This window comes from Saccostrea cucullata, unplaced genomic scaffold, assembly GCF_032062105.1.
Source record: "Saccostrea cucullata isolate Sc308-1 unplaced genomic scaffold, CSIRO_AGI_Scuc_v1 ctg3629, whole genome shotgun sequence".
Taxonomy (NCBI): Eukaryota; Metazoa; Mollusca; class Bivalvia; order Ostreida; family Ostreidae; genus Saccostrea; species Saccostrea cuccullata.
Window position 1 is genome coordinate 19,954 of NW_026922632.1, and position 72,089 is coordinate 92,042.

At 32.5% G+C, this 72,089-nt stretch overlaps 1 protein-coding gene across 1 annotated transcript; it reads left to right on the top strand.

Annotated features, from left to right (window-relative positions):
• The first annotated feature begins 9,623 nt into the window (after positions 1–9,623).
• LOC134262106 (putative ankyrin repeat protein RF_0381) lies at positions 9,624–51,975 on the top strand. Its single transcript, XM_062744495.1, has 6 exons — positions 9,624–9,675; positions 16,477–16,666; positions 17,145–17,255; positions 18,481–18,541; positions 22,040–22,188; positions 50,774–51,975. The coding sequence occupies exons 2-6, from the start codon at positions 16,477–16,479 to the stop codon at positions 51,973–51,975; spliced, it is 1,713 nt and encodes a 570-aa protein (XP_062600479.1). The 5' UTR covers positions 9,624–9,675.
• Positions 51,976–72,089: the final 20,114 nt, after the last annotated feature.

Consider the following 72,089-nt stretch of genomic DNA (forward strand, 5'->3'; position numbering starts at 1 on the left):
AGCAAAGAGAAATGCTATTTTAAGAGTTGTATACTATTTGAAGAAACATAAAGCAACAAAGATTTCCTAGGTATTGAAAATTTCAGCTTGGTAAGTCGATAATTAACCATATAACAGCTGCAGATAAAAATACATTTATTTATATGATCACTCGGTGCTGTCGCCATTTAGTGTCATGACGTCCGACAACGTCATTATATCTCAATGTCACTCTGTCTACAATTAACTAGAGTTAAAGAAAGAATTAAAAACCTTGACAATGTCACGATCAATTAATTGCACTGTATTAAAATTGTAAATGGATCTTTTCAAATGAAAAGTCCCTCGCCTCATCATGCCAGCATACTTAGTTTGTCGGAGTTTAATGTCTACCACACATGATCAACGACATCTTTCGAAGTTACAGATTTTGAAATTCTTATTGGAAATCGGCATTAACGATACATGTCTTCTCTCACTGAAGTCTTTTTGGAATCAAACAACTTCTCTTGATGCATTATAGTTCTCAGCTGTAGATCGTTTTAAATTTTGTATGTTTATGCAAATTTATTCAGGGGCTAAATTTTTACAGAATGTTGGAAATGACACCCGCTACTTTTAACGTCATTTATACCCCTGTTTAAACATTCTATACAAAATTCTATATCTATATAATTCCCTAATTCTGACTATTCTATATATTTTCACTGAACCACAGAATGAGGTTACAAAAAACAATGAATTAATTAACAGAAATTTCAGAAGACAAAATTTAATGTTAATATTAAAATAGATATTCTCTTTCACACTCAGATAGAAAATACTGCATGTTCAATGTTGCGCCGCCTGGACATACCATTGCTTACAAAATATTGATAATTCATTAAAATATAATTTGATATTTAGTAAATTTCGTGGATAAAAAATGATGCTTATTAAATATTAAAATGTTTAGATTTTGAATAATTTACTGATTTACCTCAAGCGAATTTAATTTCATTGCTCTGGCCCAAGAACCATTTGATTAGCCTTCGTATTGTATAGTTCCTTCGTTTTGATGCAAAATTAAAAATATTAAAGAATTTAATTATTTTTTTCTTTTATCAGATTTGAAATTTGACTTAAATCATAATTACTTTTAATTGAAAAAATCTTGTTTTCTTCTTCATTGGTAAAACTATATATAAAATCCATATGAAATTTACAAATGCGCATAAACTGTTATGTCATTGTCAGTAATTAAAAGCGTAGGACGGTTATCTGAATCGCATGTATTCTCTACTTAAACTTTTGAACGGTTCAAAATATGGACTATCAGATTACTGTAAATATTTTAAAGTTTTCTAAATGCATTTATTTCCACCGACGTAAACAAAACACTACACAGAGCATATTAACCAAGAATTACAGATAATTTCTGTTCCAACACAAACCCATAAATGTAAGGGAACCCATTGTATAATTTAATATCATACATCACTATAGATTTTATTCAGCTTGAAGTTTCACCCTAAACATGTTGTTTTGGTGAATAAAGAAGTTTGGATATTCACCAATTCGCACAAAGTGTAATAATAACCTAAAACACTTCCAAAAACACATGAGAAGGTTACTAGGTGTACATGTCCTCATGAATGCAGAATCTTTTTGAATGACCCAAAATAAAACTGTTTTCATATAATACGAGCACAGTAAAGGATGACTGTATTCAAAATTTATCACCTCTTTCATGAATATTTTCAAGAGACCATAACACAAAAACTGGCGATGATTCATTAACAAAAAAGTTTGTGTTCTGCCATTGAAAATTAAATTCTCCATTTACTGTTTCGAGAAGAGCAGGTCTACATGCTACTGATTGACACAACATGACGTCCCATTCTATTATCTTAGAAACAACACTTCGTGGAGGCCAGTTCGTTTGAATACATCTCTGTATCTACGGTAATGCTATGATCGGACACTGAAGGGATTGTAAACATGACGCTACGTCAACTTCTTGACCGTACCTAAAGTAGTGGTCCGCGTTCAATGGACAAAGCAGTTACAGAGCTTTTTTTCCTAAGTGTCTGCAAAGATATCGTTCTGAACAGAGAATTGTAAGTATTGAGTTCGTTATTAGTCACCTACAGGTGAAATCAAAGGGGACTATAGGTTTCCTCTGCGTCTGTCTGTATTTAGTATATTGTATATACATGTATATATTTGATTTATCCTGGTACGATAAATCTTTAATTGGTGATAAGAAAATACACATTTTCTTTTTTTCACCTAGTGCTTCCAGCCTCAATTCTCTGTTCTCATAAAGAGAACAGGCGTCTGTATGATCGTGTAGACATACGTAGTATATCTACTAATTATTTCCTAAAAATAAATAAATAATAAATAAATAAACCACCGTGTTGCTACAATCATTTTTTTTGTGGCGACCATACATGTAGTTAAATGTCAACATAATATAAAGAGAAAATAAAGATGAGTTGTGGAAAATTGCAAATAGCAACAAAGAGGGAGTGATTTTGTTCAATTACTCCTTAACATAAATTATAGATTAAATATAAATTAAATTGAGAAGGGGGATTAAATACATATTTCGAAGGTTATATGTTCATTAAAATCGAGTTTCAATTTTTTTCAATTTCTTTTTATGCCCCCGTTAACGAAGTTTCGGGGGTATATAGTTTTTGTCTTGTCCGTCTGTCTGTCTGTCTGTTTGCCTGTCTGTCTCTCTTTCTGTTTGTCCGCAAAAACTTTAACCTTGTCCAGAACTTTTGATTAAGTGGTGCTATGACTTTCATATTTCACATGTGTATTCAATGTGACAAGACCTTTCTTTGGGTACCACCAAATTTGACCTTTTGACCTTGACCTTGGAGTTTGACCCACTTTTACATGAAATTTTTAAAATTTTACTTTGGCCATATCTTTTGAACAGTAGACACCAGGACACTTATACTTCACATCTGTAATGTTTGTTTAAGGACCTTTCACTGGATACCAACAACCTTGACCCTTTGACCTTGACTTTAAGATTTTCTTACTTGTGAAAAAACTTTAACCTTGGCCATAACTTTTGAACGGTAAGGGATAGGGCTTTCATACTTCATATATGTAATCCTTGTGAAAAGACCCTTCATTGGATACCAAGAACTTTGACCCTTTGACCTTGACCTTTAAGACTGACCTACTTTAAAAAAGCAAACCTTGACCAGAACTTTTAAAGAGTTAGGACTAGTGCTTTCATACTTTACATACTTGATCCTTATGACAAGACCTTTCATTTGATAACAATAACTTTGACCCTTTAACCTTGACCTTGGAGTTTGACCTACTTTTTAAGAAATTGAACGTTGACCATAACTTTTGAACAGTAGACACCAGGATATTTATACTTCACATATGTAATATTTGTTTAAGGACCTTTCACTGGATACCGACAACCTTGACCTTTTGACTTCGACCTTGTAGATTTTCGTACTTGTGAGAAAACTTAAATCTTTGCCATAACTTTTGAACGGTAAGGGATAGGGCTTTCATACTTCATATATGTAATCCTTGTGAGAAGACCCTTCATTGGATACCAAAAACTTTGACCCTTTGACCTTGACCTTTGATATTGACCTACTTTAAAAAAGCAACCTTGACCATAACTTTTAAAGATCAGTTAGGGCCAGTGCTTTCATACTTTACATATTTGATCCTTATGACAAGACCTTTCATTTGATAACAATAACTTTGACCCTTTGACCTTGACCTTGAAGTTTGACCTACTTTTTAGAAATTGAACGTTGACCATAACTTCTGAACGGTTAGGGCTAGGGTTTTCATGCTCCACATAAGTATTTTGTGTGACAAGACCTTTCATTTGATACTTATTACATTGACCTTTTGACTTTGACCTTGGAGATTTGTGTACTTATTAAAAAACTTTAACATTAGCTTACTTTCAAATTTCACAATTGTTTTCCAGTGAGAATACCCTACTTCGGGTACCAATTAATTAAATTTACATTTAAGAAAAGTTTAATCTTTGCTATGTTGCCATAAGGGGGCATCAGTGTTTTACAAACATATCTTGTTTTCATTGTTTTTACCCTTTGATATTATATATCCTTTCAGATATTGAATAGGATCCAACCAGCTATTCTCAAGAAAAGCTGTTTTAGTTTTTCTTTGGACTATTTTTGTAAATTTAAATAAAAATTATGTTGATTTTATTTTTAACTTTGTTGGTTATTATTTTAATATTTTATAACACAAAACTTTGAAGAGAAATTTAAAGCACTGGGATTTTAAAAATATAGATAGGAGGGATTTTAACAAAATAAATTAAATGTTTCAAATATTCCTAAAAAATAAATTGAAGTACTTTGGAACCTTATTGTATCGGATATGGGGCCTGTTATTAGAAACAAATGCATGCAACAAAAATCAGTTATACTTTACAGGTGTAGAGATCCTCCTTAATTAAATTTGAATAAATGTCCAATCTTTAGTTCTTTGTGACGATATGAGTTGAATTTTCTGTTGCTATCTATGTTCCAGAGATTTAAAGTGATAGGTGAATAGCTACATGTACATGTATGATTTTAAAGTTTATGTGATTATTTGAATTAGAAACTTGCTTGAGTGGCTAAAATCTATTTTAAATGCCACGTTGAGATATAATCGTGAGTTAAATATATCTAATTATGGCATTGATTCATATATATAACTGGCTATAATCTTAATTTCTTTATAAGAGTGATTGATAATGATTGTTTTGACTGATTGTGGGGGATTTTATTTGCAAAGATTCATTTGTAAGTTATTGGCTTTGATCTATTGACACTGAATTCAGCATTATCCGTCTGAATTTATTTTTATTTTGAAAGCATGTGCTTCTTTATGTGACACCTTATCTTACATAAACAAGCTCTACTCAAGAAAGGGCTTTTTGCATTATATTTACCAGAGTATAATTTTATTATGTATGTGACATTAATGACTGTAATGCCTTAGCTATGTGTCGTAAGATTGAATGATAATAAATTATCTTTGTTTTCAATATCTTTCTTTAACTGAAGTTCTTAAAGGTACTTGGACACAGATTTGAAGTTATTATTTTCTCTATGATATTACGACTTATATATTTTGATAGCATTTCAAACAAAAATTAATTAAAAATCTTATTTCACATAAATGATATTCAAATTTCAAATTTTTTGCGGGTTTGATTGACACAACCTTGCAATATTATAAATACATTTTATTCTTAATCCTTAGGAAAAGTGGCAATCTCGTTGTGTATAAATGAAAAATATTAACACTATAATCCAAAAAATTCAGAGTAGGCATGTTCGAAAGCAAAACAAACACACAATATATTGTCAGTCCGTGCACTTGAGGTAAGAAGACTGTGACGATTTAGAACGCACCCGGTGAATTTTAAACATAAACAAAAACAGAACTCGTGCCCTGTTTACAAAAACTGTGTACATGTACATAACACGAGTGTGCTCGATTTGCTAAACCCTGTACGCAACTCCTAGTTCGGAATGACGATACTTGTGAAGAAGTTTTGCTTTCTAACATTTCTACTCTGAGTAAAATTATTTTTCTGGATTAAAGTTTTAATGCTTCTCATTAATACACAACAAGATTGCCACTTTTCCTAAGGATTAAGAAAAAGGTTTAAATTTGTGAAAGTGCAAGCATGTGTCAATCATACCCACCGAAAAATTTGAAGTTTTAATAACTTTTAAATGTAATAAGATTTTTAATTAATTTTTGTGTGAGATGCTATTAAAATATATAAGTCGTAATTTAATGGAGAAAATATTGACTTAAAATCTGTGTCCAAGTACCTAAAATAAATTTATCTTTATACTGTACATGCTATAGGCCTGATAGAAAAAAATTATAAACATGAAAAATTTGTAATTTATCTAGATACTCTGTATAGTAAATATCAATCAAAGTACTCAGAAGTACAGAGAGCCGGGTTCATTTACAGAGTACATGTAGAATTAATTTCTTACATGAATCACGTTTATATTCTGATGAAAAAATGATTTTAAAACTATCAATATAAAATATATAACACTGCCAGTGAGTTTTTCAATCCTAATACCACGTTCCGATTTTGTCAGAATCAGAATTAATCTGGACCGCAGCTGAATGTAAACAAACAGGCCAGTCTGGTTCCCTCTCCTGCTTTACCTCGTACGTGTAAAGAACTACGATAACACTTATTATAAAAATCCTTACGCTAATGAACTATATGTTCTTTGACTTAAGACTGAAGTTTTCAAAGTCATTACTACTAATGTTTATTTATATAGATAAAACTTCGTTTTATTTTTGTTGCTTAATTTATTTAGTGTTTGCATTATCTCAAAAGCGGCTGAGAGTAAGAACTATATTTTTGTACGTAACTTTAAAATGGAGACTATGGGGTTGACTTCCCTCTTTGAGCAATAAGCCCGGCTAAAAACAATTTACCCCCTCTATCTCTCTCTCTCTCTCTCTCTCTCTCTCTCTTACGAATTTGCCTAGTTTTTTAAAATTTAATTTTGATTTTCGATGCTCGTAGAAGAAAGTAACAGATCTTGCCTAAATTCTCTAGAAGATTTTTTATCATATTTTTTTTCTGTGTGCTTGTTTCCTTTATGTAAATCAAACAACAAGACGGAAAAAGTGAAAAACAAATACTGTCATGCACTTTAATATACGAAACTTCAACATAGATACACTTTTACATATTGCAAGTAAAAAGGATTTATAGAGGTTTGCAGCGTCTACACAGGCTTCATTTGCTTTCAAATTTCATTTTAGCATACTGAACTAATAACTTTCAGATGTATTATCAACTTTATGGAGAACAAAAAGATTTTTTTTAATTGATGACAGAAATAATAATCATGTTTTAGACGAGAATTCAGCTCCTTTTAAGATAGAATGGGTATTTCATGTAGTTAATGAATGAATCATCTACTGAATCAAAAATCTAGATATATGTCGTTAGTAAATGCTTCAAATACTTCTAAGAATTATAAACAATACTAGTGTGATATGACGTGTTCTATACCCATTGTTAAACCTCAAAAAGTTTGTTTTCTTCTAAATTTGTATACGGGTCTTCTATAAATTTGATCAATAAAAGGACGCACAACAGTTGTTATCAGTCGACAGGCGATAATTAATCCTACTAGGCACCTGAAACATTTTGTCCCTTGTTTTTACAAATAATTGCCCTTTTACATGTTGCTTACAGATTTTTTAAAGATCGTTTTCGTCTTCTAAATCTTATTTTATTCATTACATGAACATTGGAACATTTCGAATGCATTATAAGAAAAAAAAAAAAACAAACATAAAAGAACTTGAATTTATTTCAGGGGATATTCAATGTTTTGTCGTTGAAAATGAAATTTATCTCACGAGGTTGACAGGATTTTATTTTAAAATATTTCCACGAGTGCGAAGCTCGAAAGAAAAAAAATCCTTTACGGTCATGCAGTCATAGGCCGCATGATATCATATAGTTGAGAGGTTGAGAAGTCACAGCTAAGAATTGTGAGCTAGAAAACATTCTAAAAATGGATTTCGGCAACAGATTACGAAAACTTACTCAGTTTTGATCTCTGTGAGAGTGGCTTATTAACGCTTCTCTATCTTCTAACAGGCTAAAGAATATTTAAAAAATCATTCTTTGTTATATGGAAGGGAAACCGAGAGTTTTTATCACACTGTGGAAGGATATCATTTTGATATCCTTTTACGCTGTGACAATTTTTCAATGAATAATAAACTGTTATATTTCCATGAATAACAATAATAATAATAATAATAATGAATAAAAAAAACTGTTATATTTTATAAAGGCGATGTTTTAAATTTTAAAACCCAATGATTTGTTGACATAAAATTCCTGTGCAGGACTAGTACATAGTCCTGTTAAAATAAAATGAATTTTCTTTTGGCTTGCAAAATTTGAAGGCTTTTCATGGAGATTTTTAAAAAATATGCAATTATAGTCCTAAACGGGTAGATGCATTATTTTTAGGGAAAATGGTAAGTTAACTAGTTCTAATTGTAACGGGGACCGTTACAGATGTTCCCCAAACGCTCCCCAACTCCCTTTTTATGCCATTTTACCTGTAAGACTTTTTTAAATATGCTCAGTATTAAAGGATTTCATCATATAGTTATCAAAACTGCAATGATATCAACTATATCTCATTTAACATATTGCATGCGCACGCACATGCAAGCTAAAAATGGCATGTTGTCTAAACCATTAACAAATCTGTTTATCGTGAGAATTGATAAAAAAAATCATAAAAATATAAATGTTACTGTTTTTCAAATATATTTGTTATTTTACGTATTGCGTGCACACGGGCATGTATGCATGTCCTTGAATTTAAATTTGATAGATGCATAATGTAGAAATCCATTATACCTATTCATATTCTGAATTTCATCTCGTTTCGTTGAGAACTAAGAAAGTTATAGACATTTAAAGTTTCAGCCAATCAGATTGCAGCACACGTGCATGCACATGCTTTCATGATAATTCTTATTTATCATGCTGTAGATCTTCAAAGTCTATGAATATATTCAAAATTTCAAAGGATTTTGTCAAAAAACAAGAAAGATATTGAGATTTTAGTTTCAGCCAATCAGAGCGAAGCGCACGTGCATGCGCGTGAGTTCTTGCTATTTTGACCATGTCATTATGTCTATACTACTAATATATACTTATATTTTGAGTTTTAAAGCATATAATCAAAAAATAGAAAAGTTACGGCTATATCTATTATATTGGTCATTTCACGTGTTGCACGTGCACGCTCTTGCAAGCACGTGCGCGCAAAATGACCTTCATTCCACAAATCTACATAACATGCCTACTGACCCTAAAAAGGTTTTACCAAAGTCAGATGTGTAGTTTACAAGATCACTCCGGGACAAAAAAGTACCCAGGAAGAAGAAGAAGAAGAAGAAGAAGAAGAAAAATAATAATAATAATAAGAAACAGAGTAAAAACAATATGTTCCCCAACTTCGTTTGGGGAACATAACAAGTTTCCGATGCATTTTGGCCGAAAACGTGAATGACTGCAGCTCTGTTAAGGTGCGTACTCTACGTAATATGGAGTTTAATACCTTGTATTATTATGGGTAAGATCTAATAAATAGACAATTGTTTATAAATTAAAAAACAGAAACCTATCTAATTTCATTTGCAGATTCAATTTAAAAAAAAATACTATGTCGTTAGTTCTGTTTTTTCCCTAAAGGAAAACTAATTCAAGAACAGTTTTGTATCGATGATTGCACTATATATAAAAAGGCGAGCTTATTAGCTCTCTCATGAGGGCTAAAAGACTCTGCCTGTTGCGCAATTCAATTCATTATTTTTGTGAATAAAATAATGCATTAAAAAACACAAAAAAATCATTAATTTTATTTTCAAGTGTATTTTTTAAGTTCAATTTTAGATGATTATAATTTTAATGAGATTAAATGTTTATTGATCTTCTTTCGTTTTCAACCGTGACTCATAGGTTGACGCGTTTGTGTGTTGTTTTTTAAGTCTGTAATCTAAAAATACTTTATCTTTAAATGCCGCCATATTATCTATTTGAGCAAATCATTTCAAGCTAAGATATTAACAGCTCATTGGATAATTACTTGTATTCTGAGCAAGGTATGGAAATCATCAAGATTGAATGTTTAATCAACCATTTTAAGTACTATATTTATTATAAAACATGTTTATCATTTTTTAACTTTCGTTTTCCATTGCACGATAGTAAAATGATTTTGTTTCTAATCATTATATGACTTTGCTAATATATATGCATATTAAACTCAAATTGTCACTTTTCCTTCACGATATATCCTCAAAAGAGGACGGGACCGTTCATTTGAAACGTCGATGTTAGGGATGTGCGATTTTATCGGTATACCGGTATATCGCGATTTATTGTTGCGTGATACGTATCGTGATACGGAGACCTAAATACCGGTATTTATGAACATATTATAAAGTCCAGAAATTATTCATTTTTTTGTTTAATCTTTTCAAATTACAATTACAGAAAGTATAAAAATGTTGTAAAACGTGAAAAGAACGGCATCTTACCGTCCAAATATAGTTGATTTTATATACATAAATATTTCAAAAAAAATAAAATTTTGTTTTTCAAGCAAATTTTTTTAGAAAAATAATGACTTTTCATATAAAATCATTGTAAAAACTGCTTTTAAAAATATCATGATTTTATCGTGATATTGTCGGAAAAAATCGTGATATATCGCGATACGAAATTTTTGGCGATACCCATCCCTAGTCGATGTCTTTTTAATTAAGGATGCTTTGTACAGAAAACCTTTTATTTTAGATAAATATCGAAAAAGTTTTCAGACATACAAACGGACAAATCCAAGACATTTTCTGATAAAAAATAACGTTGTATAGGTCAAAAGAGGAATTATGCTTGTTTGTTAAATACACTTGTCTGTAAATTCATTGCAAAGGTTATGAAACAAAAGTACTTTTTATATGATTTTATGGTTTGTTTTTATTCCAGTGATCTCTCATTGAAAAACTATAACAGAGACAAATATGACAGTATGTTGAATTCACATTCCACTTATGCTATCCCTAGTTCTGTATTAATAGATTTATGGTTATTTTCACGTTAATAGTGTTACATGTACAAACTAAGTGCATAATAGATTTCCATAATCAGTGGTATATATTTATGTAATTTAATTTTGTTTGTTTTCTAGTCTCTCTTTGTTTGATTTCCAAAAAGGAACTGAAATTATTCTGTATAATCTGGTTTGGTATGGGGACAACCCCCTTGACAACCAGCTGAATCATCTGTATCCATGCAATCCCCTCATTTCAAGTCCTCGGGATTTATGGAAATTTCTAAAATTTCTTAAATGTACCTTTTAACTTCAAACAGTCAAACAGTACTCGATCTTACCTCATGTAAATAAACATTATGGCTGCTAGGTCTATGCATCAGTGATTGCCTCCCCTCACTTCCCATCACTTCCGGTACTATGGTTGTATTATTGAGCGGCAAGTTTGAACTCATACAAAGCAGCATAATTTTACATCCACAGTTGTTTAATTTTTTTAAAAATCAAATCATAAGGAATGACTATAATTCGTGGCGATCTGAATTTTGATAAATTCAAATTTGCCGTATTTTGCACGATGGTCTTTTGCTTACTTTAATCTTCATCTTGATTGATTGATTGATTCTATATTGTAAGCTCACCTGAGCCGAAGGCTCAAGTGAGCTTTTCTGATCAAAATTTGTCCGTCGTCTGTCGTTGTCGTTGTTGTTGTTGTCGTCGTTGTAAACTTTTCACATTTTCATCTTCTTCTTAAGAACCACTGGGCCAATTTCAAACCAAACTTGGCACAAAGTATCCTTGTGTTAAGGGGATTCAAGTTTGTCCAAATGAAGGGCCACGCCCTTTTCCAAGGGGAGATAATCATGAATTTGTTAAAAATTAATGGCATTTTTAAAAAATCTTCTTCTCCAGAACCGCTGGGCCAGGAAAGATGAAACTCATGTGGAAGCATCCTCAGGTAGTTTAGATTCAAGTTTGTACAAATCATGACCACCGGGGCAAGGGTGGGGCCAAAATGGCCGACCCAAGTTTTACATAGGAATATATAGGAAAAATCTTTAAAAATCATCTTCTCCAGAACCACTGGGCCAGGAAAGATGAAACTCATGTGGAATCATCCTAACGTAGTGTAGATTCAGGTTTGTTCAAATTATGACCCCTGGGGCAAGGGTGGGGCCAAAATGGCCGACCCAAGCTTTACATAGGAATATATAGGAAAAATCTTTAAAAATCTTCTTCTCCAGAACCATTGGCCAGGAAAGATGAAACTCATGTGGAATCATCCTCAGGTAGTGCAGATTCAAGTTTGTTCAAATCATGACCCCCGGGGCTAGGGTGGGGCCAAAATGGCCGACCCAAGTTTTACATAGGGATATATAGGGAAACCTTTTAAAATCATCTTTTCAAGTACTTCAAAGCTATGATTAGTGATATTTATATGTAATCATCCTCAGGTATTGTAGATTCTATTTTGTTCAAATGATGAACGCCTGGAGGGGGGGGGATGCAGGGGTTCAAACTTTTTTTTGTCATGGTCAATTCCAGGACTTAAAGAGTATATTTTAGGCAAGTCCGAGGAAGAAATATCAGAGTCCATATTTACCTTTACATCATTAAATTTATGTTACTTAAAATTTATTTTCATTTGTTGCATTGAATGAATAAAGACCATAGGCATTAATATATGTTTTACTTTTCCTCCATATACTGTCATATATAGTCATACATGAGTATTTCAACACAATACCAGACTGAAAGATTATTGGTACATTACTGTTTATTTGTCGCTCCTTTTTTTAGCATTACTGCTGCCAAAACCGAAATTTAAGAAATTCATTGCCGTTTGTTATACAGGAGGAAACATGAGGAATTGCGTAAAAGCAAGAGTCTAACTGCAACGGAAAATAAAAAGACGGATTGTATTTTCGAAACGTTCATAATGTTTTATGGGTATTATAACGCCCACAAACCCACATTTTTACTTAATACATTTGAGAATTTGCTTAATTTTTAGCGTTACGATCATTTTTTAACATACAAAAAAGATAAACAAGAAAAATATCCAAGTCCCAGGACTTTGGCGAATTCTAAATGCCGAGTCCCGATCCGGAATTTGTTAGTCCGGGACGTCAGACTTAAAGAATTTTGAACCCCTGCGGTGGAGTAAATTCAAGCCTGATGTGCTCAGGTGAGCGCTGTGGCCCCTGGGCCTCTTGTTTAACGTCCCTCTCGAGAATTTTTCACTCATATGGAATCGCCACCACTTGCCGGTGGAGGGCTACAAATTTTGTCCTATGCTCGGCACTTTGAGCAGGGAGGGATCTTTTTCGTGTCAGCACCTACTGCGACACGGGGCCTCGGTTTATATGGTCTCATCCGTAGGACCGGTCTCCACGTCCCACAGTGGGAGTTGAACCTGCGACGTAAGGATTTACTCCTTACTTCGCGACTCTAGAGCAGACGCTCTAACCACTGCGCCACGCGGGGCGACTCTTCATCTTGAAACATAAATCTGTTCTCTATGGCGGGTATTGTATTTTTTACTTTTGTACTTTTTAAAGACAAAAAAAAAAAATATAAAGGAGTGTGCAAAAAGTGCAAACAAGTTTCCAATGCGTTTTGACTGAAAACGTGAATGACTGCAATTCTGGGAAGGTGCGTACTCCATGTAATTTGGATTTTAATACCTTGTATAATTATGGGTAAAGTCTTATCAAGAAACTATGAAGTCAAAAACAGTAACCTGTATAATTTCATTTTCAGGTTAGTTGTTTTTGCAAAAAGTACCATGTCATATATTCTGTAATTTTCTAAATTTAAACGAATCCTACAATGTTCAGTATCGATAAATGCATTATACAGTGTATAAGGCGAACGTATTAGCCCTCATCAGGGAGACTGGGTTAAAAGACTCTGCCTGATGCGCAATCCCATTCAGTTATTTTTTTGCGAATAAAAATTTTATATTAATTTTATATATTTATTATTTATTTTAATAATAATTTTCTTTTCATGTATGTTTTCCAAGTTGCGTTTTAGATGTTTATGATGGGATTTAATGTCTATTGATCTTCTAACGTTTTCAACCGTGACTTACCGGTGGACGAGTTTGTGTGCATTTTAATCTGTAATCTAAAAATACTTTACCTTCGTTCCCGCCATATTATTTATTTGCATTGTATCATTACATGCCAAGATTTTACCAGCATTGGAGAGATAATTATCTTATATTCTGAGCAAGGTATGGAAAAACATCAACACTGAATGTTTAATTAATCGTTTTACGTATTTTATTTATCAAATATAATATATTTATAATTTCTTAACTTTCGTTTTCCATTATACGATGGTAAAATGATTTTGCATTTAATCATTATATGACTCTATAGTATATACATGTATATTAAACGCAGATTTCACTTTTCCTAAACGGTATACCATTAAACATACTAGGACATGCCTGTTTTTATAATTCTTTAATTCTCCATGAAAAATTTCCAAATCGAAAAGTCACAATACGTCCCAATTCATGAATTACATGTAATATGTATTTACCCACACTACTTGTTCAAAGCTGATCTTTTAATATTTTTCAAAAGCATATATTAAGAACAAGAAACCCATGGACCACATCGCTCACCTGAGCACTGTGGCTAGGAAAAAGAAGAAATTGGTTTATTATTGAAAAGTTTAAATCCAGAGTTAGTCCCATGACCAATCATGGCTTTGCTATCCGTATCCTTCTTGAAAAGATTTTCAAAGAATTTTCCTTTATATTTCTTTGTAAAACTTTGGTCTGCCATTGTGGCCCCGCCCTACCCCCGGGGGTCATGATTTGAATACACTTGAATCTACACTATCTAAGGATACTGCCATATAAATATGATCAAAATTATTATGACTTTGTTATTCTTGAGAAGATCTTTAAAGAATTTTCCTATAAATTTCTATGTAAACCTTTGGTCGGCCATTGTGGCCCCGCCCTACCCCCGGGGGTCGAGATTTGAATAAACTTGAATCTACACAACCTGTAGATGTTTCCATATAAATATGACCAATTACGGCTTTGCAATTTTTGGGAAAAAGATTTGTTTAAAAATTCCTATGTAAAACTTTGGTCGGCCATTTTGGCCCCGCCCTACCCCCAGGGGTCATGATTTGAACAAACTTGAATCTAATTTACCTGAAGATGCTTGCATATAAATTTGATCAACTATTACTTTGCTTTTCTTGAGAAGAAGATTTTAAAAGAATTTTCCTATATATTTCTATGTAAAACTTTGGTCGGCTATTGTGGACCCGCCCTAATCCCAGGGGTCATAATTTGAACAAACTTGAATCTACACTACCTGAACATGCTTCCATATAAATATTATGAATTATGGATTTGTTATTCTTGAGAAGAAGATTTTTAAAGAATTTTCCTATATATTACTATGTAAAACTTTGGTCGGCCATTGTGGCCCCGCCCTACCCCCGGGGGACATGATTTGAACAAACTTGAATTTTCAATACTTGAGGATCTTTCCCCATTGGTTTCATCTTTCCTGGCACAGTGGTTCTTGAGAAGAAGATTTTTAAAATATTCCACCAAATTTTCATGAATTCCCAATTATCTCCCCTTGAATGAGAGCGTGGCCCTTCATTTGAACAAACTTAAATCCCCTTCACCCAAAGATGCTTTATGTTAAGTTTGGTTGAAATTGGCCCGGTGGTTCCTGAGAAGAAGTCGAAAATGTGAAAAGTTTTCAGACAGACGGACAGACGGACGACGGACAAAATGTGATCAGAAAAGCTCACTTGAGCTAAAAAGTAAATAAAAAATCAGTTATACATTTTCTAATAAAAAAAATCAGCAAATTTAATATAGGTTAAATATCTGTAGACATTCATACATTCACAGGAATTTGCATGTTTTTGCTTTATTCGATTTTTAGGTCTTCTATTTCCTTCAATATTATATTGTTTATTGTCTAAAAATCTTATGCTATCATTGAATGACATCACAGAAATAAATTCATTGATTCTATATCATATGATAATTATTTTTAAAGTTATTCCTACCAATTTGTAACGTCAATTTTTTTCAATTTAATAAGTTCTTTTTAAAAGAAAAAGTAATTACATCATCAGACCAGATTAGATTTTGTGAAAACATTTCCTAGTGACGATAGACTTTTAGAGTTATTAAGGACACATAATACAAAGAAACTTTTGTCAAAAAATATGAAAATAACAACTTGAGTCACGTTTAATGAGTTAAATGAACACGTTTCACCGTGTAGTTTTTAATTTTTTTTATCACGATTTTTACAAAAATGGGATTGGAAGTGAAGATTATTTGTATAGATTACAAATGTAATAAGGAGGATTTCAGAGAATTTTGAACATCATAGAAGGGTTACAATTTCTTTATATTCTAAAAATGTATTATTTGCATCATTTTCAATGAAATTAGGCCAAAAAAAAAATTTCCCTATCCAGGCTTCCATTTTTTGTTTGTATCATCTGCCCTTAAATTAATGGACATCATGTCAACGTCAAACGCAAAAATGCTGAAAAACTTTGTATGTTTATCCAAAAACATGCTGCTGTCTGTCCTTCATGATATGTTTTCCTCCCCACTTTTTTACGTTTCATTGTCTGTGATGCTTCCTATATTGTATTTGTGCCTCTGACAAGACTGTTTAATATATTGTATATAATGCATAAATGTTATTTATGCACAATTACCCCATAAACTGAACTTGAACCTGAGATTTTTATGAATAAAACAGAGTTCGCCTTTACTATATATATATTATCAATAATACATTTTATCGTAACTGTATAATTGCACTACATTTTTTAGATGTCGTCCATGTTCAATAAGACAAAAGCTGTCAGTTGTCCCCAAAGCTGGGATGAATATTTGGAAGCTGCCTCCAAACTTTGTCCTCAGATTGACGGGGAGTATAATTATATCTGTGTTCCCAACCAAAACAAAACAGAACTTGTGCAGTTCTGTTTCGGAAGCGGCAGATTTCCTGCATGGCAGTTAGGTACGTCTTATTGAGCTGAATATCATGTCATAAGTTTAGAAGAGTGGATAGTTTTGTAATATCTTCTTATAGGCCCTATATGGTAGTGTCTTTTTATAGAAAAAGAACTACATTCAATGTTTTGAAATGCAAAACAGGATCGCATGATTGGCTACTATAATTTTTTATCCTTAATGTCCAGGGAAAAGGTTATGACCATGACCTGACCTTGCCTGTGATATAAAATGGTCGAACTTATTCTCACTTATACCATCAGTTAGTGAGTGATATTGTCTTTTTGATTCTGTGAAAATTTCATTAACTTTTAAAAACAAGAAAAATATGATAAGAATCCTATCTTACATATAAGTATTAAAAATATCATAAACTCATGTTAAATGCTATGATAAAACCTTTTACTCGAAACATATTTTATGAAATTTACTCGCATGAATGTATGAATGATATGTATTGTTGAAATAATTTCTGTTTTCTTTAGCCGAGCATTGTCCATACCTACACAATACTGGTAACATGAATGCTGAGAATTGCACAAGGTTCTTATACGGATGCCCGGAAAAACATTACATGACTAAAGAAATTTATAAATGTAAGTTAATTTTTATAGTAAAAAGAAGTAGACTTTCATTAACTATTTTAGTTTTTTGCTATAGTAATCACTTATTTTCTTTAACTCCCAAAGGACATGCTTTTAAACTTGATGAAACGAGTAATTTATGTCAGTGTATCAAAACAGGTTTGTTTGGGTTTGTAAGTGCAAAAAACCACGATTGATTTATTGTATAATGTTTAACGTCCCTCTCGAGAATTTTTTCACTCATATGGAGACGCCACACTCGGCACTCAGGGACAATGACCAGGGAGGGATCTTTATCGTGCCAGTACCTACTAAGACGCAGAACCTCGGTTTATATGGTTTATATGGTCTCACCAGAAGGACCCGTTACCATGTCTCACAGTGGGATTAGAACCCGCCACGTATAAGGATCAGCTCCTTACTTGGCGACTCAAGAGCAGTCGCTCTAACCACTGTGCCACGCGGGGGGATTGATACATATAACTCTGGAAACTGTAAGAAGAAGGATATGGAGATAACGAACAGTATTCAATCTCATAGTCCATTAAACAATATACAAAATAAGAGCAGAGCAAATACGGACCTCCGAAACATCAGAGGTTGGATTAGGTGCCATGGAGGAGTGAGCATCTCCTGCCGATCAGTCACACCCGCCTCGTGCTCGTTGTCATGATCAGGAAATAACGAGAAAAAAATCCGTCGTCAATTCAGTGTATAGATAATGGACTAACAATTGGTATGAAAAACGTCAGTCAGCATTTGACTCAGTGATAAATTGTATTTGCTGACAAGGTCATTGTATCGACCATAGCATTTACGAATTGATGACTTTAAACGAGACAGCTGATATTCTTGTTTCATCAACTTGCTTGTCAATAATTAACCTCGTTTTAGAAATTGTTTATACGTAGAGCATGCTCTTGCGTATCGAATCAACTGAGATATATATATACTCTGTATGCAGGTGTTGAAGGTATATTGCTGCATAAGTAAGGGAAGTTGACGTAAGAAAAGTTAAAGTCATCACGTTTATCATATAGCTTGGTTGTTAGATTACCATCAGTGTCTTTTTCAATTAAAATATCCAAATATGAAGCAGAAGTGATGATCAGCCCGTCATCCAATTGTTCTAAAGGGATGTATCATTCCAAATATAGACTTTAAATATGACACGATTTTATAAGAGAAGAAATCGGACAAATACAATTTATATTTTGTTAAACTATTCTTTTTCTAGATCAAGCGTGTTTAGATATAAATCCAGAAAGAGGATGTTACGTTGCCGATTCAAATTGCAGGTAAATATGATTTTAATGAATCATTTCTATAGAGTAACCGTAATAAGGTTAAAGTCGCTTTTTTCAATTCAATTAATTACAAGTGTTTATCATGATGTATTAAAAAAAAGGATTTTGAATGCAAATTTTTTCAATAATACTGTTAGTTTTTTTTTTAAATTTTGTAAGTATCTTCAATGACCCTGACATTATTAAATGTATGTTTGGGGTTATGATATCGAAGAACACCTGCTTTGCAGACATACACATATATTCCATGAGGCCCTTTAAAGCGTCATGGTTAATACATATCTGCAAAGATAGGGTGCATTGCCATATGCATGTTCACTGAAATAATGTAACTTTTTCATAATATTCACATTGTACAAAATTGTGATGTTGACAAGAATATCAGAAAAGTTCCTTATTTTGGATATGTAAAGGTTCATTATGATCATATCCCTTACAATTATAGATTTTACTCATTTTACGTTATAATTTCAGGGCAGACATTTAAATGCAACACAAACATCGTTCGCCTGAAAAAACAGTTTCAGGTTTATCATAAAACGAAATGTCATGAAAAGTTTACTTTCTGTAATTCCCAGAAACCTTCTTATCGTTTAATAAAGATCATAAATATTGTTGAATTCAACAAAATAAATACAAAAGAAAATTTACAACTTGTATATTCGATACTAGATTAGAACTCACTCACAGTACTCACTTCTATTTTACTTTTCTAGGACCAAAATAAATGTATTAATATTGGTGATAGGAGGAAATATACTTTGTCTTTGTACTTGAATTGATACATTTCATAGATAGATACATTTCATAGATAGATACATCATTTACAGTCTATTTGTCTGTATATCAACATTCATTCGAGTACAGTCAATTCTCGAATTATCGCCATTCGATTCATCGCCATTTTCGCAATACCGCCATGATTTCCCAAGAACGTTTTTCTTGCTATATAAAATTCTCTTTATAACGCCAAATTCGCATACCGCCATCCGCCACCCTGTTTTCAAAAAATAAAACAAACGTCCATTTTTATGTGTCAATTATCTCGATATACCGCCACAGGTGCGTGCAGTCAGTGAATTAATTTGACATTATCGATTTTGTAAAGCATGCAAAGCCAGACAAGGTACACACAATTAAATAATTAAATTAGAGTTAAATGAACAAATAATTTTAATATGAACTGTTACAATGATTTTGTTCTGTTGTTTTGTTTAAAAAATCATTTACGGCTTCGCCACGAAATCGGTAGTTGTTAAAGTACGCCGAATACGATATTATTTTGATGATCTCTGCTTTAAACAATGGAAAGTTTGCTTAAAAATAATTATACGGTATAAATTGTGAACGTTTCACTAACGATGATGCCATAAACAATAAATTTATTCAAGAAACCAATTTACGTACTGTCAGCAATACATCACGACGATCGACCCAGCATGTTTTTTTTTTAATGAAATCAGACGTGCCGACTTTTACATGTACATAGATGCATATGAATTTTTTTTACTTGTTATTAAAATCTATTTCATAACTGCACATTTTGTTTTAAGGAAATTGTACATAAAAATTTACTTGAAGTATTTTAAAATTTAGAAATATGTTTTATATACATGAGCATGTAATTATAAGAATAGAACGCTTTATGGTATTTCTAAGAACGGTAACTTGCAATTCTTGTTTTGAAAAGACGGGAAATTCAATTCAAAAAAATTCGTTATACCGCCATGATTTCTAAATTACAAATGGTGGCGGTATATCGAGAATTAACTGTATTCGAAAATTTAAAGAAAGCTAATTGCATGTAAAGAATGTTAAAATCATGCAAGGGGGAAACAAATTTATTAGTCTATTTATCTGTACATAACATTCATTCGAGTATTCGAAAAGAATGAATCGGTTAAACGTCCACATTTGCCCCCCCCCCCCGATAATTTACAAATAAAATTAAATATTTTCTACATATTATTGTCTCCATCTATCCATCAAACATTGTAGTTTATTAATTTCATTTTCGATTTTTACTTACTTGCTTTGTAATTAGGAAATTTATCAGATTAATATAGCAGGGGTACGTTGTTTACATCGATCTCTCATAGACTCTAGGCCACACCCCCATTTTGCTAGCCCATTTTTTATATGAGCGCCTAGATGTTTCAAGTTGTACTTAATACGGTCAATATGAAGAGTTATACTAGTCATTTACATTCATGAAAAAAATTGAAACTCAATTGTGCTCAATTGTTTTTTCGCGAAAAGGTGCAAAACCACGGGTACTTGTCTCTACTGAAGCACTGAACAGGTGACTTAAATTATTCACTTTCATGCTTTGAGCAGACCAATGCGACATCGTGTCGAGAATTTGCGAGCTATCGATGGTCAAATCTTTTTCAAATCTATAATGAAATTTCAGGGAGAAAACTTTTTTATGTTTAAGATGTGTTAAGAATTTTTATTTACTTGTTATTAAAATCTATTTCAGTGGATTTTGGTTGATTTTTTTTTTGGTATTTTTCATTTTATTTTGGAGTTATATAGCAAATTATTCTTGCAGTTACTGCTTGTGTCTCGTTAGTACAAAATTTTAAAATTTGAAGTATACTGTGGGTATATATTATACATTTGCCTTAGTTAACTGAAAAAGAAACAGAATTCAGACCTTCAAAAAAAGTGTTTCCTGCATTACAGCTCAAATTACAAATTCTATGTCTATTTAATATATAAATATTTTGAATTTCTGATGAGTCATTTCACTTATAACTCGTAAGAACATTACGCAGAAAAAAACCCAAAGTTAAGCCTGCCAAATGAAATAATTACTGTATGTATGTTTATATTTAGTTGGTCTCTGGAACTAAGAAGAGACTTTTAGGTGTCAGTTTATCATAAAACTTAGTACACCTCGAACACACGCTAATGTATTCATTCTTATCGCACGCTTGAAAGACGCTCCATCTTCTCATTTAAATAATACAATGACCTACATAGCCGTATGGCGAAGCCGTGATTTTACAGTGAAGTATACGACTTTATTTTATCGATATCTTGTATATATTGAAAGTCCTTTTCCTAAAAACACTTTTATGTATATCTATACAAACTACACTTGAAGACTTTAGCAATAATAGAATAAAGTTCCGATTTTAAAATGTAAAATACTGCATATAAAAAGGGGTGAGATAGCAGTGTTATGAAGATTCATCTTTTAAAGAAAGCTTAATGCATGGATAGAATGTTAAAGCTATGCAAAAGGGAAACAACGAAAGAAAAAAGAGAACTTCAGGGTCGTTAACCTGATCAATAAAGAGGACACTGTGGTTGTAATCGGATAAAAATGGATGTTCATTCCTCCATTGCACTTGATCTCAACTTTGAGATTTTCAGGAGTTTACGCTTGCCATGCCCTCGGCTTGTAATGTTCATTTGACCTCTGAGTATTATTACTGTTTATTATATTAGATTACACATTCATATAATTTATATTTGCAGCAAGTCGCTTACCTCAACAGTGACTCCAGCTAGTACATCCCCAGCAGCAGGGAATGAAGTCACTATAGCCTTGTCCGTTGTATTCGGTGTGATATTTTGTGTTCTTATCTCAGTACTTATATCTTTCATCTATATGAAGAAAAGAGGAAGTAAGTTTATATACATACATACATATAAAGATTCCTCATTCGCATTTCAAGCTACTAAAACAGTCAAGTTCAAAAATGAAATTTACACTTAATTTATAATAACATACACTGTACCATGTTGAATATGGCTGAAATATATAAGCATTTGTCCTTATGCACTACGTGTTGAGATAACGTTAGGGGACGTTAATTCGTTATATCAACGTTATTTGTGTTTTTTATATGATTGAATAATTTCAATCTCTCTGATTGGCTGAGATCCAACTATGTTAGAAAAAAACTACGTTGTATTAACCTGCACGTGACGTTCCGGGTGAATACAAGGATTTATTTCCTATACTGTAACATCGATTTAAGAATAGATCGAGGAATTCCAAATTGATACACATTGTTTTGGAAAGCTATTTAAAAGACTATGACTTTTTTTTCATATGAACAAAACATAAGCGAATATATTTTTTTTTCGGGTGAGGGTGGTAAGAGCCGCCAGGGGAAGGAGGGGTACCCCCCCAATACTTTTACTGAACAATATTTTTTTTACTTTTTGGCAGTCAGATTTCCCTGATAATACTCCTTCCTTTCAAAATCTATCCAATAAAAAAGACTGACATTATATTTTTTTCATGGCAACAAAAATTGATTAAAAACTTCAAATTGATACGACTAGTGAGGCTTATTTACATTTGAATTCTGCTTCTCGTTTGTATTTGGTTAGGACTAAATTAAATGCAAACAAGTAATAGGCTCTATCATATTATCAGTGAAACATATGATAAAACAATTATTGCTGGGTTTTTTATGGTCAATACAATGATGTAGCCATCTTCGAAGTACAATACTGCACCCCTCAGATGGCTAAATCATTGTAATGACCTCAGAAAACAGCAATAAGTGTATTATATTGCTGATGCCTTTCTAAAAATTAAATTCAATACTTTTTGAAATCTTTCAAAACAATTCTTTATGGTTAAAAATTTAAGAAAAGGTATGAGCAATTAAACTAGAGGAGAAGGTGTCTTAAATATCTTGTTATAGATAACACTGGCGTGGTACATGTCTTGTTTAGTGGTTTTATATTAGACTAGAAAATGCACTTTTGTGTTAATATCAACAGAAACAATGTTCAAATTAATTACTACGTATAGAAAACAAGATTTTCATCAAAATATAGTTTGAAGAGAAACGCTGGGTACTGTGAAATCACAAAATTTCGTTGTTTTCGAGGTATGAAGAGTCCCATGAATTCATGTCCACCACGAAATGTTAAATGTTTAATACATAACTACTCAAAAAAGCTTCATCCACGAATTCAAATCCCCACGAACGAAGAATTTTTTCTCAAACCACGAAAATTTTATCACACGAAAATATGTGATTTTACAGTATTTTTCGCTTCTGGTGACGTACGAAGTGAATGTATATATATATATATATATATATATATATATATATATATATATATATATATACTCAACAAAAAAAGAAATGCATATTCTGAATAATATGAAAATCTAAGTTTTCAGTTTAAACCTTATTTAGTTTAGGCGATTTTAGAGTGTGTTGTGATAAAAATCAAACATGTCCTATTTTGCAACTTGAAAAGTCAAGTTGATGTCATTTTCATTGCCCCCCAATTCAAGGGGAATAACAATTTGTACTGTGCGACGTCTCAATTCTATTGGGTTTCCAATGTACGAATAGCGTGGAGGAATACCATATCTCTTTTCAGTCTCTTGCGAACAATTTATGCACTTTTATGCTGATTTTTTCATCCAGCAATTGTAGCAGCAGTTTTTACAGCAAGTTCTAAAAAGCATGAGGTGCTGAAGGGGGGGGGTCTGACGGTCCTGTCTGGTCGTGGTTACCTGCGGATGGTCAGATAATGGTCTTCAGACGTTAGTTTAACGCTTGCAAAGCCAAATGATTTATTCCAAATACAGTTGCATCTTCCTGTTGCGTAGCTCCGTTTAGTATCATCGTTAGCTTGGTTGGGTTCATCTTTGTTTCGGCTTGGCATTGAAGCATCAACACTGCAATCAAATCTTAAATATAGGTTTGATAGGAGTGTTAATAGTTTCTCTGAATCCAAAATATCAGCGAAAATAGACATCCGATTTAGAAGAAATCATGAAAAACACCACTTTCATAAACATGTTTAATGGAAGGAGATAATTCAACACTTGGGTTTTAAAACCCAATGTTGTCCTTTAAATAGGTCAAAGGTATCCAATGATATAAAAAATAGTTGTTCCATGTACATTTTAAAAACTTCTTTGACGAGTAAAACAATATGCGTTTCTATTTTTGTTGAGTATATATATACATGTACATGTATATAGTACTATAAACATGAACAACCTCAATAAGACTTTAGGCCATTTAATCCATCTTCAGAAGCTCTTTAAAATAGACAACAGCTGTATAATGGTAAGCGAAGTATGACGTAGTTATTGGGTAGTCAAAAAGACTTTTACGTCATAGTCAATTGTTTTTGCGTCAATCGATATGTGCTGGTATTTTTTAATATAGAAACATTTATGCATGTGTATAACTTATCATAAAGAAATACATTATTTTGACTAGTTACTTTTCAAATAAGAAATAAATTAGATTGCTTTGTTTCAATACGTCTTTAGAATTCTAGTATGAATATGTTGAAACATCAACATTGTTGAAATTTAATATGTTATAAAAATTGAGTTTTAATTAAAAAAAATTGAAGTAAGAAGGTTCTGCGAGAACTTTTCTAAGACGTCGACCAGTGGCATACCTATATGTTGCAAGAAAACATTGATGCAACCATCAATTGTCGCCCAGGAAATAAATAAATTAAACGATAGAAATGAGGCTTGATTATCAAACCGCTTCGATGTGTATGAAAAAGGCATGCGTTCTTTAAAGTTTTAAATGTATTTAAAAATGACATTTGAGTAAAACTTGCATATTTAAAAAAAAATCAGATTTCTTTTAATAGCAAATGTTTTAACATTTTGAAAACTTATAGTCGGATGAAAATCGAACAAAAACGAAACACTTCAAAACTTTAACAATTCCTCAAGTAAATGTTGGATGCATAAAATATAGATTGAAATTAGACTCATGCATCGCCTATTTTCAAAAATGTATTTCACTTTTATACCTATTCTATCTAAATATCAAAATGACGTGGCCACGCGATGTCTTGGATTCAGCTAATTTTTTTCTAACTGAAACTTCAATGAATGAAAAGATTGACTATATGAAGGAAAGCATGGTAGTTTACCTTGGTTGCCATGGAAATGGGGCTAGAAGGTGTAAATTATTGTGGATATTGCTATTTTTCGATAAGGTCAAGAAAAAAAATACTAGGCAAAGCTATTTTTGTGCATATTTTTATATGCTTCATGACAATTAAAACTATGTAAAAAAATAGTATATATCACAAAGTTTTTACAATTTCTAATTTTCCGATGCAAAAAAAGTGAATAATTAGTCTTAGTTACCTCCCTTGTTAGACTAAGTATTTAAAAACTTCGACAAGTGATGTGAAAATCTTAGTAGGGAGATTTAGATTCAAGAAATGTAATTTTGCAAAATAATAAAATATACACTGGTTGAAAAACCAGTTTCCCATTGTGGGAAACCTTATGGACACCATATGGAAACCTCAAGATTACATTATGTTTCATTGTGGTTTCCGTGCGGGATACTGGGTTATTCCCCTTGATTCCGTGCAACGGAAACACCTTACGCTCCGATTCCATTATATATCCCGAGGCTCGGAATCCAGTGGAATTGCGAGGTTTCCCTTGATTCCGTAAGTTTCCCGTACGGGAATCTTAAAGATTCCACTGCTTTCAGTGTCTCGGGATACCTAATGGAATCGGAGCGTAGTAGTTGCCATGGATGGGAAACTAGTCGGGAATCTTAAGGATTCCATGTTTTGGAAACCACATGAATACCGTAAGGAAACCTGAAGATTCCACTGGCTTCCGTGCCTCGGGATACCCTATGGAATCGGAGCATAGTGGTTTCCGTGGAATGGAAACTTGATGGAATCTTTAGGTTTCCTTTTACAGGAAACTACATGGAAACTATAAGGAACTACAAGGAATTTTAGTGTAGCAGTTTCCGTGTGACGGAATCTTTGTGGAATTATCTGGTTCCCATTCCTGGTGGAAATTACTGGGAAACTTCAACTTATTCCTTAACTTTTCTTTAAGGAAGCAATGCGAAATGTCTAGAATGTGAAAAGAGAACAGCAGTTTCAAAGCAAATACATGTACACTCTGTAAACGTTACTGGTAATAATATTAATTTCCTTGGTGAACAGTGTTTTCTTTTCAAAATCTATAAAAAAAAAAATTACATGTATAAAGAGGTATAAAGAGAAACAAGCATTACCATGTTAAATGTTTAATAATTCATTTGATGTACAAAAACAGCATTTTAAAAATAAAAATGATATTAAAATACTAAATAAAATCATATATCTTAGATAAACAATGGAACAGTTTTTCACATTTAAGTCCATTCATAAGCGTCATTAAGTATTTCTTTCAACATCAGTTTCCTGGTATTTTCTTCACATCAACTACGATCTGTAATATTCATACAAAATTATTATATGATGTCAGAATTATACTGCTTGAATATACATTAACTCAGAAATCTGAAAGATCAGTCAATGTTCTTTAATGTACCAATTTCACTGACTATTTTCAGTCTTAAAGTTTTCCATGACCATGATACATTTGGTTTCAGCATTTAATGTGTTTCTTTAAAATTTGATTAATGCTTAATGCTTTATGATAACAAAAAACATTACATAACTAGATTTCATTGAGATGGTGGCCATCTAAAAAGAGTCCCACTTTTAGCAATGAACATGAAAATGTAAGGTAGCTGAGAAGGGCTAATTTTTAATATTTTACCTACATGTTGAGCAATGGACTTTGGAGGGGAAATTGATTTTGTTAAATATACATGTGCATTAAGGACCTATGTAGTTTCATGCGAAAAGTGCAGACGTTTACTACACAGGGACCTGCGAACATATTTGAATTCAAAAGAAATAAAAAAAAACAACATTTTTTTCATATGAATATTTTTCTGATATTGTTTAAACATTATTTTATAGATGTCTTTGTAGTTGGATTACAAATTTAAAACAAAATATCAACATGACCATGAACTACCGTATTAATGTCATTGATCTACTTAGTGATAATGATTTAATTATACACGACAAGAATTTATACGTGTTTTTATTCTATGCCTATAGAAAATTATTTCATTTTTAAACAGTATATTTTTATTTTAAATCAGTAATGAATCTTGAAATCGAAATTCTAAATAGTTTGTATGTTCTTTCATTGAACTTCTTAAAAATAAATGTAGGTTATTTTATGAATAAATTATGTTCACTTGTATAACGTATGATTATTATACAATAATTTTTAAATAGTATTAAAAACGCTAATCATGATCTTAATTTTAAACAAGTTTGCGGAGACTGTGTGTATACATGCTTGACAACAGCCCAATGTTCCCTGTAGGTAGAAAACCCTCTCAAATCACACAGAATATACAAAAAATACACAGTGACAGGTGTCTCCTGTCTCCAGGTGTCTTCGCAGCACGTGTCTCCACCTGATATGGCACGTGAGGACAGTTGCCCGTAGTTACACAGGCCGTACTAACGTTTTCAAATATGCTTTTTAGGAGGGAGGGGGTCCCAAGCAAAAAAATAAATAGATAAAGTAATTAATAATAAATAAATTTAAAAAACCAACAAAAAAGTATCTTAAACAATATTTACTATTAGCAAAATACTAGTATTTTAATACTCAGACCCCCACCTCACTCGATGAATGTTTTTTTTCTGACCAGTTTACATTGATTTTTATGTAACTATACTAGGTCTTACTCTTCTATATTCTGTCTTTTAATCAGTAATCGCAACTTCTCTCCTTATGACTGATTTTAGAAATCTATATAACTGCACTTAGTCTTCTCTATTCTAATTCACGCATTCTATACGAGTTTAACAAGATTAATGTGATAAATCCAATTTAAAATTAATTTGCGTTAACGGTCATGAAATATTAAAAAGTTTGTCACACAGAAACACACTTTAGTTATTTTAACTGTTTGAAGGGGGGAGGGGGGGCAGTTAATTCTTTTGATACAGTATGTGTTCACGTTTGAAAAAATTCTATAATCGGGAAAAATGTGGTAACCTCAGAAAATATAAAAAATACATGTACAAATGTAGTTGGAAATTAGTATGAGATATAATTTCAAAGTTTCCCTACCTGGAAACATGGGAAAACTACAGATTGATGGCTTCCATGTCGGGAATCTATATGGAAACCACTGAGGCAAGTTTCCATGGTTTCTTATCTTGGGAAACTTACGGGAAACCACAGGCAAATTTGGGAAACCTGGCTTTTCATCCTGTGTATCAATTAAAATATTTATGGATAAATGAAAAATAAACATTTTATTACACCATAAAGTTGGTCTAAATGTGCCTTTTCTCTATCCGAGTTATTTCCCTTGTTGGAGCTCTTCGGCATTGAAGAATACAAAATATGCAAAAAGAATTTTTTTTTCTTTTTTGAAACATCTTGTTCGGGAAAATTGTACCTCAAGAGATTCAGAATTTGATGAAAAACAGTTAACATAGTAGGGATTTTTGCCAGCATCTTACATCAGAAAGTTTATTATCTGTAAAAACCATCGGAATGAAATCTTCAAAAGCAGCTAAAGGTTGGATCTGGACATAATGAGTATTACACGTAGCCATTCGTAGAAAGGACAATATGAGGAAATCAGGGTGGTATGGGGCAAAGGCCGAGAGGATTTTAACTGTTCCTTTCAAGAAGTCTTTGAAATAGAGATCGAGAGATACATGTAGTGATGTGGTAGTCTCCGACCGATCCTCACTGCAACGTGTACAGCTGATGTAAGTATTTTTTTTATTTATAATTCTATTCACCGACAGGTGTCAAATGTACCGGGTAGCTGACTGTATATTGAAATATAAGACAATAAAAACAAACAATTACAAAAGAATGAAAACTTTGATGCACAGTTGCACATATTAAGGCCTACATGTACCTGAAATTGAATCATATATATTATACACTTATCCACTGGATGTGAGTGGGATAGCTCTTTTATCAAATCTGCGACAGGGAACTCTTCCCAGAGGGTTTGCCTGAGGGGAATAGTTTCTGTCAATTGCAAGGGTTTGATAAAAGGGCTATCCCACTCTCAACCAGTGGATAAGCATTTTATTATACTGATCGATGTATAATATAATTTCTGAGGTTTGAATTTTTTTGGAGTAAGATAATTTTGCAAGAATAATCTGAAATTCTGATGACGTCACAATGCTACTGAAGTCATTATGACATCGTCAGTTTTAAGATTTATCGCTGGAAATCAAAATTGGCGTCAACAATTGCATGAGAATTTTCCGAGGGTGGATAGCAAAAACTATACCCCGAGGAAAAGCCTTGCTATGCGTTGACTATAAAGGATAGTTATTTTACCTTCTGAACTTTATATAGGAAGCATTTTAACAGAAGTATAATAATGTGAAATATCTGTGCCCGTTTTTGGGTACCTGTATTTTATTAGCTCTTCTCAGCCAAAGGCTCAAAGAGCTGATGCTATGGCCATTTGTTTGGTGTGCCTCAACTTTTTAGAATAACTCAAGAACCCCTTGATCAATCAGTGTCAAATTTGTCTCAGGGTTTCCTTGGCCTAAGGGCTACCATTTGTACTAAAATAATTGTTGGGACCCTTACACAAGGGGAGATAATCAGGAAAACAAAACCAAAACCACTGGTTACCAAAAAATCTTATTCTCCAGAACCACCGGGCAGATTTTCACCAAACTTTCATACAAGGATCAGGATATCTCGAAAATTTAAATTTGCACGGGGAATTACCCTGGGGCAAAGGGCGTGATCTCAAGGTCACTTCAAAGTTGACTTAAATTTACAATTAATACAAACGTTTATATTTTGCTTACTTTAAGGACTAGAATCATCAAGTCTTGTAAGTTGATGCATCTTAGGACTTCACATCATGTTAACTCAAAAGTAGGTCACGGTGACCTACTCTTTTAAAATGTTGCGGGCATTTGTTTTCAAATTGATTTGAAGGCATATTTTGGACACTTTAAGGCCTATGATCATCAAACTCTGTCAGTTGATGCATCTTGGGTCTTCAAACAAGGTCAACTTAAATGTAGGTCACCGTGACCTACTTTTTGAATTTTATGACTAATCCTTTCTAAAACATTCAATACCATTATTTGAGACACTTCTTGGGTTTAGAATCATCAAACCTTGTAAGTTGATGCATCTTGGGACGTTAAAACATGGTTATGAAAAAATAGGTCACTGTGACCTTCTTTTTGAATTTTGCAGGCATTTGTTTTCAAATTGTTTAAAAGGCATATTTTGATTTCCTTCAGACCTACGATCATCAAACTTGATCAGTAGATGCATCTTTGGACTTTGAAAATGTCGACAAAATGTAGGTCACGATGACTTACTTTCGACATTTTATGGCTTTATTTAAGTATCTTAGGTATTTATTGGCTTAGAATCATCAAATTTTGTGAGTCGATGCATCTTGGGTTTTCGGAAAGTGACGACCAAAAATTAGGTCACTGTGAACTACTTTTGCGGTTTTGTAGCTATATTTAAGTATCTCTGGTACTTATTGACGTAAAATAATCAAACTTTGTTAGTTGATGCATCTTGGGTTTTTGGAGATTGTCGACCAAAAAGTAGGTCGGAGATTGTCGACCAAAAAGTAGGTCACGGTGACCTACTTTCGACATTTTTATGGCTACATTTAAGTATCTCAGGCACTTATTGACTTAGAATAATCAAACTTTGTCAGTTAAGGTATCTTGGGTTTTCTGAGAATGTTGATCAAAAATTAGAACACCGTGACCTACTTTTGACATTTTATGGCTATAATTAATTATATCTGGTTTTAATTGGCTAGGAATCATCAAAATTTTGTCAGTTGAGTCATCCTAGGGTAATGGAGAATGTCGATCAAGAAGTAGTATTTTTGAATATCTCAGGTACTTATTAGAATCGTCAAACTTTGTCAGTTTAGGCATCTTGGGTTTTTGGAGAACTTCGACCAAAAAGTAGGTCACTGTGACCTACTTTTGACATTTGCTGGCTATATTTAATTATATTTTGTACTTATTGGCTTTGAATCATCAAAATTTGTCAGTTGAGGCATCTTAGGATATCGGAGAATGTCGACCAAGAAGTAGGTCACGATGACCTACTTTTAAATATCTCTGGTACTTATTGGCTTAGAATCATCAAACTTTGTCAATTAATTTATCTTGAGTCATATCAGAAAATTTCAATTAAAAGGTGGGTCACTGTGACCTACCTATGATATTTTATGATTGTATTATAATATTTTCAGTCTTAGCTGTCTAAATATTATCAACCTTTGTCATTTGATGCATTTTGAGTCTCATGATACTAATAGAGTTCAAGGCTTCTAATAGAAGTAATAGATTGTACAATTTATTAGAATAGCGATTCCAGGCCCTTGGCCTCTTTTTTTCTATAAAATTCGATATATTTGAAGGAAATTGTTTGCATGAATTTATGTTTCCAAGTGATATTAATGTTTGTGTCCTTTCTATTTTAACAAACAGGACTTGTAGAAATCAAAGCACAGAAATATTAAACCTTTGACTTTGGACATTCAGTCAATTATAAATGATTAGTGGGTTAAATTTGCTGAAATTTTAAGCAATGTCAAGAGTGAACACCGTAGAATATTTGAAAGAATTATCACAAAAAGGTAAGTTAAAAATTATGAAAATTAGCTCAGTACTTGCAGACACGCAGACTTTACAGCTGTTAATAAAGTGAAGGAAAGTGTTCTAGATCTTAGTACATGCACTTTGTCATACTATGTGAAATCATTTTTTGGACCTTGATACAAGTTATTTGCTCTGCAAGGTAATGTATTGTGAAGAAGGTAAAGAAATCTATCTAAGGGTGTAAGAAAGTGACAACTCCATCTGTATTTCAGAATTAGTTAATTGTCTTGGAGCACTCTTTATTGACTTTTCTAAGATGCAACTTTCTGTCTGATAATTTTATTTTACTTATCACTGTTTTTCAGCTATATATTACAGGCATATCAATCTAAAACACATTTATGGATAGTTTTAGTTCTACAGTATTGATCTGTACAGATGAGATCATTCTGATGCTGTATACTTTGCATGTCAAGGACAATGTTTAAATTAAAAATAGTCACATTCAAGAACAAAATACATTATACCACATTACATGTACTATCCATTAAACATGTATGTTTTATTACAATTAATTCATGATATAATAACATTTCATTTACCACTTTAAAAATTAATTGTTGTCAAATTCATTTCTACTCTCCAGCAATGTGCAGAAAAGATTAAATTCAACCTTTATCAACCATTCCTCATGATTCAGAAAATTGTCAGGACAACATTTAAATATCAGGTACATGTAATATATATACATGTATATTATGTTTAGGATTCTAACACAAACTTTCAAATTAAAAAATTATTCGATCATTGCAGCCCTTGCAGGATTTTCCTAATGAAGATTCTCTGGATTACAGATCCTCTAGCAAGGAGACCAGATACGTAGGTAGATGTATTGTGTATTAAGTTTCATGGATTCATTGTGACTTAATACATGATTGCCATGACAATGCATAAAGATCATAATGTTTAGAGGTTGAAAATATATATGTTTTATATACTGCAAAATTTTAAGATTCCAGTTTTTAAAATTTAAAAATTGATATCCAAACTGACGAAAAATTTATGGTATTTTCTTTTTTTAATTTCATGTGAACAGATAGAAATGACCAGAGGACACCCCCCAGGAAAAAAAGGCTTTTCACGCTGGACTAGAGTAATTTTTACATGAAAAATACAAAGTAGTAAAAAGAACAGAAAGAAAAGAAGATCCGGTAAAAGTTTTCACTGGTGCAAGATGGATAGAGACGGTTTTCTTAAAACCATTACTAAAATCCACAGCAAACTGCAAGCTACTTTTCAAACTTATACAAAAGGACATAAAGAAATGTGAATTTGAGGAAACCAAGCTGACGTCAAATGAGAGAATATGAAGGAACAAATTTTACCAGATTTTTTCTTTAAGCAGATCATCTGTTTTCCCTAGAGAATATGTGTATATGTGTATTTTAAATTGATTCTAAATAGATTTCTTGTATTTTCAAAAATGTCACTGTTTTGGAGCTTACATTCCAATGTCATGTTTATTTCTTTATTATGAAAAGAAGCTGACTTTCTCCACTTTTTATATCCCCACTTTGCAGGAGAAGTGGTATAATGATTTATTATATACCCCAACAATTGGCTCACAAATTTATAATTTTATACTGGCAGGCTTCACACAGTATGCCATGTATAATTAGAATATGAATATATTTTAACAAAACATTTTAACAAAACTGAGAACAAGATTAATTGTGAAACACTGAGTCACTGATTCCCACATACATGGCAGCTTATGCCACGACTCCCACGAGGTATCCCAAAAAAGGTCTTGTCACAAGGAAAACACCTGTGAAATATGAAAATCTAGTCCAACTTCAGAAGTTGTGGTCAAGGTTCAAGTTTTTTAAGTGGGTCAATGTCTAAGGTCAAGGTCAAATGGTTAAAAATATTTATACCCATTAAAAGAGCAAAATAGTATAACTAATCATCTGAGTATGCTGATAAGCAATTTTATAATTAGAATTAATTCCACAACATTTAGCATGGAAGGCAATTTTTTAAAAAAATGGTTGCCTTCTCCCAATAGACTGACTAAAAGTCAAAACTTTTTTTACATTACGCTTTGGGGGTAAGCATCTCTTATCCGCAACTCCTCTCATACCATTGAATGAAATTTGATGAAACTTTCACAGAATCTTTATCACATATTGCCATTGTGCACCTCCTATTTTACTTTTTGAACTAACACATATTTTGCGTTTCCCACAACAAAACATGGACACTCCCATTACATTCATATGGGAGGCCGGGGGTAACATTTAGTGAGCTCATTGTTCACCGTACCTCTAGTTTATTTAATATGAATTTGCCTTTTTACTTAAATTATACATTTAAAACAATAACCAGAAAACAATTGTTTTGAATTTGAAAATTTTTTATATGAATAAATTAAGAGGATTGGAAACAACTACAGGCCATAAAAAGATTTGTAAGTATTGTTGGAAACTCACTTGTTAAGGTCTTCCGTTTCCAACGGAAGACCTTCTACTGATTCTGTTGGTAAAGATTCTTATTCTTTTTTTTCTTCTGCTTCCTAGACCACAACTTTGAGGCCTCATATCTCACTCATTTCTCAACGGATTTCGCTCAAATTTGCAGAGTTTATAGAGGTTTATAAACTCTACCAGAATGCTGCCTAAAATTTCAAAAAGTCACTTCCGGTTTTGAGTTATTTCTCTTTAAACGAAAATTTATAGGCTTTCGTTTCCAGACAAAGGCTCAGAAACGGCTAAAGCTGGAGCAGAAATTCTACTGATTTTAGATAATAGAAGGATTGAAGTTGTGCACATCGGTTTTTGTTTTTCGATTTCTCTATACAAAATGGCGCTATATAGGGGTCAAAAATTAGAATGCCTAAAAGAGCGAAAATTAACACATGTTTTCCTTTTTATCTTGAAACTAAAAACATTTTGTGAAGACATGTTGAACAAAAGTTGTGCATAATTGCAAGGGCTTTCATATAATTTTATTCAAAAGGGGCTGGCCCCTATGATTAGGGATTTAGCGCGCTTGAAAGTTTTTGTTTTATAACTCAAAAACGGTAAATATTTCGAACTGGATTTTACGGACAAAATTGTTCTTTAACACCTTTTTGATCTGATGAAAATGTTTTGTGTTCGATTATACCGGGGGTATTGCGTAATACGTAGTACAAAGCAGGCCAGGTAAACAGGTAGCGTTTTTCATTCGGAAAGGAAATCAGACCTTTTCATGTGTATAACTGAAACAGACATGCCATCAATTATATACCCTGCAGTATTTAATGTTAATTTTCTTTTAAATAAGGTTTTAAACGTACTTTATGGTTCACTATTAAATGATTTATTACAACTAGTCTAACTTTCTTTTCTTCTTTTGTTGTTGTTAGTTTAATAGTGTTCAAAAGCAGAGAATATTAAATATATCTACCTACATTTCTTATTACAACAAACTATGTAAGTAATTTTAAACTGTATGCATTGAATAATTGACATCATTAGCTGTATACATATTACGATCTCATGTTTCAGTTCGATGTTTTCAGTTATGTAACATAACGCGCTAATCCCACGCTGCCGATCGAGGTCACCAGTGTACTAGCCACCTGTGTTATAAACAAAGCAAGTATCTGTGATCGCGTTTAACATCAATCTTGTACAAAGAACTCTTAACTAATGGGAAATAATGTTTTTAATTATATCAAATCAATAAGATTACTTTACCGATCTTTATATAATCTTATTCCAAACACCGGTTGCGTAAAATCATTTCGAATATTAATCGCTTTCTTTGGCCTGTTCACGCATCAATACAATTAAAATAAAAAAAAAACATTTCTCTATCCCGTGTTATTGTATTTGATTAATTCTTGAAAGGGGACTTCGACAAATAATTGTTATTAGTGACGGAAGTCTTGTGATAGGTACGTACTACGCATGCTGTGTACATATTATTTTTACCATCATTCGTTTGAATCTCCGTTTATTTATTTATATATATATATATACGTATAAAATCAAATAACATTAATAAATACATATTTAATATTAATTTCAAATATACTATAATTCACATCTTTGTAATATAGCAAACAGCGTCATCCAGCTCTGTCAGTGTTGTAGCCCAGTTCTCGTTTACATGCACGTGGCGAAAGAGAGCCGCATGCATTCGATGTTAAAATACATTGTGTACTCTGATACACTACTGAACTGAAAATTCCCTGATATTCTGAAAAATCTCTGATAAACTCTGTTACCCACTGTTAAAGTTCTGATTTTCTCTGTTTAAGCACTGTACAGTCACTGTACAAATTCCCTGTACCTACTGTAATCCTCGGTAAATCACAGTACAGACTCACTGTAATTTATTGTACATCCCTGTACTTTACTGTACGTCCCCACTGTACAGCTCAGTACACCACTGTCTCTCATTGTACGCCTCCACAGTACAACACTGTACATCACAGACGCGTACAGTACTCAATCTCTGTACAGCACAGTACACTACTGTTGATCACTGTACGCATCCCAGACTGGCACTGTACATCACTGAAGTTCAATGTACGCATCCCAGTTTGACACTGTACATTACTGAACCATACTGTGATTTTTTTTAGACTTGTTAAACTTCTGTAGTTCTTAAATTTTACATTTTTTTAACTTCACTAATTGTTTAGATAAAGCCGTTGGTATTTTAATCTTAGTAAATAAAATATTTATTTTGAGAGTGATAATTTTGCGCTGATAAATGCGCTTAGAATACACTAATGCCATGTATAAAAAGTAAGAAAAAAAAAATTCTGATTATTGATTATACGTAATATCATAATAATATTAAATAATTATGATTTCTCTAGTCTTAAAGTTTTGAATTGACCAATCAATTGAATTGAAAATATCTTCTCTTTTATTTACCAGGTATTTGATTTCAAAGAAAGATTATTTAATTTAAAATTAATATTTTATTAAGGCATATCTACTATCATCTGTAAATGTTGTACATTGTATAAGTTGATCATATGTTTTGTCAACTCCATGACCATATGGAGAGTAAAAAAATACATTGTTATTTATCTAAGATTAATTTGAAAAAGATGGAAAAAACTAAATAAAGTACCAGCATTGTACTATATATTTTTTTTATTTTGGTTTACTGTGAGTCGGAAAGTGCAAACAAAAGATCAAGTGTAAGATTACTCTTTTTGTTTCTTCTGTCATTAATTGAGTTGAGAGTAACAAAAGAAAATTAATTTTGAAAAAAAAATTAATTACATTTAGTGAATTCTAGATAGTAAAATGTCCACATTGGCCCACGCACCCAGGTCCAATGGGGGAAAGGGGGATCTAAATGGTAATAAATGTCAATCTGGTACTAGTGGATATCTATTACAACATTTACCTTGAATAAGTAAACTTTTATTTTACTCTGAAAAATCAGTTCATATACATTTGTATTTAATAAGATCAGATGTACAAGCCAAATCTGTAGTATAATATGACGCGCACTCTTAGCCTAGTTAATAATTTACGAATTACGTGCATAATTGTTTAAGAAATGCATTCACCGTTATAAAAGACATATTTCAGTGGTCAAAATGGTTGGAAAAATATGTAATAATTATCATGCTCAATGTGTAAATCCATAACGTTATATAGAATACTACATTAGTATTCGGCATTCAGACATTTGGAATTAAGATCGAGATAGGTGAGAAATGTGGCTGAGAAAAAGTGAAGATTGAAGAACAAATTTCAGACAACTCGGATAAGCCATCAAGTTATTTGGGTCAAGATTAAAACATTTAGTTGGTTGAAATTTTGAATTGAATAATATACCTATTTTTTCAACAAACTTTGTATCGTCTCGTATCTTATTTTCGACCATATTGTATTTCAAACCTAGTTTTCCCATTCTGCACGGTTGAACATAATTTTTTGGTTGCAAAACTTGGAAAATACTTTTGAAGCACAACTGTAGTGAAAATATCCAAAATAATTAATTCAACGGAATTCCCCCGATGGTTTTAGTTCGTTGTCAGAAATTCTAGTCTTTTCACTTATGCACATTTTATCTGTAGATTAATTAAAGCCGTAATCGGTTATTAACAAAGACTTTTTGATGACATTTTTCCGAAAGAAAATTAAGATCTCTGTCAACCAGATGCATGAAGATTGAAATGAATGGGTGGATCAAACGAATTTTTTTCCTCCATAAATATGGCCACTCTCTTACAGATTTTTACTGGAAAATGCTACGTAATTTCATTGATTTTTTGTGGAAATACACAGCTACTGACAGATGGGTTCAACCAACGAATAAATGTATTTGCTACCAAAATATGCAACTTGTTAATTTTTTTTTTTGGAAAGACAGACAATCGTATTATTATTGCTTGGAATATCCAATAGATATTTATAGCCAAAACTGATTGGGCATTATTTAGGGCGAAAACATAAGAAGTTAATATTTTTTTTAAGAAAACTGCACCCTTTCCATATTACGGCATATAAATAAAAAAGGTTACACAAAAGTGCAATATGGATTATATCATTTTATTTATAGACACATATGCTAACATTTTAAGTCCCTATTTGCTTATATTCTTCAAAGTTTGCAATAAATTTATTTAATAAATAACATCTAAATAGCTCGAAAAAAAAAAACAATACGCCAGGATATTATATAACTGTACCAGGTATCCTGTAGAATTTCATGAGAAAATACGGAAAAAAGTAAACTATTGTAATAAATTTCTATCAAAAATCCTTGATCCGCACCTTTTCTTTTACATGCTTACGCACTCGGGTAGAACCAAGGTAAGTTCTTGTATATCACATGTTATTCGCTATGGTCAGTTTAACAATAGACCCTAATTGCCTTTTGTTCTGGGCTCGCGTCTCACCAGTGATGTAAGTTGCAAATATACAAACTAACTTACCACTCAGAACAAGGTGGAATTTTCACAAATCTCTATACATCACAACAATCATAACTTTTTTAATAATCAAGAAGAAAGAATTCATGCTTTTTAAATAGAAAAAAAAATGTTTGAATTAAAAACTGTAGTACATAGATATTGTACTAGAGACACAATGCATAAACTGATAAAAATAGGAAAAAGGTACATGTATACAAAATCAAATAACAAAAATTGAATTAACCCAGAGAGAGAGAGAGAGAGAGAGAGAGAGAGAGAGAGGTGCAGAGAGAAAATGATTATTTTAGCAATTTGTAAGATACATGTAAATCATAAGAATAAAACACACAGAGAAAGAGTGAGAAAGAAGATAGAGGATACATCAATAAACATTAATGGATCATACATTAAGTAATTACAAAGTAATATTTTGTCAAAAGTTATTGGAAACTTGAGATACATGTGCAGTCTTAATTAAGTTAATCTACATCAAATAGGCCCAATAGGAAGTCCTTCAAATGGGGGAGTTGGGGAGGGGGGGGGTCCTTCAAATGGGGGAGTTGGGGAGGGGGGTGTTGATGCATAAGATGTAAATACGGCATTTAATGAAAATTATATCGTTTCAAGTACACTGTAAGTTCCAAGAAAAATTTCATTCAGAATCGCGCTTAAGAAATGGATTATATAATATATTGAATGAAGTAAGACATGAAGCATGTAATATTTGAGTTTTATCGATCTGTTAGTAAATAAATATTTAGTTGATTGAAGCCGTTTTTCCAGTTTGTCAGCAGTGGTTATCTTTCCTAATAAGGATTTTTTGGTATGTTTTCCTCCTTAAATGCGTCCAGATCACAATACCCATAAGTGCAGACTCTTGGATTATCACAATAACATTTCTATGTGTATGTTTTAAATTTGTGTTGAAAGAATCCGTATCGCACGTCGGAGCAAAAAAATATGCTAAGAAGCAACAGACAGACACGGACCCTGAGTGCGAGTACATGACCCCTTAATGTAGAATATATTTGTTTATTTTTTTTCACAAAAACTCAGCAATTAAATATTGTATATATTGAACATGTTTGAGAAGAACGGTTTACTAAGGAGCTGAAGACACGGGGCCTAAGGATCAGCGAACAAGAAAGGTCCCTCACTGCTGAGTAATATTCCGTGTAATAGATCAAAATAATAATAAAGAAAAATAATCAAACAAATTAATAATAAACAACAACAGAATATTGGTTGACGTTTGCACAAGAATAAGTAACTTTGATTACTTCCTATAGATTTGTGCATTGGTAGTCCGTCATGGCACGATTGCAAGGATCTGATGGCACGGAACTGATGGCACGGGAGCGAGAAAGATCCCTCATTGTTTCACAGTTTAAATGTAAATTTGTTATAATTCATTGGTAATTTCAGCATTTACTAATTGAATTCAAAGTTCTCAAAGGGTCTTGCATGCAAAAGAAAAAATGATATTTCATCAAATTAAAGCCGGTGAATTGCCCGGGGCCATCAGTTTCGTGCCATCAGATCTCTGCATTGTTATACTCAAACGTGCCATGACCGATTTTAGGGGATCACGGTTGAATTTTATATTTAAACACTCAAGGAAACCTTGATTGTTTTTCCTTTTTGGGGTGAGGGGGGCAATCACGCGACATTATTAAAGATGCATGAAATTTTTTCACATTTATCAATGATTGGAATTGGATTTTCTTCTCTCTATTTTCTTTCTTATTCTTTTTTTTTTTATCTTTTTAAAATATCATATCAAAGGAGGGGATGTCAAATATCAATATTTCTAATTGATGATAGATTACATAAAGTTTGATTCGTAAAAACAAAATAACTAAAATAGATTTTTTTTTACGTTTACTGAGATATATTAAGGGACTAGCTAGTATTTAGACTGACAGAGTAAATATTTTTTAATATAAAAAATGTAATCGCGAGTAACAGAGAAAAATATATATGTAATCATCGTTCATTAACACTGACTTTTATTCTGTTGCTAGAAAATATTTTTAATTTCTGTCAAAAGTAGTTTCTATCTTAGGTAATTAAACCCAGAATGTAATGTACATGTAATCTTAACAGTGTCTGTGACAATTATTTGATACCAAATTTTCGAGAGTATTTTTGTCAGGTTAAAAAGATTTCAGAAATTGGTAAGTCTAGCATCGCTTGTTTACAAACAAAAGTGTGTACACACTATTGGCAGCGCCGGGAAGTACCCCGAACAGTAAGACGACAGGTGTCACTGCCGCCATGGACACTCGCCAGCTACATGTATATACAAGCATGCAATATTACGCAACATTGAAGTGACACGTGGATTCGGAAATATCTTCTCTCTCTCTTTCTCTCTTGTGTTTCAAGTAAAGTGTAATTATTATTAAAAAAAAATAAATAAAAAGTAATTGTTAAAATATTACAATTTATTGTTCGAAGTGAATTTAAGCTGGATCTTTCATAAATACATTTTAGAATTATTAAACTGTACTAGTATAATCTTTCTTGACACTTTCCATTTCAAAATTTTGTTATTTAACTAAACTCAACTCTTTTATAATTTTCCTTTTAATAGAAACATGTTTTTGAATTGAAGGAAGTGTCGCAATGTCATCAGTGAAAAATTGCTACTTAAAATCTGAAGGTAATTCTTGAAAAAAAAAAATTATTAATCTATGTCATACCATATCAATGAAAATTTTAAATCATTTAAGATTGATTAAGGTAAACTCAACGAAGAATGTTTTTTTACGAACATAACTTAGTCCAAGTCCGTTTTTAACTGTAAATTCATTTTATTTACACTTAATATTTGTGCAGTTTGACATCACTCAATTTATTTTAACTTGAGATCATGATTTATTAAGAATTCAGATTTATAGATAATTATATGCCAGGTGTGCATTATCAGTTCATGTGAAAAATATAAAATTTATAAAGCAATTGTACATACGATGCTCAAATTAATTTTTTCAGATTATGTAAGATTAATTAGGATTATATAACAAAACGATCCTTTAGTATTTTATTCATTAAGGCGAAATGGGAATTTTAGTATTTGTGAATATTATTACTGAGTTGATATAAAAAAATTAAATGATGTATTTATTTAAAACTTAATTTTATAATCAATGGCAATTTATGAATACTGCAAATAAAATAATACATGTTATACCAAAAAATACTTTATGCTGAATATATTAAATTGTCATTTCCTTAATTCACCTAAGAGCTTACTAAGGCGAAACGGGAATGCTTAATTTTACAGTTAAGGCGAGATGGGAATAAACCGTATTATCTTGAAAGAAGGGGAAAAAACTTTTGTTACATTTGACTGTGTTTGTGTGTTTAGATACAAAAAAATAAAAAGAAGAGGAAAATACATAACTATACATGATTGAAATTTATCTAGTACATAATCACTGCATTCATAATTGTATCTAAATAAGTTTAAGTCAATAGAGTTAGAGCAGAGGTAAATGCTATTGGTTTTTAATTTACAAAAGAAAGAAAGCAGAAAATAAAATTTTCAGCGGATTTAGATAATTAAGTAAACTCAAAGAATTAAATTTCAACAAAAAGGTAACGGGGTATATTTCGGTTTATTATATTGGTCCTCTGTACACGGAAACATAGAGAAATGAAATATTTAGTCATCTGAAAAAAAAATATTGATTAAAGATTAAAAAAAAAAAAAGCCATTTTAAATCAAACTCTTGTCTTGGCCTTTTTTTTTCTTTTAACGGGCGTAATATTGGAAATTTTACCTCCAAAATGCTTACACGGAAATATTTAGGATGAAAAATATAAATACAAAACAAAACTTTGAAAACAGAATTATTAAAAATTCAGTCATTTACTAGAATTAAAACTTTTTATTAAATAAAACTCAATGGGGAAAAGGACAGTGTAAAACTGTGCAGTACAGTAATGTACAGTTATGTGTACTGTGAAATACTGTGATGTACTGTAATGTACAGTATATATGTACAGGGAATAATAGTAATGTACTGTGAAGTACAGTAATCTGTACAGCAAAACTCTGTGACGTACAGTGGAAAACAGTGACTGCGTACTAGGAAGTACTGTAGAGTACTGTGATGTACAGAGGAAATGTACTGTGAAGTACAGGGAGGTGCTGGGAAATGCTGTGATTCTGTACAGTGATGTACTGTAATGTACTGTGTTGTACAGAGCCAAGTACAGTGATTTACAGTAAAAGTACAGAGTCTATCAGAGATTTTCAGAGAATAATCAGAATATCAGGGAATTTAAAGTCCAGTAGTGATAGTCATAAATAGAAAAATGGGTTTGAAATCATGTCAACTCTTTCATTTTATTCAATTTCTCTCTATCTATCGGGAAAAAAAATCATCGAGTAGATCGCAATAATGTGTGTTTAAACGATCAGCATACCAATGCATACGGGGTTTTCATTCATCGTCCATGCATGCAAGGCAATTACACGAAGAAGATCGGAAAATTATATTGTGAATTATGATAAATATTATGAGTCTTTTTCCCATTCAAATTCACTTCGATGAACGAACGATTTTATTTGACAGTACAAGACTTGAGTGTTCTATAATACCGCCATCTTAAAATGCCTTAGGATTTAGTTTTAGTAGAAAACGCTGGGGCATTAACATTATTCAGTCTCTTTTTTTTTTACCATGTCCGTTAGCTCCATATGTAATTTTACTTTAATTTTAATGATACATTGCGTAAGAACTAGCGATCTGCAGTTACTAAATACTTTAACCATTATTGATTTAATAATTTCGTTTTCAACACATTTTTTCCTATACACATTTTTTTCCCATCACAGATTATTTCCATGGTTATGCCATCTTTAACTTTTAATAGAAACTTTCGAATCATATGGATAGAATTATAGTAAAAGAAATGGATTGAACATCGATAGGTACATGTAACTCTTGCACGTCTGAACTTCAGAAGCGACTTCTGTGCTCTGCAATGTTTATTTATATTACAGGTTTGAATAAAGTACCCCGATTATAGAATTTATGAAAAAAAAACATTCAACTAATATGGTCCAACTGAACAGCTTGAGAACAGGTTTTAATTAATGTGCAGTCACTAATCAGTACCCCGGTAAAAGAGTATTAGGACCATACTTGCCAATACCATTTGTTTTTATAATTACCATTAATTATTCAAAACTCATAATTTTTTTTAATGTTTATAGCTATAGTGTGCTAACATTTAATTTTCATTTGTTCCGTGATTTAATATCGGTAGCAGATTTAAATGTAAGAAGTAATAAACCTGCATCGTATTTCCAGAACTAAAAATTTAAGAACTTTTATAACAATATATAGCTACTGAATATTACAAATTTATCATTATTACATGATATTACTACATTTTTACGACTTAATTTAATTGTTAAAAGTATACACGCTATAACTTGCGCCAGTTAAAATACGATTGGAAATTGATATAATTTGTTTATCAATAAAAGTTACAAAAATACTGTAAATCACACCACTAAAATTAAACGCGCTACAAAGTTATTAAATTCTAATTATTTATTATCTTGCAAGGAAAAAAAATATCTATTTTTAAATAAATCCATCACGAGATGCCGTCGCTACTGTTAGATTGATAAACAGAGGTGTCATAAAGAAAACAAGGTAGGCTGTTTGAGATACTACTCACTTTTGACGTGGATGGCAAGCGTCTAACTCTTAATGGTACTTATCTTTTAATGTATTCTGTATCAACCATCTTCTCTGTTATGACTCATATTGACCTTATATTAATAATTGTTGTCAAAATGCAACAGACCTCGTTGTCTGTGATTTCCCGTGGACATGTGTTTCTATATAGGCCTACTGTTTACGCACTTCCTTCATCAATATTCATGAAAAGACTGAATTTTAATTCCTAAATATGTTTAATTGTTTTGTTATAACAACGACATCTATGGTACAATTTTGTGGAAAGTATTATTTTTCATTACACTTTATGTGTTTTAAATCATTAATCATTTTGTTTCACACAAAATTCGGCGTTCATATAGAGTATATGACTTTAATGACTTTACATGTAATATTGAGTATTTTCTTTAAAATAATGAACTTGTATCTTACGCACATTAATTTTTCTTGGTTAAAAAAAAACATGAATGAGAGAGAGAAAGAAAGACTCGCCTTGCTCATATACATACATATATTTATCAAATAGTTCTTTATCAAATATACCGGTATTGTTGACTTCATTCTATTAAATGTATTTCCGTTTCCTATTTTAATTAAATTTATTTATAGATTTTATTCAACTTCAAGTACAATATGTGGTACTAAAATGAAGTCCATGCATGGTGCTGTTGAATATCCGGAATTTTTCTTTAATCTTTTATACCTGCGCTTCCTCCTTCACGGGAAAAAAAATGTAAATACATGTAAAATGAACGGCGTGTATAAACCGATGTGGTTTCGGCTAGGCAACGTGTTTTTGAACATGATCAGCGACCTTTAGGGGGGGGGGGGTATAAAATGAAGATAATGCAGAAAAACGATTAGCAAAAATAGGAGTTTTTTTTTTTAAATATTATTCTCTCGAACTTCTGGGCAAGAATGGGAAACCATACTTATCAAAGCTTCCTGAAATACATATAACTAGTGCTAATTGTAACGGGGACCGTTACAGATGTTCCCCAAACGCTCCCCAACTCCCTTTTGGTGACATATTCCCTGTAAGCTTCATTAAATAAGACAAGCTCTATGCATCTGAGATTTTAACAACATTTACAAAGAAGTGTACAAAAATCATTTAAACTTTAGCATTTCACGCGTGCACATGTGAATGCATTTGCGTCATGACCTTATCATCTTGTCTGCACAATCTATATTTAATTCACTGAGTATTAAAGTATTTAATCCAAAATTATTAATTAAATACGCTCATTCAAGTGTATGTTTGATTTTACTCATTTCACGTGCACGCACGTGCATACATGAGCATGGTGACCATACCTTCTTGTAGAAGTCCATTAAATCTATCTATATTCTAAATCCCACCCCATTTGGTTGAAGACCAAGGGAGTTCTAGCTATTTAAAGTTTCAGCCAATCAGATTGCAGCACTTGTTCACACACGTGTATGTATGTGCATGGTGAGCATACCTACTTGTAGAAGTCCATTATATCTATCTATGTTCCAAATCCCATCCTGTTTGGTTGAAAACCAAGGGAGATATAGCTGTTTTAAAGTTCCAGCCAATCAGATTGCAGCGCACGTGCATGCACGTGTTTTCATGATAATTGCTTTATTTCTTGTTGTAGGATATCCTAATACATGGCTATGTTCAAAATTTCAAAGGATTTCGTCAAAAAACAAGAAAGATATTGAGACTTTAGTTGCAGCCAATCAAAGCGAAGTGCACGTGCATGCGCGTGAGATCTTGCTATTTTCACCATGTCGTCATGTCTATACTACTAATATATCCTCACATTATGAGTTTCAAAGCATTTCATCCAAAAATAGAACAGTTGCGGCTATATCTATTATATTGATCATTTCACGTGTTGCACGTGCACGCTCTTGCAAGCACGTGCGCGCAAAATGACCTTGATTCCGCAAATCTACATAACATGTCTACTTACCCTAAAAAGGTTTTACCTACATCGGACGAACAGTTTACAAGATCATTCCCGGACAAAAAAGTTCCAGGAAGAAGAAGAAGAAAAATAATAACTAGATGCGTTCTTGTTGCTGGGGCAACAAGCAGGTCTTCCGACCGACTTCTCTTTTGCAATCTTTGCTGTGTCATCCCATGAAATAGATTTCATAAAGTATTTTTTTCGTTTACGTTCATTTACAGTAGGTTCTCAACACAGATCGTGATTGTTCCAGGTATTTAACAAAATATCTCCAAATATAGCTTTTAAAAATCGACAAAATCTTCCAAACATGTTATGAAAGAGTGAAAAGAAATTTGCATCTGAAAAAAGACAAAAACAAAGAAAAAATTTGGGGAACGCCCCGAGCGGGATTCGAACCCTCGACAGTTAGACAAATTTTGGTTCGGTCATATCTTTGCAATAAACGCACGCATGAAGAAAAATGAAAACATATATAGATATCTTTGAAGACGCTCTATAAACCCTGTAAATTCAAAAGAAAAATATTGAAAAACAAAAAAGTTGAAAAATTGGTAGTTTTGAATTCACTTCCGTTTGCGACCGGAAGTAAAAACGACGTAAAATGAAGGTCGATCAACACATCTACAATCGATGTTCTATCACCTCAGCGACTTTCACTTTCCTATCTTTTGCCGTTCTCGAGAATTTTTTGCGACAAAATTCCATTTAAAAAATACAAATTTCCACAAAAATCGCGAACGGAGAAACATTTCAAAAAAGTGAGGGACACCCCTGGAGATATTAACATGATACATCATCCCTGAGAAAATCGTTCAAATTCGTCCACGCACAGCTGAGATATGACCTGTACTATGAAAAGTGGAATAATAATAATAGAAAACAGAAGGAAAACAATAAGGTCTTCCGAAGGAAGTCGGAAGACCTTAATAATAATAATAATAAGAAACAGAGTAAAAACAATATGTTCCCCAACTTCGTTTGGGGAACATAATAAAGATAACTGTTTTTCAAATCATGACTGGAATAGGCATTCAAAATTAAACATAGGAAGTTATACACCCGCAAACAAAGTGATTGTGTATTTTGGGGGTGGGGTGGGGTTGGATGGGTTAGGAATAACATTTTCTGTTTCACTGTCCAGCTGTCCTTCTGCCTCTCAAGGTTTTCCCTGAAGCCCAGGCTTTAAATTTATGGAGAATCTTTGAGCCCATACTACATGTACTCGATACAAAGATTTCCAATGATCATAAGGTGTCATGACTTTGGTTCAAGGGAATATTATGGCAAATTCAAGGTCACTATAGAAAGAGTTAATGTTTTGTATGAGCCATTTATATATGTAATCGAGAATATCTGGAAGCTCATACTTGATAAAGAGATTTTTTGTGACAAAAAGGTTTTGTATCATTTTGACTCAGAAAATAGTATAAATTCAATCTAGCCTATTTTTTTTTAAGTTCAGACTTGATACAGATAGCTTATGGTCCTCCGGTTTCAGATGACTAAAAATAATGCCATTTTATCAAATTCAGGGTCACAGACAGAAAAAGTTGTAAAATTCCTGTCAGGCTTTTGAATTTGTAATCACTAAAAGTTGTTTGAGATTGAGGGTTTGTCTTGACACAGATCCAAGGTTATTCCATAGAGATCAGGGTTACTGACATAAAAAAAATTTCTTTTCCACGCTACGAATTAATAGATAAAAGTCATTGGAGGCCGTACTTGAAATATAAATTATTTATAAATAGAAGTTGTGTCATGACCGTGATGAAAGCAAATCAAGGTCACTGACAGAGAGAAAAAATGTTCAAGCATAACTTTGTTATTAAGATTCACAAGAGGCTCATTCTGAGAATAGAAGATGCTCTTATAGAAAGTAAAGTGACCTTGACCAAAGGTCGGCACTTCCTGTCCAAAGCTCCAACGGAAGACCTACTCGTTGCTTTGCAACGAGCTCGGCTCTAGTTTTATTTCATATTTAGAATAAAGTAACTGGAAGCCTGATTTGTTTCCATGGCAACATATCAATTTACCTGTCACTGAGTTAATTGCAGAAGTTCTGTTTAATTATTAAAAAGAAATTTTAAAAACTTGACATATATTCATATTACCTAACAATTTGTTCAATTTGGTAAAATGTGTTCTTAGATGATCTTCTCTGTTATTTGTGATTAATGGGTGGGGGAGGGGGTGTAATGCAATAATTTCTAGAAAGCTGTACATTTACAAATTAATTTTTTTTATTCTCATAAAATCTTAGGATATATATTTATATAATGATACATAGTTACAAAGATATCTGTTGTCAAAATGGTGAAAAATTTCATTGAATATGACTAAAAATGTCAATTTTGGCAAATTGCCAATTTTCATGGAATAATTTCTAGAAAGTTTTTGGTTAACCCATTAATATTTTTTATTTTCATAAAACATAAGAATACATAGTTTAATTAATGATACATGGTTACAAATATATCTGTTGTCAAAATGGTGAAAATTTCATTTAATATGACTCAAATTGTCAATTTTGGGAAATTGCCAATTTGCTAACAGCCTTAATGCTGCTGATGAAAATTCGCTAAACCTCCATCCAAATATCTTGAATAAAATTTATTTCTCAGATTTAAGTAATATGAGCCCAAAGATGGTAATTATCGTGTGAATTTACACTAATTTATTGAATGTGCACTAATATCATTTAAGACAGAGCAAAATTTACTTAATCTGAGAGTTCTCAATATAGCGTCCTTGTTACCATGGCAACCAAATTGAAAAGTTAGACTTTGACATCATATTTATTAAAGCTATGCCAATTGTAGTAAATGGTGTGAAATTTAGTTAAATCAGAGACATGTCATGTCCACGACCCTATTTAAAATTTTGATTTTTATAAAGAATTGATATTAAGAATATAAAACACGAACTGTTTAGAGTACGTTTTTATGCGATAAGTAAATTTCTAAAAAAGGGGGACCTGTCGTTGTTTTTTGTTAATTTTTGTTAATGTTATTTTTAAGGGTACATATGTTTATCTAAGCTCGACTTCTGTTATAAAGCATTATATTTTAGCAGATATATATTTGTACTCCACACATCAGTGAACAAGAACAGACAACCTTCTTGTGTTACGTCTGCTCTCTCGCAATTCTATTTTACGTGTTCCTAGTTTTATTCATCCTCTTTTTAACGCACAAATTTCACAGATGTTTCATCTTTACCAAATTGAATGAAGATGTTTGACTTACGAACGTGCATGGATGCTTTACAATCTGTTATGAAATACATCCGGAAGTTCAACAAATGACATTGAACAAAAGGAATCTGTATTATTTCCTTTTTATTCAAATGGAGATAAGTAGTGTTACATGTATACGGTATACATATACCGCTTATTTAAATAAATAATTTAAAAGAGACTTTAGGGGGGTGGGGTGGGGGCATGATTTAAACAAACTCGAATCTACATCATCTGAGGAAAATTTCATATGAATATGACCAACCTTGGCTCTGTTGTTCTTGAGAAAAATAATTTTCCTGTATCTTCCTATGTAAAAGTTTAATAATCCATTGTGGTTCCACTTTAGCTTTGGGGGTCAGGATTTGAACAAATCTGACAATGATTCGACCACATGAGTTTCATCTTTTCTGGCCCACTGGTTCTTGAGAAGAATTTTCAATGATGCCATTAATTTTTCATAATTTTCTCCCTTTGGAGGAGAGCGTGACCGTTCATTTGAACAAATCTGAATCTACGTAAGCCAAGAATGCTCTGTGTCTAGTTTATTGGAAATTGGCCCGGTAATTCTGGAGAAAAAGATAAAATTGTGTAAAGTTAAGCACAACGACAACACTAACGACGGCGACAGACAACGGACTAATTTCGATCAGAAAAGCACACTTGAGCTTTTGGCTCAGGTGAGCTAAAACACATATTTACAAAAAAGCAGAATGTTTAGTGAGGAATAAATTGTGGTATATGGCGAAGGTTTCGAAATTAAGTGCTGAAATTCAATAACTTAAAATATTAAACCATATTGGTTGTTATACATATTTTTCTGTACATATTATAAAACCTTTATTTAGTTTATAGGAAATATATATACCCATTTTTGGGATAAATCACCGAATTGTGACTTGTTGAATATTTTCCTCATATGGTTCGCATGTTTTAATTAAATCTTTGTTTTAGAATACAGGAAGAAAAAACACAAAGACAAAAACTGTCATCCAGACGAAGAATATAAAAGAACGGAAAACGAAAATGTAAAACTCCTAGGAAATTCAGCAGAAAATGAAAGAGAAACGAATAACGAACCAAATATGTCGTTACATGAAGGAGGTTACATTTCAGAAAAAACAAGCGCCAAAATGATGCATTTTAAAGATGAGATAAATACAAAAGCACGTGCTTTTTATTCTGCCTGTAAGAATGGAAATACAGATTTGTGCCGATATCTCCTCGATCGCGATCCACACATTCTTAATCAAGTAGATGATGATGGATGGAATGCCGCATCATGTGCAGCACAAGGAGGAAATGTTGAAATTTTAGAACTCCTGGCACAAAAAGGCGTCGATATGACATTTAAAAGTAAGAAAGGCAGTAATATTCTTCACATTGCTTGTATGAAATCTAAACTAGAAATGTGCCAACATATCATCCAACATTATCCAGACATGCTTAATCAAGTAAATGATGATGGATGTAATGTCGCATTATTTGCCGCACAAGGAGGAAATGTTGGAATTTTAGAACTTCTGGCACAAAAAGGCGTCGATATGACACTTAAAAGTAAGAAAGGCAGTAATATTCTTCACATTGCCTCTATGAATTCTAAATCAGATATGTGCCAACATATCATCCAACATTATCCAGACATGCTTAATCAAGTAAATGATGATGGATGGAATGTCGCATTATTTGCTGCACAAGGAGGAAATGTTGAAATTCTAGAACTACTGGAAGAAAAAGGCGTCGATATGACATTCAAAGATAAGAATGGCAGTAATATTCTTCACATTGCCTCTATGAATTCTAATTCAGATATGTGCCAACATATCATCCAACATTATCCAGACATGCTTGATCAGGTAGATGATAATGGATGTAATGTCGCATTATACGCCGCACAAGGAGGAAATGTTGGAATTTTAGAACTTCTGGCACAAAAAGGCGTCGATATGACATTCAAAGATAAGGAAGGCTGTAATATTCTTCACATTGCCTCTATGAATTCTAAATCAGATATGTGCCAACATATCATCCAACATTATCCAGACATGCTTAAGCAGGTGGATAATGATGGATGGAATGTCGCATTATATGCAGCACAAGGAGGAAATGTTGGAATTTTAGAACTTATTGCAGAGAAAGGTGTCCAACTGGCTTAGAATAATAAGGTGATTAGTTCTTTACACTCTTTGTAAAGCGTCATGATTCAAATGTATTTAGGCAAGTACATAATTCTTAGTATTGTGACATAATTCTTACTATTATCTCCCACTTTCCAAATAAATTTTAGCAAGTACGTAATACAGGAAGTAAAACCGCCTTTGCATTTTAGGAGGCGAAGGTAAATTGAAATTTAAGAACTTCTTGAAGAACAGGCGTCAACATGGGATTTATCTTAGCGCAAAATACGGCATTGTGAACTTTTTCACTAATTCTAGTGCCCACAGTTCCCAAATATTGATTTTATAAAGAGCTCCTTTAGTAAAACTAGATTTTTATATCAACTTTGTAGTTTTAACAGAATTTTGTATTGCTGATAAGCCAGGTTGCATTCTGACGGTATCTTTTAATGCATACATTTTCATGTATATTTTTTGTCACATAAATATGTTTTATTTATATAGATATTTAATAAATGTGATTCACAATTTGCCATAACACTTTGTTAATTAAGCAAAACAACATGAACAAAAAACAAACATTTGCATATACTTTTGAAACTTAAAAACATATAATTGACTAATTTTGTACCATAAATTTTGAATTTTGAATCATTTCATAGATAATGCTGTGACCTTTAATTCAAAGTTTAGATAAATCGACAAGTTTTGTTTTCAATTTATAATATCTATTTTCTTCCCTACGATGACTCGATATATCCCTTTGGACTTGAAATAAAAAATACCACAAATTCTGACAAATCGTCTTCATATTTGGATATTTTCACAGAGAGTTAATTTTTCCAACATTTCTATTGATAACCTCCCTTGCTTATAGAGTAATACACCTGTATAACATGCATATATGGTTTATGTCTTCCAGTTGATTCGATACGGTAGGTATCAGGTTGTACATTTTGCATTTACCTCCCCCTAGTAAATTCAAAATTTACAACATGATACAGGAAATATATATTTATATAGTTAAACTACTATAATTGATGAAACAAGAATATCAACGGTGTCGTTTAAATTCATTTTCAAAGTCCATTGGTCGATACAATCACCTAGTCAGTTAATTCTATCATTAAAGGTACTTAGACATAGATTTGAAGATATTATTTTCTCTATAATATTACGACTTATATATTTTTATAGCATTTCACACAAAAACTAATTAAAAATCTTATTTAATCTTATTTTATATAAAAGGTATTAAAATTTCAAATTTTTGGCGGGTTTGATTTACACATCCTTGCTTTTTCACAAATTCATTCTATTCTTAATCCTTAGGAAAAGTGGCAGTCTAGTTGTGTATAAATGAAAAATATTAATACTATAATCTAGAAAATTCAGAGGAGATGTGTTCGAAAGCAAAACAAAAACGCAATATATTGTCAGTCTGTGCAGTTGTGGTAAGCAGACTGTGACGATTTAACGCACCCGGTGAATTGTAAATATCAACGAAAACAGAACTAGTGCCCTGTTTACAAAAACTGTGTACATAACACGAGTTTGCTCAATTTGCTAAACTCTATACGCAACTCTAAGTTCGGAATAACGATACTTGTGAAGGAGTTTTGCTCTCTAACATTTCTACTCTGAATAAAATTATTTTTCTGGATTTCTCATAAATACAAATGTACACAACAAGATTGCAACTTTTCCTAAGGATTAAGAATAAGCTAAAAATTGTGAAAGTACAAGGATGTGTCAATCAAACCCGGCAAAACAAAGTTTTAATAACTTTAAAATGAAATAAGATTTTTAATTAATTTTTGTCTGAATTGCTATTAAAATATGTAAGTCGTAATATTATAGAGAAAATATTGACTTCATATCTGTGTCCAAGTACCTTTAATGACAGAATTAACTGACTAAGTGATTGCGTCGACCAATGGACTTTGTAAATGAATTTAAACGACAATATGATATTCTTTCTTGTTTCATCAATTACAGTAGTTTAAATATATATATATATATATATATATATATATATATATATATATATATATATATATATATATATATATATATATATATATATATATATATATATATATACACGTATAAATATATATATATATATATAAAGCACTAAAAATGACCAACGACACGAACAATAAAAATTGTCAAATTTTCGGGACGCCCTGTCCCTTCCTCAGGACAAAGAAAAAAGTCATAAGAACAAAGGAAAAATAGAAACAAAAACAACTAGCACTACTACTAAGCTACTAAACACTAAATATTTACATACTTAATTACATGTTGAATTGGAAATTTTTAAGAACACTAATAAAGAAAGAAATCCGGACCGCTATGAAATGCGTCCGGTCTATCGGGTATACTCGGGTGAAGTGCGATTTACATAATTGAACGAATTAATTATGCTAATTAATTACGACAATCAGTAAATCGTACATTGTTTTATTCTCTCAAAATGGCGTAACTTTACTTAATAAAGAATAATGAAAGAAAAATCATATAGTAGGGATATTTAAACATATGAATTATGATCAATTATAAATTTTGAAATATTTAAGGACTTATTATCGGGAAAAAAATAATTCACAAGGGCGTAAGCAATACATAGTTATGTGGTTTTTCGAGTTCGAGAGTTGGTGGCACAAATTAACTGTAGAGTTTACACTAAATTGAGAGAATAATTTTGTTTAGTCTGATCAGGAATTGGGTCTAATTTACGTTCATTCTGGAGAAGTCATTCAATTTGTTAATACCATTTGGGCGGAATGACTTCAATCTGTGCATCCAAAACTTTTCTTTGCTTTTCCTCTGAGCATCTGTCCATCTTGAGTTATGGTCAATCACCAAAACTGTCATGTCCTCCCATTTGTGACCCTCAAGGTTGAAATGTTCCCCAACGGGTTCATTGAGTTTTTTGGTCCTAATGGTCGAACGGTGGTTTTACCAATAATATAATTGATCACAATTCATATGTTTAAATATCCCTACTATATATATATATATATATATATATATATATATATATATATATATATATATATATATATATATATATATATATATATATATATATATATATATATATATATATATATTGATAAGTTAAATTCTTGGTACAGTAAAAAATACTTAAATAAATAAAAACAGAATGCTGCAGTCCAAATTAAATAAAATCTTTACTGTTAGCGCTTTCAGCCATGTTGGCTCTTCAGACTGTTATAAAAAATTCAAAACGTTGTCAATAACGTTGCTAATGACGTCGTGAAAATTCAAGTCATTATGACGTCACAATGTAGTTCGTGGTAACGGCTGCATGAACTTTTTCAACGCAGTTAAAGAATGTATAATTAAAGCATAGAAATAAAATAAATTTTGTGAATTATACATAATCTCATTTGCTATTCAGTTTTGGTTTAAAAAGTCTTATAGAATAGTCCTCTTTGGTAACACGGGCGATTTCATCCGATGTCCACATTTTGTAGAACGGGAAAATCTTAAATTTCCCTTTACCACATTCGGCGAAATGTTCTGAACAAGGGGTGCATCTGACAGTTTCGTCCCGTATATGTTGCTTGTGTACCCTCACTCGTGCGTTAAGCTGATTTGTCTGCCCTATATAATATTCGCCACAGGTTTGGCATATTGCACAATAAATCAAATTTGAAGATTTACAATTCATGCTAGTATTAGGTTTTAAAACTTTCCATTACTTTATTTTACTTAGATTTTATTTAATTTGGACTGCAGCATTCTGTTTTTATATATATATATATATATATATATATATATATATATATATATATATATATATATATATATATATATATATATATATATATATATATATATATATATATATATATAAAGCACTAAAAATGCATATACTTTTGAAAATTAACAATAAAAATTGTCAAATTTTGCACCATAAATTTTGAATTTTCCTCAGGACAAAGAAAAAAGTTAAAAAGTCATAAGAACAAAGGAAAAATAGAAACACAAACAATTAGCACTACTACTAAGCTACTAAACACTAAATATTTACATACTTAATAAATTACATGTTGAATTCGAAATTTTTAAGAACAACAATAAAGAAAGAAATCCGGACCGCTATGAAATGCGTGCGGTCTATCGGGTATACTCGGGTGAAGTGCGGTTTACATAATTGAACGAATTAATTATGCTAATTAATTACGACAATCAGTAAATCGTACATTGTTTCCTTCTCTCAAAATGGCGTAACTTTACTTAATAAAGAATAATCAAAGAAAAATAAGATGGCAGGGATATTTAAACATATGAATTATGATCCATTATAAATTTTGAAATATTTAAAGACTTAATACCGGGAAAAAAATAATTAACAAAGGCGAAAACAATACATAGCTATATGGGTTGTTCGAGAGTTGGTGACGCAAACTATGAACGTAAACTAGACCCAATTCCTGACGATACTAAACAAGATTATTCTCTCAATTTAGTGTAAACTCTACAGTCAATTTGCGTCACCAACTCTCGAACAACCCATATAGCTATGTATTGTTTTCGCCTTTGTTAATTATTTTTTTCCCGGTATTAAGTCTTTAAATATTTCAAAATTTATAATGGATCATAATTCATATGTTTAAATATCCCTGCCATCTTATTTTTCTTTGATTATTCTTTATTAAGTAAAGTTACGCCATTTTGAAGAAGGAAACAATGTACGATTTACTGATTGTCGTAATTAATTAGCATAATTAATTCGTTCAATTATGTAAATCGCACTTCACCCGAGTATACCCATAGACCACGCATTTCATAGCGGTCCGGATTTCTTTCTTTATTGTTGTTCTTAAAAATTTCGAATTCAACATGTAATTTATTAAGTATGTAAATATCTAGTGTTTAGTAGCTTAGTAGTAGTGCTAGTTGTTTTTGTTTCTATTTTTCCTTTGTTCTTATGACTTTTTAACTTTTTTCTTTGTCCTGAGGAAGGGACAGGGCGTCCCGAAAATTTGACAATTTTTATTGTTCGTGTCGTTGGTCATTTTTAGTGCTTTATATAAATTTCCATCCGTGACCTTGTATCTACTTGATAGATCCGACATTTAGGATATACAGTGTTGTTGGTTTTTTAGTGCTTTTTATATAATATATATATATATATATATATATATATATATATATATATATATATATATATATATATATATATATATATATATATATATATATATATATATATATATATAGTTAAACTACTGTAATTGATGAAACAAGAATATCAACGGTGTCGTTTAAATTCTAAACTATAACTATAACTAAAAAGAAAGAGAAAAGTTATCATGTTGTAAATTTTGAATTTACTAGGGGGAGGTAAATACAAAATTTACAACATGATACCTACCGTATCGAATCAACTGGAAGACATAAACCATATATGCATGTTATACAGGTGTATTACTCTATAAGAAAGGGAGGTTATCGATAGAAATGTTTGAAATATTAAAATGCCCATTGAAAGATTGGTTGCCCCACTTCTTAACACAGTATAGTGGTTTCAAAGGAAAAGTATTTTATGCCGAAAAATTGAAAGTGAAATGTTATTTGCCTTGAAAAAGACCCAAGTGAGCTTTTCTGATCAAAATTTGTCCGTTGTCTGTCGTCGTTGTAGTTGTCGTCGTCGTTGTTGTTGTCGTCGTCGTAAACTTTTCACATCTTCTCCTCAAGAACCCCTTGGCCAATTTCAACCAAACTTACCACAAACTATCCTTAGGTGAAGGGGATACAAGTTTGTTCAAATGAAGGGCCACGCCCTTTTCCAAGGGGAGATAATCATGAATTTGTTAAAAATTAATGGCATTTTAAAAAAATCTTCTTCTCCAGAACCACTGGGCCAGGAAAGATGAAACTCATGTGGAATCGTCCTCAGGTAGTGAAGATTCAAGTTTGTTAAAATCATGACCTCCGGGGCAAGGGTGGGGCCAAAATGGCCAACGCAAATTTTTCATTGGAATATATAGGAAAAATCTTTTTAAAAAATCTTCTTCTCAAGAACCACTAGGCCAGGAAAGATGAAACCCATGTGAAAACATCCTCAGGTAGTGTAGATTCAAGTTTGTTCAAATCATGACCCCCGGGGCAAGGGTGGGGCCAAAATGGCCGACCCAAGTTTTACATAGGAATATATAAGAGAAATCTTCAAAAATCTTCTTCTCAAGAACCACTAGGCAAGGAAAGATGAAACTCATGTGGAATCATCCTCAGGTAGTGTAGATTCAAGTTTGTTCAAATCATGACCCCCGAGGCTAGGGTGGGGCCAAAATGGCCGATCCAAGTTTTACATAGGGATACATTGTATATAGGGAAAACTTTTAAAATCTTCTTTTCAAGTACTTCAAAGCTATGATTAGTGATATTTATATGTAATCATCCTCAGGTAGTGTAGATTCTAGTTTGTTCAAATGATGAACGCCTGGAGGGGGGAGGCACATAAATTCAAGCCAAAATAATTTTTTCACAAAAATTGAATTTAAATGACATTCATATAAAATTAAAATCTGATTCAGTTTAAATTCTTTATTTGCCTTTTGAGAACTACGCAGCTAAACACATTATCAATGTGAAACAGATATGTACAAATAATGCATACATAGTGAACATTTGCAAATGATAACATGTTAAATCTATGAGTGGCCGATGGCCTCATGTGGTCTGCCGACTGCCATATGTGGTCAGTCGATGGCCTTGTATGGTTGGCCGATGGCCTTGTATGGTTAGCCAGTTGCCTTCTGTGTTTGCATGGCCTTGTAGAAATAAACATGTACTATGTATGCTGAAAAATGCAATTCCTTTTTGGGGTCGAATAACACATGAGATATGAAATATTCATGTGTGAAATGCCCAAAAGGAAGGTAGCACAAACCAGAAAATTGATGTGTTTGGGATAGTGAGAGTCCCCAAAAGAAATTGAACCACCACCATCCTTAATCTAATAAACTCATCTAATACGAGAAATTATAAAATATGTTCAAAATATACCAAGTTCATAAACACTCCAAATCAATTTGATAGACTATTAAAGACACATTACGCTTCGTTGAACATTTTATACAAGCAGTTCTTTACTACATTTAAGTTTACGATCTAGCAATAGTATTCTAAATCTGTATATTTCTACTACCTCTTTAAATTATCAGTTGAGAAGCTTATCATTTCGAAAAGTATATTATTGAAACATTTAAGGGAATAAACATATAAAACAAGTCTACGAACAACTCATATCATTATAACAAGCATTAGCAATATTAATATTCTTTTTAAATACAACAATTGTACTTAACTACGGTAATGGTCTTGACACATATCTAACCTCATATAGACCTTATTATTTGATCAAGTTTGCTGATGAAGTATTGTACACTTATTCGTGGTCAGATATGTCTTAACAATAAGTACTATGGCTAGGTCTATTTACATACAGTGCCATATATTTAGTAAGTTATACATGTTTACTTAGGGATTGACAGAATGTCTTGAGATATTCCACAATTGAGTTGACAGGGCAAACGACATTAGCAGATTTAAAGATCCTAATACTAATTCCTTGATGAAAAGGATCTGTTTTCGAGCTCTTTAGCACTAAGGTAAAAGCATTCATTTTGTCTTCATGAGATCTCATTATAATGTCTGTTAAAGATAACATGTTGTCCTGGTTACCATTCTGAATGGTGAATTCCCAACATCTTAGGAAGGCGAAAAATGCTAATGAGCAGGCGGACATAAGCATAGTGTCCGTGAATTTGCCGAACATGCCTTGTTTCAGGACGTTGTGTAGTTGACATAGTATATTGTAAGTTATGGGTCTTCTTTTCTCTCTAGTATTGCTTTGTTTCTTTATTCCTCTTAAAACGGTATGTAATCTGGGGCATTTTTCGTTCATAGAGTACCATGGGCAATGGACATCAGCTTTCACATAGAAGAATCTAACAGCTTCTAGGTATAACTTGATGGTACTGATAGACATGCAGTCTTAAGGTCATACGCAACGTAGTTTGAACTTTTTGGGGGTCTCCCCTGGAGTTGAAGAGTTCCACTAAATGAAGGACCTGTGTGCAGTATTTTTAATGTCTATAAAAGGATTTGTACACCTCTTCTAAAACAATTTTTGAAGAAAAAAAATCTGAAATTTATGTTTTATATTTTTTGTGCATTTTTATTTGAAAAATGCAAAAATTTTCAAAATTCGATATCTTTTCAAAACCTCTGGTAAGGCATGCTGATTTTTTGTCTATGAACATGTAATTATTTTATAAGTTTAAATTTGGAATATCTTGGAAATCTATCAGTAGGTAAGGTACGTTGCGTATGTCCTTAAAGCCATAAAGCAATGTGTCACGAAATAGATTTGAGAGTTTGTTCTGTAATTGGTGTTGGTCTAAAGTCATCTGTTCTTATCCCAACGGAAGGTAGAAAATTACAGAAAGTACTAAAACCTGTTATGTAGGCATATTTTGTGTTTTCACTAATTGAAGAATCGCATTTTCTTTACCAGGGACATAATCACATAGAATAATGAAGTTTTCACATGCTGAATTCCAAGTTAATTTTCTTATAAGCTTCATAATAATTTCAGATTTAGAACGACGTTTTCTAATAATCTGGACAGTAGATAAATTGTCACACAAAAATTAATCCGTTTTCCTGACCATTCATGTCCCCATAGAACTACCGCTACTACTATGGGGTACAACTCTAAAAGTGCCATAAAAAGAGGATCGTTTCCCAAGTTGTGAATTTCTTCTGGCCATATTTTTCTTGAAACCACCGACCGGCATAGTACCCACCAAAGCCATGGTTTGATGAAGCATCAGTATATAATGAAATGTCGTTTGTGTTTGTTATGCATATCATTCATCCAGGAAAAAATGACTTTCCATTCCATCCTTGTAAAAATTTCTCCCACATGGCCAAGTCTTTTCTGCATTCGCTTGTCAAATACACATGATAATGGAGTTCAGACACAGATGGCCACTTGAGCTAATATCACCTGAGTATTTCAGGTGTGCAAGTGAATCAACAAATTTGAGCTAAACGTAAGCCTGTATTACACTGAACCAGATTTAACCCAGACGTGTGCAAGTGGCCAAGAGTGGGCTAATGTAAGTAGGTATGACGTGAATGATCTGCCAGCAGGGATTACACGTGCTCACGTTGTGTACATGATTTCTTTAATCTAAGGTCATTGATGAGATTTAAAATTCTGTCGACTTTCTCCAGGGGGATACGACTCTCCATTAAGGTCAAGATCTAGTAAATGAAAGGTGCCTACAGATTTCTCAAATTTGATAAATAATTTCCTTAAATGATGCTTGACAAGTTTAGCTTGGTCAAATACGGGTGTTTCGGGGCATAATTTGTAGGTAAACAAGATAAAAAATCATATGTTAAACTGTCATTTTCAATGAAAAGTTAAGAAATCCAGTCATGAATATGGGAATTTTATCCATATCAGACAAAGAAAATTATCCAGATAGTCTCTCAGAAATGGTATTTTGTATGTTCTTGGCCTATTCTTTGGAATAATGTCAATTTTAGTATAGGTATCGGGACTTCTTTTCGTGTAATTTCAAATTAAATTCCCTGAAAATAGTGAATTTTCTACATAATTCTATTAGAGCCGTAAAGTACGGGAAAAAGAAAGTTGATAGTGATTATGACGTCATAATGGATCTAGCACCAAAAATTTAGTCTTAAGACATTTACTAGATCTTGACCTTAACGAATAAATCTTTTATAAAGCCGCACTCGTGCACTTTTATACACAAAGTTACCACAATCAGAGGCACAACCCCTCGAAAATCTCAAAAGTTCAACGATATCCGCTTAACTATTAAATATGATTTTTTTGTACACATGTAGCTATTGTCCCTACTATTTTGAAAACTGCTGGGAGCAAGTTGTGCGTTGATGATTTTTTCTGTAATTTTACATTATTTCAATGCGTATAGTGTAATTGCACGAAGTTTATTAAAAGATGGCTTAATTTTATATAATTCCCAGGCATGAAGAAGTTGCTCCCAGCACTTTCCGGGTTAAGAAATTTGTCTTTAAGAAAACTCAATCAATTTCTTGGTGAAAAATTATCCGTTTATCGTTGAACTTTTACGATCTTTATATCCGTACATATTTTTTCTAATTTTAACCATGTCACGTGACAAACAGCTGATGTAAGTTAAGTCGCTTTGGTAGAACTCGGCTGAGACCCCATACATGCATATGACGTTGCGCACGGTGTTGATACTATAATATCTAAATCTTTATGTCGCAAAGAAAACGGCGGTTTCGCGATGTCATATTTACGTTAACTTAAAAATAAAATCATTTATGTTATCTAAAGTAATGAATAATTCTTAAAATTTTCTTTCAAATAGATTAAAATTATTGTAACTATGATGAAACGTTACTCAGTATTGGTCATTTACGGCGGAATTCCCGTGTCCGACGTTACACCAATTATTGTTCCCGCAACTAAAAGGTATGAAAAAATGCACTTACAATTCTCTGAATTAAATGAAATTTAGAGGGTACAATAAAATATATGCATTCTTTAAGATATTGTTGAGTTTTTAACATCATTTTATCAATTTCGTGAATTTAGACTGGATCTACAGTGCGTAAGTAAAATGTCTAACAGTAAGAAATCGTTTCCTTACACTGACATTAGCCAAAATGGAGATGTGTACCAGACATAAATCCCAGACAAATATTAATTTTGGTGAATAATCTTTTAGTACATATATTTCTTAGATTAATTGAGTTGATACATTTTATATTACTTTTCCAACGTAAATATTAGGAAGGCTTTCTTAAGTGTAGCCATTTTGTTATGCACGCACGAGTCACTGTATTGTTACTAAATATGTCTCAGTAACATATCAAAAATATATAAATTAACGTAAGATATAAAGCAATCAAGTACGTAGCTTGTAACATTTAATGCTGCTTTTGCAAATTACACAATCTTTACAGTAATGGTCTACATGAAATAATTGCAAGCATCAATAAAAGTGTAGCCATTTTGTCACAGGTACGAAAAACGTCATTTTACGCAATGCGTACATATGACGTCGGGAGCGTCAAATTATTATCGCCGTGGCTTTTTTTATGCAGGTCGGTAGTACCAGCACACAGGTACTTGTTGTCATGCAGGAACCACCCCCACCCCACCCCAAATATTCAACCCTGGAGCTTGTTGGAAATTTTTTTAACAAATTATATTTATTACACTTAATCATCATGTGTACATGTACCAAAGGAAAAAAAATTATGAAAACCCCAAAATGATATTGTATCACAAAAATACCCTACTAAACGAAGTAGGTGTTATAAGAGCCACCCCTTCTTTCACCAAAAAAGTAAAAAGATTTTAGAATTTTCTTGATACATGTATTCCAGATTTTCGATAATGGTAAAATGTCTCCATCCCTCCTTTCTTTCAACCCCTCAATATACTAAATTGATACTAATTTTTTTAAAATTCAAAATGACACCATTTCCATTGAAACGTAGGCAGTATAAAAATTTATATCTCTTTTTTTCTACACCAAAACCGCATGCGGACGCTATATAGAAATAAAAGACTTGTAATGACCTAACTGAAAAGAAAATATTGAAGGAGGTTGAAAGGGAAAACTACATATATATATTTTCTCCTTTTAAGACAGACAAGTGAGAAAAAAGAATATTCACTGAGTGGCTTTGGCATTTCAGTAATCAAAATTTTATTATTAAGATCTATTAATAAACATGTAAATATTTCAAAAAAGAAGGTTCAAACATTGATCACTATGTGCCCTTTTATTCAATTTTTTTATTTGTTTATAAATTTGAAAAATAAAATTCATTTAAAGACCTAAAACATGCAGGTTCGAATTAAACGTTATAACAACGTTATGACTTTTTCACGTTATTTTGACGTAACATCAATGTGTACCAACACCGTGCGCAACGTCAACTGCATTAGAACAATTTCCCATAAATTAAAACTCGTGCTTATAAAAAATACATCAAAATTATATTTATTTTCTTGCAATATTTTAAGGCACATTTCCTATGGGCGTCCTTAACCTAGCTGCGTTCAAATTGAATTCCCAGAAAATACTTTTTTTCTACATAATTCTTTAAGAGCCGTAAAGTACGGGAAAAAGAAAGTTGAAAGTGATTATGACGTCATAATGGATTAAGCATGAAAGTTAGTTTAAAGACATTTACTAGATCTTGACCTTAATTTAGAATCGAGTATAATTCCCAGGTATTCAATCACTGTGTCTGGACCCACTGTTTTCTTTTCCGAAATTGGGAGCTTTTTGAACACCATAGTCATAATTGCCATACTCCTCAGTCCACCTTCACCCGGGGGGTCATATGTAATGAAATCGTCCAGTAGATGAAGGATATTTCTAGCATTGTAGTTATTTTGAATTATCCTACAGATGGCTTGGGAAAGCATGTCAAGTATGTCAAAAATTTATGGACTACTCCTACAACCAAAAACTAGTCTCTTGTAGAAGAAGTTTTTCTCTCTCCATTTAATTCCGTAATAGGGTGGAACCTCTTCTGCTACAGGGATTAGTTTAAATGCGTCCACTATATCCTTTTTGCACATGAGAGACTCCCTACCAAGTGTCTTTAAAATGTTATTTGCATCATCAATGCACACATCCTGTATCAATGAGATCGTTAATACTTTTTTTCAGATGATAGGTTGTGAGGGGAGGATAAATCAACGATAAGTCTATATTTCTTTGAGTATTTTCCTTGAGAAATTCCAATGTGGCTAATTCTATAACAGCATATGGTGGTATATCGTATGGACCATCTAAGTATCCTTTCTCCATTTCATATTCTATCAACTTGTCAACAATTTCAGCTTGTCTTCTAGCTGACAGCAGATTTTTGCACTCTAATGTTTACTTAGGTAATGATGATATTCCAGTGGTAAAACCCTTCTCTAGTCCATTTGTTAATGAGACAACAAACATCCTGTCTGGGTGCCTATCTAGTTCTGTTTTAAGTAAATAAGTATTTTTGGAGTTATTGATGCCGTTCCCCATTGTCTATCTTCTGTTTCCTTAGTAGGTAGTCTTTGTTTATCAGTTAGAGTGTGGTCCTTGGATTTGTTTTTGGCTTTAGTGCAATTGGCAGCATTCTGAACATGTGTGGAGAAGATTGCAAGAATTCCTTTGGCACCAATTGGATCCATTGTAGTTATTACATATTTCTTTCCCCTTATACTTGGTCTTCCCTGAACATCCACGTTATTAGGTGTTTGTTTGATTTTGCTGTTTGGATTTCCATTGTAAGGTGAGTGCGGTCTTTGATTTGGGACAGAAATGTGAGGCATGTGTCACACTACTACAGAACTCGCATCTGATTACAGTTTGACCAGAAAATATTGTAGTGAATAATTTAGTGTCTCTTACGGACCAGTCAATGTGGATTTTTCTCTGTAGTAATGGTGCGCTTGCTCTAGCTGAGAAAACCTTGTGGTATTCGTAAAAGGCTGAACCTCTGGTAGTAGATGCCATTTCCACAATGTCATGTTCATAGGCATCTAATTCTTGCCGCCGTGCAAAATAAACCTCACAAATAATATTCTTGTACTTCGTAAAAACTATAATGAACTCGTTTAGAGTTAGGTTTCTTAATAACCTTGCGTGGAATTGTTTCAATAATATGAAACGACCATCGCTATCAGTAACCCTTTGTTCCTCTGTCTCTCGAGGCATGATTAGTAAAGCTAGATTTATATCTTTACCTTGCAATATATTGTTGTGCAGTGTGGAAGATATTGTTTCAGGGAACAGAGTCCGAGAAAACTCTGGTTGGTATATCCTAGGGCGTGTTCCAGGGAAAGTTCTCGAAGTTTCTCCCTGTGTTGTCGGTAGAGGTACCGGGCTGATTGGATCTATTTTGGTTCCTCTTGAGTACGTCTAATTCGTTCGACAACTTCGTTACTGAATCCCTTATGCCACGAATTGCATCACTCAAACTGTTAGAAGACAACATCCGCCCAGCCTTGTTTCCGCTTGTTTGGGATGATGATGCCGGAAGTGTCTCTTCCCCCACTTCTCCTGCGCCATCTTGCATCTGTACAAATTCAAAATTGTCTATAATGCTATTTCTCGCCGACCCCTCGTTACACAAAACATTCTCCCGGTAAATTTGTACTAACTGAGACTTTTTAAGAGCTACTGACAGCACGATTCCTTTCAATATCAATTTTTGTAATATTTCAGCGGATGTCCAGTTTTCGGATTAATTAGTGTTCCATCGAGTAACTTCTGTCTCTGTATGTCCTGTTGGTGTTTCAGATCGTTTCGTTTCCTTCCAGGCATTTTTTAATAATGAATGAACAAAAATCTTAAACCATGCATCGATAATATTTGAGGTAAACGCATCCAGGTCACAGTATAGAAAATTAATAGTCCGTGTCCATATAAACAATCACACGAGCAACTGCACGTGGTCTGAATAAAATAACAATCCAAAACAAGGAATTATTGACAATGTCAGCTTTTGAAGTAAGATATATGCAAAAAATCCGTAGGATTTACTTGAGAATTTGCAGGAACCGTGCAAGAGAGACAAAGCCAAACTTGAGGAGTAATCTGATTGGCTGTTACGACCACGTGACCGTGGTACACTGTGCGCTTGGAAATTTGATATCTAATATATAAACTATATTTAATTACATTAAAATAATCAATTTCACATTTGATTAAGAGTTTGGAAGCATCATTCCCTCGAGAAGAATCCATTTTAAGGTTGAAGTTGGCTAATATTAAATGCATCACCCACACTCACCAACGTCCCTCGATTAGTTCTTTTTCTCACAGAATGGACAGTTTTCGGTCTTTCTCCTTTACGTAAATGTAAAGGCGTTCGAAAAGTCGACTCTGCTATATCTGGTTTCTTCAACATGTTAAATGAGAATACATGTTAGAGTAAATAATAAAATCCTTAGACAAACGAAGCACCATGTTCTTTGCTCAATATTTATATGAAAAGGAAGGAAAATGTTCAATATTAGTAGTAGTAAATAGGATATTGTAATTCAGAGTGAATATACATGTAGTATACAAATTAGAAATGGCACGCATGAATACTTTTTGGTTTACTGTGAAATCACAATTTTTCTTGGGGTTTTAATTCCCGTTGTTTTCGAGGTGTGAAGAGACCCGCGAATTAATTCATATCCACCAGGAAATGTAAAATGTGACAAACATAACTACTCAACAATTTTATATAAAAGAAATCAAATCCCCACGAACCAATAGTTTTTCCTCAAACCACGAAAATTGGACCCCACGAAAATAGGTGATTTTACTGTAATTTATGATTTGGGAAAATAAACTTTATTATGTTTGATTTATTTATGAACAAGTAATCCAGTAAACGATGACCACCCATTTCCCAACACGTAATTCCCAGTGACAGAGCGTATATGTTAACAACATCACAAGCATGAAGATCAAGGGGGACAACTCCAGTACAAGTGGTGATGCTTTGGTTAGCGCCGACCATATCACATCCATTTTTCTGCCGCCTAGCTCCATTCACCAGTAATTCACTGTCAAATATGTACCCATGGTAAATTGCCGTCATCCAAAAACATTGAACCCTTCAACTGGAGCGGTGAATAGCCCGATTGTTTTCAAATATATTTTGAGAGTTTTATATAATTACTATACTTTAGGAAAAAAAAATTCAGAAAATACTTTTTACAAAAAGATGGTCCAATTGGAAATGCCTATTTAATATGTCTAATTTTTGAAATGTTCTTATATAATTATTTTCTACAGTAAATATTATAATACTTATGGTCTTCTTTTCCAACATGTATGAAAGGACGAGTGAAAGGGTTTGGAGATTTGTGTATTTGTTATGAAAGAAAAAACATAAAACCCATAGAACCCTCCAACTGGAGCGGTGAAGAGCCCGATCATTTGGTCGCAAGCATTGTGAGAATTGTGCTACAGAGAATCGTAGACGATGGCTTGATGATTACCTGGCCTAATCACCCCTACTAATGTTATTGTGATTTAAATTCATGACACGTGGTTTAGAATTACCTTTTCAAAGATTATAGGGTAGATCCGGTTTTATAAATAAAATTGGCAGTAAACAGGAAATTGCTATAGTCTGTTTCTTCTGAAAACATGTCCTGTGAAAAATGTGTTTTCACACCTTTCATGATTTTCAACAGAAATGGGTGGCTTAAGGGGGGGGGGATTAAATATCAATTAATGCATCTTATACTTAATTGCAAAAATTACAGCTCACTAGCGACTGATACTTTGGGAAAAAATTGTGTAATATCATCTTCACTGAAAAACCTATGTTTGCTTTATATGGCTATTCCTATTAATGCACACAGCTAACCACGAACAACTGACCAATTATTGATTGAATACTAGTACGTCTACGCCAAATACATGTTTACATGTTACTTCGAAACACATGGTTCAGGTCAATCTATGATCATGCCAATGGAGTGCAAAATAAAAAAAAATGTTTTTATGAACAAAATGCTAACATTACAAACTAAAAAAAATTCACGGGCGTTTTTAATTTGTTGTTAACTAAAGAAAAATATGTTTAATAAAATGTAGAAGTAGTTAGTGTCAAGTTCAGAACACCAGAACTTCAAGGGTAAGGAAAGCGAGCAGCTTCTCTTATGCATTTAAATGGACAAACATTTTTTTTACAGAACTATACTCGTGATCACGTGTGTTGGCTAGGGAATCCACCTGGCAATTGTATTCACCGAAAGTACACTAAAGGAAATTATCAAGCGTAAAATTCCTGTAGTATTCGTAGTAACCCTTAATGCAATTCTCATTCAGATGATTTGTCAGTTAAAGTCACATTGGTGCCTCATTTGCTAATCTGACGCCAAAAAATATAGTCCCGGTTCCCATGCAAAATATTTGTCCAAAAAGAAATTTTAATTCATGACAACAGAAAATTGTATCATAGAGAATACTTAAAACTAATTTAGACTTGAATGAATTCAAGAAAGATCGATTGAAGTACATTTTAACAGAATGATATTATAGGGTGGTGAAAACTGAAACGCAACATAAATTTGCTGTTTACCACGTCTCCATGTGCTAGTCACTTCCTAGCCACATTTCCGTGAATAATTTACCCTGTCTCGCTAACTCTCGCCAGAACCCTGTCAGAGCTACTCTGAACTCATCGGGTTTTATAATTTGCAGAACACCGAAAAAGAAAAGGTTCCGAACACATTAGTAGGGGTGCTAATGTCTGCTACGAAAAGGCGGTAAAGTAGACAGGGTCAGTACCTACAACGGGGTTCACAATGACAATAAAAACACTTAGAGCGAACACATTTACAATGAATATTGAGGTTTACATCGAAGTGTTTTTTTTTCATCCACTTAAGTCAATACTTATTTTGGGACTTTAACGGATATAAAGGATAGTACGTTTACACGGCCAGGAACACGTTAAAGCTGAACACTACTCGTAAATAGGCATAGTCCGCCATATTTCTCGTTCTTCAACGCTCTCCCTACAACTCGTATATAAGGAGCAGATCGCTAGTCACACCCCTACTAATGTGTTCGGAACCTTTTATTTTTCGGTGTTCTGCAAATTATAAAACCCGATGAGTTCAGAATAGCACTGGCAGTGGCTCTGGTGAGAGTTAGCGAGACTTCAGCGAGATAGGGTAAATTATTCGCGGAAATGTGGCTAGGAAGTGACTAGCACGTGGAGGCATGGTAAACAGAAAAAGTTATGTTGCATTTCAGTATTAACCACTCTAGAATCAGCTGATAAAGTCTGTATAAATATTAATCAATCAATGCAATCGATCTCTTTTACATTCATTCAAACCTAAATAAGTATTCTCTATCATACAATTTTCTGCAGTCATGAATTAAATTACTCTTTGGACAAATATTTTTGCATGGGAACCGGGACTATATTTTTGGCGTCATATTAGCAAATGAGGCACCAGCATGATTTTATCTGACCATTCAGCTGAATGAGTATTGCATTATGGGTTACTACGAATACTACAGGAATTTTCCGCTTGAAAAAAAAGGAATATCTTATAGTAAATTAAAAGCATTTTTAAAAATATTATTTTCATGCTCATAACATTTGACAAACAATTCATTTGTTAAATAAACGGCGGAAGTCCAGGTTTCTGAAAGTCATATTGCAAAAGCGATTTGCGTATGTATTAATTCTTTTGTTGTACTATCGGTGAATACAATTGCCAGGTGATTTCCCTGGCCGAACACGTGATCAGGAACGTAAACAAAGTTTTGTCCATTTAATTTTCCTTACCCTTGAAACGCTGGTGCTCTGAACTAGACACAAACTACATTTTATTAAACTTGTTTTCCCATTTAACAACAAATCAAAAACGCCCGTAACATCTTTCATAGTTTCTTATCTTTGTATTTTGTTCGTAAGAACATTTTTTTTATTTTGCAGTCCATTAACATGATCGCAGATTGACCTGAACTACGTGTTTGAAGTAAAAATGTAAACATGTATTTGGCGTAAACGTTGCTATTCATTCAACGATTGGTCAGTTGCTCGTGGCAAGATCCTCTTTGCGCATTTATAACAATAGCCATATAAGGCAAATAAAGGTTTGTCATTGTAGATGAAAATGCACATTTTTTTTAACAGCGAATCGGTCACTAGTGAACTCTAATTTTCCCCGAAAAGTATATGATATATTGTTATTTTAACACCCCCTCCTTTAGCCATCCTTTTTATGTTAAAAATCGTGAAAGTTTTTCAGAAAGGTCTTGAAACATTTATTACAGGACATGTTTTCAAAAGAAACAGGCTATAGCAATATCATGTTTACTGCCAATTTTATTTATAAAACCGGTTCTACCCTATAACCTTTGAATAAATCAACCTAAACCACGTGCCTTGAATTTAAATCACAATAACATTAGTAGGGGTGAGTCAGTTCAATGTATTTCACTGTAGAGATCCGACGAGTTCAGACGTACATCTAACAAAGCGTGCTACTCAATATCGATGAAATTATCAAATTTTACGTATTTTTTCCAAAACAGGACAAAAGTATCATGGAAAATACAGGTCAATACATTATTTACAAACAGAAAATGCACATGAAAACAAGAAATAAACGCAAAAAATCTAAGACCACGATAGGAGTACTACATGTCGGCCACGAGTTTCGAGTGTGCAATTGGGTGTAACAAAAGCGAACGGTTTATATACCCGTCTGACAGTGCCTATTTATGAGTAGTGTTCAGCTTTAAGTTCCAAGACAGTACTGTTGTCAGAAACCTTTAAAGTTAAGCACTGAGAATGGCTCGTTCTCATGAAAATACAGGTAAGGTTATGATAATATCCGTCCGTTGTCATTCAAAATATGCAAAAATTTATTCATAATGCTTAAAATATGACGTTTTAGACCAATTTCGATATTAAATTTAAATTTTGGGGAATAGATACAACATTCAGTATTCCATACAGAGATTAATAAAATTGTTATCCACAATACATTTTTAGAAGTTTTGGTTGACAATCACATGCCCGTGCGTGAATTCATGATCGTCAGCTTGAAAATTAAATATATCTAATGTATTTTAAAATATGAAGAAAAACATAATTTTACATGTGTTAGGCAACTGACAGCCTATTCTTGATAGCAGGCTTTAAGAAATCACAATTTATGAGCAAAACGTCCGTTGTCAGTACATGTTAAGTTTTTCTTGTCCGGTGTCTTTTTCTTAACAGATAAGTCTAACAATAAAACAGTCTGGCTACAGCCATGCAGTCCCTACTATTTCATTTTGTTAGAAGTGAAACAGCAGGGGCTTTTTTCAGTCAGATCAATAAAATACATATATAACAAAAATGATCAGATATTTATGTACTCTTAAGGAGGCTAGATGGTCAACAATTATTTTTTTATTAACCACCAGATATAACTTAAATTTTGGGATATGATATCCTAAGCTGTCAATTATCAATTGACAAAGAAAAATTTCATAAATTTTAATTTTAAAATTTGATCATTTTATGATATCTTTATATGGAGCTTTTCTTCTAAA

Coding starts and splice junctions, on each gene's coding strand:
- LOC134262106 (XM_062744495.1), top strand. CDS start 16,477: ATGTCGTCCATGTTCAATAAGACAAAAGCTGTCAGTTGTCCCCAAAGC. Junction 16,667..17,144: donor ATTTCCTGCATGGCAGTTAG/GTACGTCTTATT, acceptor TGTTTTCTTTAG/CCGAGCATTGTCCATACCTA. Junction 22,189..50,773: donor CTATATGAAGAAAAGAGGAA/GTAAGTTTATAT, acceptor TCTTTGTTTTAG/AATACAGGAAGAAAAAACAC.